This window comes from Heptranchias perlo, unplaced genomic scaffold, assembly GCF_035084215.1.
Source record: "Heptranchias perlo isolate sHepPer1 unplaced genomic scaffold, sHepPer1.hap1 HAP1_SCAFFOLD_156, whole genome shotgun sequence".
NCBI lineage: Eukaryota > Metazoa > Chordata > Chondrichthyes > Hexanchiformes > Hexanchidae > Heptranchias > Heptranchias perlo.
The window spans coordinates 482,203-551,700 of NW_027138817.1; the positions used below are offsets into that span (position 1 = coordinate 482,203).

The 69,498-nt window shown below is 53.3% G+C and overlaps 2 protein-coding genes and 1 non-coding gene across 3 annotated transcripts; 2 read left to right on the forward strand and 1 right to left on the reverse strand.

Moving 5' to 3' along the window:
- Positions 1–1,911: 1,911 nt before the first annotated feature.
- Positions 1,912–2,337, reverse strand: LOC137309257 (acidic phospholipase A2-like). The gene has a single exon (XM_067977518.1). The coding sequence runs from the start codon at positions 2,335–2,337 to the stop codon at positions 1,912–1,914; it is 426 nt and encodes a 141-aa protein (XP_067833619.1).
- Positions 2,338–9,096: 6,759 nt separating this feature from the next.
- On the forward strand, positions 9,097–44,196 carry mtch2 (mitochondrial carrier homolog 2). Its single transcript, XM_067977519.1, has 12 exons — positions 9,097–9,180; positions 12,401–12,507; positions 20,931–20,957; positions 25,300–25,356; positions 31,390–31,447; positions 31,549–31,600; positions 32,082–32,141; positions 34,990–35,089; positions 36,075–36,122; positions 36,925–36,992; positions 37,842–37,917; positions 42,751–44,196. The coding sequence occupies exons 1-12, from the start codon at positions 9,111–9,113 to the stop codon at positions 42,835–42,837; spliced, it is 810 nt and encodes a 269-aa protein (XP_067833620.1). The 5' UTR covers positions 9,097–9,110; the 3' UTR covers positions 42,838–44,196.
- Positions 41,726–41,857, forward strand: LOC137309262 (small Cajal body-specific RNA 14). Its single transcript, XR_010959801.1, has one exon. It is a non-coding gene; the product is annotated as a small Cajal body-specific RNA 14 (non-coding RNA).
- Positions 44,197–69,498: the final 25,302 nt, after the last annotated feature.

A 69,498-nucleotide genomic window follows, 5' to 3' on the forward strand; every position in this document is an offset into this window, starting at 1 on the left:
ATTATGGGGCTTGAGCAATAAGGAAGTGCAGTTCAAGGAAGTTTTGCAATGGTGTAGCGAACTGGGATTGGCCTGCTTTAACCCTGCAAGGTCATAGCGACCTGGGATTGGCCTGCTTTAACCCTGCAAGGTCATAGCGACCTGGGATTGGCCTGCTTTAACCCTGCAAGGTCATAGCGACCTGGGATTGGCCTGCTTTAACCCTGCAAGGTCATAGTGACCTGGGATTGGCCTGCTTTAACCCTGCAAGGTCATAGCGACCTGGGATTGGCCTGCTTTAACCCTGCAAGGTCATAGCGACCTGGGATTGGCCTGCTTTAACCCTGCAAGGTCATAGCGACCTGGGATTGGCCTGCTTTAACCCTGCAAGGTCATAGCGACCTGGGATTGGCCTGCTTTAACCCTGCAAGGTCATAGCGACCTGGGATTGGCCTGCTTTAACCCTGCAAGGTCATAGCGACCTGGGATTGGCCTGCTTTAACCCTGCAAGGTCATAGCGAACTGGGATTGGCCTGGTTTAACCCTGCAAGGTCATAGAGAACTGGGATTGGCCTGGTTTAACCCTGCAAGGTCATAGCGAACTGGGATTGGCCTGGTTTAACCCTGCAAGGTCATAGCGAACTGGGATTGGCCTGGTTTAACCCTGCAAGGACACAGAAAATTGGGATTGGCCTGGTTTAATCCTGCAAGGACACAGAAAATTGGGATTTGCCTGGTTTAACCCTGCAAGGTCATAGAAAATTGGGATTTGCCTGCCTTAGTCCTGCCATAACTCCTTATGTGGCTCGGTACCAAATTTTGTTTGATAATTCTCATGTCAAGTGTTTTGGGACATTTAAATGCGAGTTGTTGTATTGGGGGGGGGGGGGGTGGGGACAGGGAGGAAAGTGCAGTCTACCAGCTGGGTCTTGTACTGAGGGGAGGATCAGGCTGTACTAGTGAGAGCTTGGTTAATGTGCAGGACCTGCAGCCCAGTGAGGGAATGGACGGGACCTGCAGCCCAGTGAGGGAATGGACGGGACCTGCAGCCCAGTGAGGGAATGGACGGGACCTGCAGCCCAGTGAGGGAATGGACGGGACCTGCAGCCCAGTGAGGGAATGGACGGGACCTGCAGCCCAGTGAGGGAATGGACGGGACCTGCAGCCCAGTGAGGGAATGGACGGGACCTGCAGCCCAGTGAGGGAATGGACGGGACCTGCAGCCCAGTGAGGGAATGGACGGGACCTGCAGCCCAGTGAGGGAATGGACGGGACCTGCAGCCCAGTGAGGGAATGGACGGGACCTGCAGCCCAGTGAGGGTCAGTGAATGTAGCAAGCTATTCGGCCTTTTTGGCCTCACCACTAGGCCGAAACATGCACCATTTCTATGAGGAGTCAGTGGATGGTGATGTGGAGCAGGAACCCTGACTGATCTCCCCCCGCTCCACAAGCCCATGTGCACCAAGACCAGATTAACAGCGAACTCCAGCACAGACCAGGAGCCAGGCCCTGTGACCTGCTCTGAATGACTCACTGCAATAGCAGGCTGTGCCTTGCCCCATGCCATCCATATGACACTGTTACGGTCTAAATTCATACAAATTATTTTTATTTAGAAGAAGCAGAAAATTGTGCGGTAACATGATAATGTTTCTTGGCTAATGAGACCTGTACTTTGTATAAAATGTTACCTTCCGGGCGCTCACAGTTTCTGTTTAGAAGTCCCTGTATATCAGATCAGGCTGTGCTGGTGTGTGCTCAGCCCTCTGCTCAAGTGGTTCCCACGTGTGGCCGATGCAGCAGTCTCCTTCGTTGTGAACACGAGCCAGGCTGACCCCTGACCTCTGAGCACGGTGTAATGGTGCAGCTTGACCAAGTCCGGTGCGCGCGGGGGAGTGCTGCTGCTTCCGTGCGATCAAGGTGTCCCGGGCTTAGATGCCTTGTTTGATCCATTCCATAATGGTCGAGGAGTTGGGGAAGATGGCCGGGCAGACCGACTTGATCTCCTTGCAGAACCTCCTCTTGTAGAAGTAGTGTAGCTGGCTGGGCTTAGCCCGGGACAGGCACTCGGCAAAGGCCCTGTCGCACTCGCATGACATCCTGGTACACACGGTCCTCCCCTTGCATTCCGTCTGCGACCTCTTGCACGTGAAGTTGTACAGGCTCCACTTGACGTGGCTGTGGCAGCCCAGGGTCACCCTGGCGTGGTAGTAGCAACAATCGTGGAGGAAGCAGCACTGGTCTACCTGGTCCACGGGTCTGCTCGTGCCCCCGGTCCCGCAGTAGCAGCCGTAATTGTTGAGCTTGAGGAGGGGAATTCCCAGTTTGGAGCGATAACACCACAGAGTCATGGCCATGTCGACGAGACCCCGCCGCTCTCGGAGTGCAGCAGGGCCGAGCTCAGCCCTGGGGCACAGACACGACCAAATGGCAGCAAGTAGGACCGTTACTGAGAGCCCCCTCATCATTCTCCTCCTCTTTACTCTCTGTCCTTACTCCCTCTCTGCTATTTTGTGCTTTCCTGGCTTATATTCAGCCCTACACATCTTCCCTCCCTTTCCTCACATCACATGATCCCTGGCCCTCCCCTCACGCTCTCTGCCTCTGCAGTCTGTTCTTTACTGGCTGCACATCGCAGTGCAGTTTGGTTCTAAATATTCCAGGTTATTTGAGCAAGACTTTTCCAAGAAACGAGAAACACTTTGGATTAAAACAGTTTAAAAAGAAATGATTGTGAGTGTGAAAATAGCCACAGGTAAGGTTTAGGCAAATGCAATGAAACGTTTCCTGCCCTTCCCCTCGCTGTTTATATTGCCGCTGTCTCTTGCAATTCACTATTATCTGTTTAAAAGGTGTTAAATCAGTATTGGAGCTTTGGGTCTTGATGCATTCTGTTGGAGAATGGCAGTGGCTTGTGGTGTGTGCATGCTGAGCAATCTCATCTTTGCGACACTAACCAAATCTCCAAATGAACACTGCATGGAGGGACCCTTCTCAACCAGACTATGTACACTGAGGCCTGTGGGGGTCCTCACCTTGTACTGTACCTCTCACCATCAGTATCCTACCTCTGGGGCCTGAATCCTTGCCGTGCGTTTTTATAGGAAAGGGAGCAGAGTGCATCTCCTGCAAGTCCTATCCCTTTGCAGTGCTGCTGTGGTCACACTAGAACCAGGGGGATACGTCTGCACTGCGTTAATATATTTTTGTGAGGATAAGACCACTGCTCTGCCCTCAAGTTGTTTTCTGCCCCTTTCCCACTGTACATCGCATCAAAGCAAGCTGATCCAATCCTTCCAACACCCCCACCGCAAAACCAGCCACTAGACTGTGCAAGTGAGCCCCCAGCGACCGTCTTCCCCCTCGGGTTTTACTCCCCCACCCCGTCCGATGGAGAAGTGACTGTCCTCGGTTCAGCACCTCCCCATGTGGCCACCGAGGATTTATTTAATGCTAGGGGCGAAATCCAATGAAACCACAGGAGCCACGCATATAATTTAAGAAAATGTTGACGCAAGTAAATGTATCCACAGAGCCACACCAGGCTTGGATTTACTATAGTTAGAAAGTTGTGTCTTGTGTTTGTCAGGGTTTCTCTCAGTAGAGCAAGAGTGGTTTTCATTATTTTACCCAGTTTTAAAAAAATTAAAACAGCACTGGCAATAGGACAAACGATTGCTCTTGCCTGCACTTTATTTGTGCGGTACAAGAGAGACCAATGCTCCTTTCACCCAGAATTAGTACCACAAACTGACCCGCATCTTTTGAATTGTTGTGGCTGGGCCCTACGGTTATCTCAGTAAATCACTCCTTATCGGATGCACATTACATCGCTTGTCTGGTGGGAGATTGGAAAATATCACACCATTAGACCGCTTTGTGCAGGCTAAACTATGAATCAGTTTTATTTACAAACTATGCGATCCACGGAAGCAAACACATAGGCCAGATAGTATACAGTCCAATCAGTAATTTACACTGCGTACAAACTGAGTTAACTGTTTGAGTCCGTCGTTTTTCCATTTTCTCTCGGCAAACTCTTGCAGAGACGGTCCCTGGCAGCGCATAAGTGATTGCAGCTTACAGACCTCTATCCAGTCCCGTCTGCAACAGCAGACCAATGGCTGCAGAGCCTGACGCTCATACAATATTGGTGGAAGAACAAAGGGAATTTCACCAAGACACCCTGGGGCCATTTCCAATATGGATTTACCCTAAATATTTAAACTTGTATAAAATAGATAAAGCGTTCCCATCAGTGGTCTGATGCCCACAATTTCTGACCAGCCAGATTTCTCTCTGCTCTTAACTCTGCGGCCATTTTAACAAAGTTACTTTAACAAAGTCATTAACCACTTACTTTAACGTCAATTAATAGTTATTTTAACAAATTCATTAATTATTTGAGCTAAGTCCTTAATTGAAGTCATTAAGCCAGCTATTTTATGAATTAAAACCAGTTTCACTAAAAGCACCACCCAGAGAAATCTAGGAACAGGAGGAGGCCATTCAGCCCCTTAAGCCTGTTCCACCATTCATGGCTGATCTGAATCTTAACTCCATCTACCCACCTTGGTTCTGTAACCCTTAACACCCTTGCCTAACAAAAAATCTATCAATCTCTGTTTTCAATTGACCCCCAGTGGCAACAGCAGCATTTTGGGGGAAGAGAGTGTGCTCCAGATTTCCACTCCTAGCCCAGGCTGGATGATTCTACAAGCTGCACAAGTTAGTAGTTGAACCATAGAGACCAGGTTCCATCACTGGGGTTTGCTAAGTTGGCTGGCAGTAGGGGCACTGCAGTGGGCTACGGGGAACATCTCTGCACAGAACCAGGGGAGAAATGGGTGAAGATGCGATCAAGCTCGGCTGAGATACCCCCTCACGCCACGGTCAAATCGCCTGCCGACATTATCTGTGCAGGCTCACACCTGGAGGGTGTCCAGGATTCGTAATGGGCCACTTGTGTGAAGTGCCAGGGGCACCGAGGGACTGTGAAACTGTCCCTCAGCAAAGAGGCAGCACCTTCAGGAAAGGAGGTGGGTGGGTGTGGGGGGAAGAGAAGTTATCGGAGAGAGAGTGTGGTCACTCTGGATGACGTCCAGTCACAGGCGTGAATTTGGAAAGGGACAATTACGGCCTGTGAGTGAGGGCTGTTCCTGCTGAATTATAGGACTGAGCACCTGAGGTGAAAGGGAGAGAATGAGCAGGGTGTAATTAAAGCCTAGCTGGGGCCGTGCCCAATGCTGTAGCACTGCCTGGCCCGGGTGGGACTCGCGCTGGGATAAGTACACTGCACAACACCAAAGTAATTATGGGGGGAGAAAATAAATGTGCCACTCTTCGCACTTTGTGACTGGGCTATTTTAAGCTGCTGCGTGTTTACTGAAGTGTTTCACTTGCTGACTCCGCCATCAGGTGTTCTGTAGTTGTGAAAACAGCACTGTGATAATGACCAGATAATCTGTTTTATTGATGTTGTTTGAGGGATAAATGTTGGCCAGCAAACAGGAAAACTTCTCTGCTCTTCAAATAGTGTCATGGGATCTTTCACGTCCATCTGAGGGGGCAGACAGGGCCTCGGTTTGATGTCGCATCGGAAAGACAGCACTCTCTCAGCACTGTAGTGCCAGCCTGGAATATGTGCTCAAGTCTCTGGAGTGGGACTTAAACCCACAACCTTTTGCTCAGAGGCGAGAGTGCTATCCCTGAGGCACAGCTAACACGTGGTCTTAACATTATCTCCATAATTGTCGGATTGTCGTAAAAACCCATCTGGTTCACTAATGTCCTTTAGGAAGGAAACCTGCCGTCCTTACCCGGTCTGGCCGATATGCGACTCCAGACCCACAGCAATGTGGTTGATTCATAATTGCCCTCAGAAATGGCCTAGCAGGCCACTCAGTTGTAAAATCTCGCTTAAAAAAAGTCACAATAAGAATAAAACCGGACGGACCACCCGGCATCGGACCACTAGGCACCGGACACGACAACGGCAAACCAAGCCCAGTCGACCCTGCAAAGTCCTTCTCACTAACATCTGGGGACTTGTGCCAAAATTGGGAGAGCTGTCCCACAGACTAGTCAAGCAACAGCCTGACATAGCCATACTCAACAGAATCATACCTTTCAGCCAATGTCCCAGACTCTTCCATCACCATCCCTGGGTATGTCCTGTCCCACCGGCAGGACAGACCCACCAGAGATGGCGGTACAGTGATATACAGTCAGGAGGGAGTGGCCCTGGGAGTCCTCAACATTGACTCTGGACCCCATGAAATCTCATGGCATCAAGTCAAACATGGGCAAGGAAACCTCCTGCTGATTACCACCTACCGCCCTCCCTCAGCTGATGAATCAGTCCTCCTCCATGTTGAACACCACTTGGAGGAAGAACTGAGGGTAGCAAGGGCATAGAATGTACTCTGGGTGGGGGATTTCAATGTCCATCACCAAGAGTGGCTCAGTAGCACCACTACTGACCGAGCTGGCCGAGTCCTGAAGGACCTAGCTGCCGGACTGGGCCTGCGGCAGGTGGTGAGCGAACCAGCACAAGGGAAAAACTTACTTGACCTCGTCCTCACCAACCTACCTGTCGCAAATGCATCTGTCCATGACAGTATTGGTAGGAGTGACCACCGCACAGTCCTCGTGGAGACTAAGTCCAGTCTTCGCACTGAGGACACCATCCAACGTGTTGTGTGGCACTACCACCGTGCTAAATGGGATAGATTCAGAACAGATCTAGCAGCTCAAAACTGGGCACCCATGAGGCGCTGTGGGCCATCAGCGGCAGCAGAATTGTATTCCAGCACAATCTGTAACCTCATGGCCCGGCATATTCCTCACTCTACCATTACCAACAAGCCAGGGGATCAACCCTGGTTCAATGAGGAGTGTAGAAGAGCATGCCAGGAGCAGCACCAGGCGTACCTAAAAATGAGTTGCCAAACTGGTGAAGCTACAATTCAGGACTACATGCATGCTAAACAGCGGAAGCAGCATGCTATAGACAGAGCTAAGCGATTCCACAACCAACGGATCAGATCAAAGCTCTGCAGTCCTGCCACATCCAGTCGTGAATGGTGGCGGACAGTTAAACAACTAACGGGAGGAGGAGGCTCTGCAAACATCCCCATCCTCAATGATGGCGGAGTCCAGCACGTGAGTGCAAAAGACAAAGCTGAAGCGTTTGCAACCATCTTCAGCCAGAAGTGCCGAGTGGATGATCCATCTCGGCCTCCTCCTGATATCCCCACCATCACAGAAGCCAGTCTTCAGCCAATTCGATTCACTCCACATGATGTCAAGAAACGGCTGAGTGCACTGGATACAGCAAAGACGATGGGTCCCGACAACATCCTGGCTGTAGTGCTGAAGTCTTGTGCTCCAGAACTAGCTGCGCCTCTAGCCAAGCTGTTCCAGCACAGCTACAACGCTGGCATCTACCCGACAATGTGGAAAATTGCCCAGGTATGTCCTGTCCACAAAAAGCAGGACAAATCCAATCCGGCCAATTACCGCCCCATCAGTCTGCTCTCAATCATCAGCAAAGTGATAGAAGGTGTCGTCGACAGTGCTATCAAGCGGCACTTACTCACCAATAACCTGCTCACCGATGCTCAGTTTGGGTTCCGCCAGGACCACTCGGCTCCAGACCTCATTACAGCCTTGGTCCAAACATGGACAAAAGAGCTGAATTCCAGAGGTGAGGTGAGAGTGACTGCCCTTGACATCAAGGCAGCATTTGACCGAGTGTGGCACCACGGAGCCCGAGTAAAATTGAAGTCAGTGGGAATCAGGGGAAAAACTCTCCAGTGGCTGGAGTCATACCTCGCACAAAGGAAGATGGTAGTGGTTGTTGGAGGCCAATCATCTCAGCCCCAGGGCATTGCTGCAGGAGTTTCTCAGGGCAGTGTCCTCGGCCCAACCATCTTCAGCTGCTTCATCAATGACCTTCCCTCCATCATAAGGTCAGAAATGGGGATGCTCACTGATAATTGCACAGTGTTCAGTTCCATTCGCAACCCCTCAAATAATGCAGTCCGAGCCTGCATGCAGCAAGACCTGGACAACATCCAGGCTTGGGCTCGTGAGTGGCAAGTAACATTTGAGCCAGGCAATGACCATCTCCAACAAGAAAGGGTCGAACCACCTCCCCTTGACATTCAACGGCATTACCATCGCCGAGTCCCCCACCATCAACATCCTGGGGGTCACCATTGACCAGAAACTTAACTGGACCAGCCATATAAATACTGTGGCTACAAGAGCAGGTCAGAGGCTGGGTATTCTGTGGCGAGTGACTCACCTGACTCCCCAAAACCTTTCCACCATCTACAAGGCACAAGTCAGGAGTGTGATGGAATACTCTCCACTTGCCTGGATGAGTGCAGCTCCAACAACACTCAAGAAGCTCAACACCATCCAGGACAAAGCAGCCCACTTGATTGGCACCCCATCCACCACCCTAAACATTCACTCCCTTCACCACCGGCGCACTGTGGCTGCAGTGTGCACCATCCACAGGATGCACTGCAGCAACTCGCCAAGGCTTCTTCGACAGCACCTCCCAAACCCACGACCTCTACCACCTAGAAAGACAAGAGCAGCAGACACATGGGAACAACACCACCTGCACGTTCCCCTCCAAGTCACACACCATCCCGACTTGGAAATATATCACCGTTCCTTCATTGTCGCTGGGTCAAAATCCTGGAACTCCCTTCCTAACAGCACTGTGGGAGAACCTTCACCACACGGACTGCAGCGGTTCAAGAAGGCGGCTCACCACCACCTTCTTGAGGGCAATTAGGGATGGGCAATAAATGCCGGCCTCGCCAGTGACGCCCACATCCCATGAATGAATTTTAAAAAATTGCTGAAGGACCTGGCAGCACTCATTGTGACCCAACGTACACCATTTTTACTCATCATGATCCCCCCCCCCCCCGGTTCACTGGGGGTTGGGGCGGTTCTCCCCTCCCCCCCCCCCCCCCCCCCCCCCCCCACCAGTGCAATGGGGGCGGTTCCCCCCCCCCCCCCCCCCCCTTCCCTGTTCACCAATTAGGTTTTGTAATCCAACTTGATGAAGTTATTTTTCTCCCCATCCCAGGTTGGCCATGAACCCATGGCTCCGACTCTGGGCCGCAACATCTTCAGACGGCCAGTTCTCCAGTTGCCCGGGCTCTTTACGTACGGTAGGTGCTGAAGCAATGCTGAATGTTCCTTAGATTGCTGTCTGCCAGTGCCCGTGGTTCAGAGCTGACCCATTCTCAGCCAGTCATTACAACATGTCCAACCAATGGAGAGTGAGGATGGTTTGATTTCTGGTGCCTTGGACTGTATCACTCAGCCGGCTGCCGCTGCACTTGCCAGTCACAGTGCAACGGTTCAGGCTTTCAGTGAAACTGCTGCAGCATCATTTCTATCCCCTGGTCCTCAGAACTCCAGCTGGGTGACTGGTCCCCAGCTTTTCATGGAATCATAGATTGATGCAGAGGAGAAGGAGGCCATTCGGCCCATCATGCCTGTGCCAGCTCTTTGAAAGAGCTATCCAATTAGTCCCATTCCCTTGCTTTTTCCTCATAACCCTGCAAATTTTCCCCCTTCAAATATTTATCCAATTCCCTTTTGAAAGTTATTACTGAATCTGCGTCCACCACCCTTTCAGACAGATCATTATAACTCGCTGCATAAATTTTTTTTCTCATGTCGCCTCCGGTTCTTTTGCCAATTACCTTAAATCCATGTCCTCTGGTTACCGACCCTTCTGCCACTGGAAACAGTTTTTCCTTATTTACTCTACCAAAACCGTTCATGATTTTGAACACCTCTATCAAATCTCCCCTTAACCTTCTCTGCACTAAGGAGAACAACCCCAGCTTCTCCACATAACTGAAGTCTCTCATTGCTGGTACCATTCTAGTAAATCTCTTCTGCACCCTCTCTAAGGTCTTCACATCCTTCCTAAAGTTCGGTGCCCAGAATTGGCCACAAGACTTCAGCTGGAGCCTAACCAGTGTTTTATACAGGTTTAGCATAACTTCCTTGTTTTTATACTCTGTGCCTCTATTAATAAAGCCCAGGATCCCATGCTTTTTTAACAGCCTTCTCAACTTATCCTGCCACCTTCAAAGATTTGTGTACATACACCCCCAGGTCTCTCTGTTCCTGCACCCCCTTTAAAATTATACCATTTAGTTTATATTGTCTCTCTTCATTCTTCCTACCAAAATGAATAATTTCACACTTTACTGCATTAAATTTCATCTGCCATGTGTCTGCCCATTTTACCAGTCTGTCTATGTCCTCCTGAAGTCTGTTACTATCCTTCACATTGTTTACTATATTTGAGTTTCGTGTCATCTGCAAACTTTGAAATTATACCCTGTATACCCAAGTCCAAGTATTAATATATATCAACAAGAGTAGTGGTCCCAACAATGACTCCTGGGGCCCCCTGCCAAATTAGTTTAAACCGTCCACCCACAGCACTAGTTAACCTCACCGCGAGAACATTGGTCCCAGCCCTGTTGAGGTGCAACCCATCCATCTTGTACAGAACTGGTCCCAATGCCCCAGGAATCTGAAGCCCTCCCTCCTGCACCATCTCTCCAGCCACCATTAACCTGTCTTATCCTACTGCTCCTATACTCACTAGTGCGTGGCAATGGGAGTAATCCAGAGATACTACCTTTGAGGCCCTGGCACCAGGGAGGCAACACACCATGCAAGACTCACATCAGTGGTTGCAGAAACACCCGACTATCGAATCCCTTATGACGACTGCATTCTCACACTTTGCTGAGCCTCCCTGTGCAGTCCTTTGCCCCACAGTGCTGTGGATGTGCTCTGGACTGCACTCCCCCGAGGTGTCATCACCCTCACCAGTATTCAGTGCTGAAAACCGGTTTGACGGTGCCACACTCCCGGAGAATTCCTGCACTGCCTGCCTTTTCCGACTCTGCCGGATGGCCACGCTTACTATCCTCCTATGCTCTCTGTGGCTGTGGGGTGACCACCTCCTGGAACGTGCTTCGCCTCCCATATGCCCTGCAGTGGCCTCCAGCTGCTCCACAAGCTCAGAAACTCAAAGGTTGAGTTTGAGCAGCTGGAGGTATTTCCTGCATATATATAATCTCATGCTCTGGGTGTGTTTTCGTTCAGTATTCCCTTAACCCCTATTTATTCATTTATGTACACCACTTTTTTATTTAATGCAATTCGGATCCCTTTAATGTTGATATCCTCTATTAGTTAATTTAAATTTTATCCCCTTGGATCTAATTAATTACTGATTATTTATATATTTACTGTTGCCTCTTGGTTGATGTCGAAACCTGCTTCCCCCTCTGCACCAAGTTCCCACTCTCTCCAAATTCCCGTTTTAAAATTTTCACTCTGTTTGCAATTCAATCCGTTTCACCAACCACTGTGCCTAAGCTCTCAATTTTAATTGTTAGTCAGCCTTCGTTTGATTTAGGCACTTCACAGTAAAGTAATTGAGTTCAGGTTGCTTTGTCTGAGTTGGATGCTCCTAATTCCTGTACTTCACCACAAAATCCAAACTCCCAAAGACAGCTGGTGCCGGGTATGGAAAGTCACTGCAGGCGTCTGCTTCAGTGTTTGGGCTTACAACACATTGAAGGGGCATTGCTGTAACTGAGCTGGGAGTGTTTGATGGGACAGTGTAGAGGGAGCTTTACTCTGTATCCAACCCGTGCTGTACCTGCCCTGGGAGTGTTTGATGGGACAGTGTAGAGGGAGCTTTACTCTGTATCTAAGCTGCCCTGTACTTGCCCTGGGAGTGTTTGATGGGACAGTGCAGAGGGAGCTTTACTCTGTATCTAAGCTGCCCTGTACTTGCCCTGGGAGTGTTTGATGGGACAGTGTAGAGGGAGCTTTACTCTGTATCTAACCCGTGCTGTACCTGCCCTGGGAGTTATTTGATGGGACAGTGTAGAGGGAGCTTTACTCTGTATCTAACCCGTGCTGTACCTGCCCTGGGAGTGTTTGATTGGACAGTGTAGAGGGAGCTTTACTCTGTATCTAACCCGTGCTGTACCTGCCCTGGGAGTTATTTGATGGGACAGTGTAGAGGGAGCTTTACTCTGTATCCAACCCGTTCTGTACCTGCCCTGGGAGTTATTTGATGGGACAGTGTAGAGGGAGCTTTACTCTGTATCCAACCCGTTCTGTACCTGCCCTGGGAGTTATTTGATGGGACAGTGTAGAGGGAGCTTTACTCTTTATTTAACCCGTTGACCCTTTCCACACAGAAGAGGACTGAGGTGATTATGAAGGCTTGCCCTCCTGTAGATGTTCAACTATTGTTTATTAATAAACATTATTCACTATTAATGTTATTGAAAAGATTTAACCTGATTGAACCGTTACTTACTGCCTTTTGTTTTGCAGCCAAGCACATTGTGAAAATCGATGGGAAGCGGGGTCTGTTTAACGGGCTAACAGCCCGTCTGTGTGCCGGAGCCATCGGGACAGTGGTTCATGGCAAGGTGCTCCAGGTAGGTGCAGTATCAGTGGCATGGTGATGTACCATATTCCAGTACCAGTGCACCGCTTCAGGGAGTTGCAGACACTAATTCCCTGTGCATTTTCTGACTGCCCCTCATGGGTGACGGAGCAGTTCTCCAGCGCGCTGTTTCAGCCACGAAGGGCAGGGTGGCTGAGAGTGGAATGAGGGAATCCTCTTTGGGCTGATCTTACGAGGCAGGTGGGGCCAAGCAGAGGTGAACCCGTCACCAGAGAGTGGCAGGAGCACTGGGCGGCTGTGTCAACTTGGACCGATGTACCTCAAGACATCAGGTTGAGCAGTCGGGCCTGGGGAGGGGCTCCATTCCTCGCCCCTCTCACTTTCAGTGTCTGTCACTCTCTACGGCTCCTCCCCTCTCACTTTCAGTGTCTGCCACTCTCTCCGGCCCCTTCCCCTCTCACTTTCAGTGTCTGTCACTCTCTACAGCCCCTCTCACTTTCAGTGTCTGTCACTCTCTACGGCTCCTCCCCTCTCACTTTCAGTGTCTGCCACTCTCTACGGCCCCTCTCACTTTCATTGTCTGTCACTCTCGACGGCCCCTCCCCCTCTCACTTTGTGTCTGTCGCTCTCTACGGTCCCTCTCACTTTCAGTGTCTGTCGCTCTCTACGGTCCCTCTCACTTTGTGTCTGTCGCTCTCTACGGTCCCTCTCACTTTCAGTGTCTGTCGCTCTCTACGGTCCCTCTCACTTTCAGTGTCTGTCGCTCTCGACGGTCCCTCTCACTTTCAGTGTCTGTCACTCTCTACGGTCCCTCTCACTTTCAGTGTCTGCCACTCTCTCCGGCCCCTTCCCCTCTCATTTTCAGTGTCTGCCACACTCTCCGGCCCCTTCCCCTCTCACTTTGTGTCTGTCACTCTCTACGGCCCCTCCCCCTCTCACTTTCAGTGTCTGTCACTCTCTACGGTCCCTCTCACTTTCAGTGTCTGCCACTCTCTCCGGCCCCTTCCCCTCTCACTTTCAGTGTCTGCCACTCTCTCCGGCCCCTTCCCCTCTCACTTTCAGTGTCTGCCACTCTCTACGGCCCCTCCCCCTCTCACTTTGTGTCTGTCACTCTCTACGGCCCCTCCCTCTCTCACTTTCAGTGTCTGTTACTCTCTACGGTCCCTCCCCCTCTCACTTTCAGTGTCTGCCACTCTCCGGCCCCTTCTCCTCTCACTTTCAGTGTCTGCCACTCTCTACGGCCCCTCCCCCTCTCACTTTCAGTGTCTGTCACTCTCTACGGTCCCTCCCCCTCTCACTTTCAGTGTCTGTCACTCTCTACGGCCCCTCTCACTTTCAGTGTCTGTCGCTCTCTACGGCCCCTCTCACTTTGTGTCTGTCGCTCTCTACGGCCCCTCTCACTTTGTGTCTGTCGCTCTCTACGGCCCCTCTCACTTTGTGTCTGTCGCTCTCTACGGTCCCTCTCACTTTCAGTGTCTGCCACTCTCTCCGGCCCCTTCACCTCTCACTTTCAGTGTCTGCCACTCTCTCCGGCCCCTTCCCCTCTCACTTTTAGTGTCTGTCGCTCTCTACGGTCCCTCCCCCTCTCACTTTCAGTGTCTGACACTCTCTACGGTCCCTCCCCCTCTCACTTTGTGTCTGTCACTCTCTACGGCCCCTCTCACTTTGTGTCTGTCGCTCTCTATGGTCCCTCTCACTTTCAGTGTCTGCCACTCTCGACGGCCCCTCCCCCTCTCACTTTGTGTCTGTCACTCTCTACGGCCCCTCGCCCTCTCACTTTCAGTGTCTGTCACTCTCTACGGCCCCTCCCCCTCTCACTTTGTGTCTGTCGCTCTCTACGGTCCCTCTCACTTTGTGTCTGTCGCTCTCTACGGTCCCTCTCACTTTGTGTCTGTCACTCTCTACGGTCCCTCTCACTTTCAGTGTCTGCCACTCTCTCCGGCCCCTTCCCCTCTCACTTTCAGTGTCTGTCACTCTCTACGGCCCCTCCCCCTCTCACTTTCAGTGTCTGTCACTCTCTACGGCCCCTCTCACTTTGTGTCTGTCACTCTCTACGGTCCCTCCCCCTCTCACTTTGTGTCTGTCACTCTCTATGGTCCCTCTCACTTTCAGTGTCTGTCACTCTCTACGGTCCCTCTCACTTTCAGTGTCTGTCGCTCTCTACGGCCCCTCCCCCTCTCACTTTCAGTGTCTGTCACTCTCTACGGTCCCTCTCACTTTCAGTGTCTGTCGCTCTCTCCGGCCCCTCTCACTTTGTGTCTGTCGCTCTCTACGGTCCCTCTCACTTTGTGTCTGTCGCTCTCTACGGTCCCTCTCACTTTGTGTCTGTCGCTCTCTACGGTCCCTCTCACTTTGTGTCTGTCGCTCTCTACGGTCCCTCTCACTTTGTGTCTGTCGCTCTCTACGGCCCCCCTCACTTTGTGTCTGTCGTTCTCTACGGTCCCTCTCACTTTGTGTCTGTCGCTCTCTATGGTCCCTCTCACTTTCAGTGTCTGCCACTCTCTCCGGCCCCTTCCCCTCTCACTTTCAGTGTCTGTCACTCTCTACGGTCCCTCCCCCTCTCACTTTGTGTCCGTCACTCTCTACGGTCCCTCTCACTTTCAGTGTCTGTCGCTCTCTACGGTCCCTCTCACTTTGTGTCTGTCGCTCTCTACGGTCCCTCTCACTTTCAGTGTCTGCCACTCTCTCCGGCCCCTTCACCTCTCACTTTAAGTGTCTGCCACTCTCTCCGGCCCCTTCCCCTCTCACTTTCAGTGTCTGTCGCTCTCTACGGTCCCTCTCACTTTGTGTCTGTCGCTCTCTACGGTCCCTCTCACTTTGTGTCTGTCGCTCTCTACGGTCCCTCTCACTTTGTGTCTGTCGCTCTCTACGGTCCCTCTCACTTTGTGTCTGTCGCTCTCTACGGTCCCTCTCACTTTGTGTCTGTCGCTCTCTACGGTCCCTCTCACTTTGTGTCTGTCGCTCTCTACGGTCCCTCTCACTTTGTGTCTGTCGCTCTCGATGGTCCCTCTCACTTTCAGTGTCTGCCACTCTCTCAGGCCCCTTCCCCTCTCACTTTCAGTGTCTGTCACTCTCTACGGTCCCTCCCCCTCTCACTTTCAGTGTCTGTCACTCTCTACGGCCCCTCCCCTCTCACTTTGTGTCTGTCGCTCTCTACGGTCCCTCTCACTTTGTGTCTGTCGCTCTCTACGGTCGCTCTCTACGGTCCCTCTCACTTTGTGTCTGTCGCTCTCTACGGTCCCTCTCACTTTGTGTCTGTCGCTCTCTACGGTCCCTCTCACTTTGTGTCTGTCACTCTCTACGGTCCCTCTCACTTTCAGTGTCTGTCACTCTCTACGGCCCCTCTCACTTTGTGTCTGTCGCTCTCTACGGCCCCTCTCACTTTGTGTCTGTCGCTCTCTACGGCCCCTCTCACTTTGTGTCTGTCGCTCTCTCTGGTCCCTCTCACTTTCAGTGTCTGTCGCTCTCTACGGCCCCTCTCACTTTGTGTCTGTCGCTCTCTACGGTCCCTCTCACTTTGTGTCTGTCGCTCTCTACGGTCCCTCTCACTTTCAGTGTCTGTCGCTCTCTACGGTCCCTCTCACTTTCAGTGTCTGTCGCTCTCTACGGTCCCTCTCACTTTCAGTGTCTGTCGCTCTCTACGGTCCCTCTCACTTTATGTCTGTCGCTCTCTATGGTCCCTCTCACTTTGTGTCTGCCACTCTCTCCGGCCCCTTCCCCTCTCACTTTCAGTGTCTGCCACTCTCGACGGCCCCTCCCCCTCTCACTTTGTGTCTGTCACTCTCTACGGTCCCTCCCCCTCTCACTTTGTGTCTGTCGCTCTCTACGGTCCCTCTCACTTTGTGTCTGTCGCTCTCTATGGTCCCTCTCACTTTGTGTCTGCCACTCTCTCCGGCCCCTTCCCCTCTCACTTTGTGTCTGTCACTCTCTACGGCCCCTCCCCCTCTCACTTTGTGTCTGTCACTCTCTACGGTCCCTCTCTCTTTCAGTGTCTGTCACTCTCTACGGTCCCTCTCACTTTCAGTGTCTGTCGCTCTCTACGGTCCCTCTCACTTTGTGTCTGTCACTCTCTACGGTCCCTCTCACTTTCAGTGTCTGTCGCTCTCTACGGTCCCTCTCACTTTGTATCTGTCGCTCTCTACGGTCCCTCTCACTTTGTGTCTGTCGCTCTCTACGGTCCCTCTCACTTTGTGTCTGTCGCTCTCTACGGTCCCTCTCACTTTATGTCTGTCGCTCTCTACGGTCCCTCTCACTTTGTGTCTGTCGCTCTCTACGGTCCCTCTCACTTTGTGTCTGTCGCTCTCTACGGTCCCTCTCACTTTGTGTCTGTCGCTCTCTACGGTCCCTCTCACTTTGTGTCTGTCGCTCTCTACGGCCCCTCTCACTTTGTGTCTGTCGCTCTCTACGGCCCCTCTCACTTTGTGTCTGTCGCTCTCTACGGCCCCTCTCACTTTGTGTCTGTCGCTCTCTACGGCCCCTCTCACTTTGTGTCTGTCGCTCTCTACGGCCCCTCTCACTTTGTGTCTGTCGCTCTCTACGGCCCCTCTCACTTTGTGTCTGTCGCTCTCTACGGCCCCTCTCACTTTGTGTCTGTCGCTCTCTACGGCCCCTCTCACTTTGTGTCTGTCGCTCTCTACGGCCCCTCTCACTTTGTGTCTGTCGCTCTCTACGGCCCCTCTCACTTTGTGTCTGTCGCTCTCTACGGCCCCTCTCACTTTGTGTCTGTCGCTCTCTACGGTCCCTCCCCCTCTCACTTTGTGTCTGTCGTTCTCTACGGCCCCTCCCCCTCTCACTGTGTGTCTCTGTAGCTCTCTATGGTCGAGCCCCCCTCCCTGTCACTTTGTGTCTCTGTCGCTCTCTATGGTCGAGCCCCCCTCCCTCTCACTGTGTGTCTCTGTAGCTCTCTATGGTCGAGCCCCCCTCCCTGTCACTTTGTGTCTCTGTAGCTCTCTATGGTCGAGCCCCCCTCCCTGTCACTTTGTGTCTCTGTCGCTCTCTATGGTCGAGCCCCCCTCCCTCTCACTTTGTGTCTCTGTAGCTCTCTATGGTCGAGCCCCCCTCCCTGTCACTTTGTGTCTCTGTCGCTCTCTATGGTCGAGCCCCCCTCCCTGTCACTTTGTGTCTCTGTCGCTCTCTATGGTCGAGCCCCCCTCCCTGTCACTTTGTGTCTCTGTAGCTCTCTATGGTCGAGCCCCCCTCCCTCTCACTTTGTGTCTCTGTCGCTCTCTATGGTCGAGCCCCCCTCCCTCTCACTTTGTGTCTCTGTCGCTCTCTATGGTCGAGCCCCCCTCCCTCTCACTTTGTGTCTCTGTCGCTCTCTATGGTCGAGCCCCCCTCCCTGTCACTTTGTGTCTCTGTAGCTCTCTATGGTCGAGCCCCCCTCCCTCTCACTTTGTGTCTCTGTCGCTCTCTATGGTCGAGCCCCCCTCCCTCTCACTTTGTGTCTCTGTCGCTCTCTATGGTCGAGCCCCCCTCCCTGTCACTTTGTGTCTCTGTCGCTCTCTATGGTCGAGCCCCCCTCCCTCTCACTTTGTGTCTCTGTCGCTCTCTATGGTCGAGCCCCCCTCCCTCTCACTTTGTGTCTCTGTCGCTCTCTATGGTCGAGCCCCCCTCCCTCTCACTTTGTGTCTCTGTAGCTCTCTATGGTCGAGCCCCCCTCCCTCTCACTTTGTGTCTCTGTCGCTCTCTATGGTCGAGCCCCCCTCCCTGTCACTTTGTGTCTCTGTAGCTCTCTATGGTCGAGCCCCCCTCCCTGTCACTTTGTGTCTCTGTAGCTCTCTATGGTCGAGCCCCCCTCCCTCTCACTTTGTGTCTCTGTAGCTCTCTATGGTCGAGCCCCCCTCCCTGTCACTTTGTGTCTCTGTAGCTCTCTATGGTCGAGCCCCCCTCCCTCTCACTTTGTGTCTCTGTCGCTCTCTATGGTCGAGCCCCCCTCCCTCTCACTTTGTGTCTCTGTCGCTCTCTATGGTCGAGCCCCCCTCCCTGTCACTTTGTGTCTCTGTCGCTCTCTATGGTCGAGCCCCCCTCCCTCTCACTTTGTGTCTCTGTCGCTCTCTATGGTCGAGCCCCCCTCCCTGTCACTGTGTGTCTCTGTAGCTCTCTATGGTCGAGCCCCCCTCCCTCTCACTTTGTGTCTCTGTCGCTCTCTATGGTCGAGCCCCCCTCCCTGTCACTTTGTGTCTCTGTCGCTCTCTATGGTCGAGCCCCCCTCCCTCTCACTTTGTGTCTCTGTCGCTCTCTATGGTCGAGCCCCCCTCCCTCTCACTTTGTGTCTCTGTCGCTCTCTCTGGTCGAGCCCCCCTCCCTGTCACTTTGTGTCTCTGTAGCTCTCTATGGTCGAGCCCCCCTCCCTCTCACTTTGTGTCTCTGTAGCTCTCTATGGTCGAGCCCCCCTCCCTCTCACTGTGTGTCTCTGTCGCTCTCTATGGTCCAGCCCCCCTCCCTCTCATTTTGTGTCTCTGTAGCTCTCTATGGTCGAGCCCCCCTCCCTGTCACTTTGTGTCTCTGTCGCTCTCTATGGTCGAGCCCCCCTCCCTCTCACTGTGTGTCTCTGTCGCTCTCTATGGTCGAGCCCCCCTCCCTGTCACTTTGTGTCTCTGTAGCTCTCTATGGTCGAGCCCCCCTCCCTGTCACTTTGTGTCTCTGTCGCTCTCTATGGTCGAGCCCCCCTCCCTCTCACTTTGTGTCTCTGTCGCTCTCTATGGTCGAGCCCCCCTCCCTGTCACTTTGTGTCTCTGTAGCTCTCTATGGTCGAGCCCCCCTCCCTGTCACTTTGTGTCTCTGTAGCTCTCTATGGTCGAGCCCCCCTCCCTGTCACTTTGTGTCTCTGTAGCTCTCTATGGTCGAGCCCCCCTCCCTCTCACTGTGTGTCTCTGTAGCTCTCTATGGTCGAGCCCCCCTCCCTCTCACTTTGTGTCTCTGTCGCTCTCTATGGTCGAGCCCCCCTCCCTGTCACTTTGTGTCTCTGTAGCTCTCTATGGTCGAGCCCCCCTCCCTGTCACTGTGTGTCTCTGTAGCTCTCTATGGTCGAGCCCCCCTCCCTCTCACTTTGTGTCTCTGTAGCTCTCTATGGTCGAGCCCCCCTCCCTGTCACTTTGTGTCTCTGTAGCTCTCTATGGTCGAGCCCCCCTCCCTGTCACTTTGTGTCTCTGTAGCTCTCTATGGTCGAGCCCCCCTCCCTGTCACTTTGTGTCTCTGTAGCTCTCTATGGTCGAGCCCCCCTCCCTCTCACTTTGTGTCTCTGTAGCTGTCTATGGTCGAGCCCCCCCTCCCTCTCACTTTGTGTCTCTGTAGCTCTCTATGGTCGAGCCCCCCTCCCTGTCACTTTGTGTCTCTGTCGCTCTCTATGGTCGAGCCCCCCTCCCTCTCACTTTGTGTCTCTGTCGCTCTCTATGGTCGAGCCCCCCTCCCTGTCACTTTGTGTCTCTGTCGCTCTCTATGGTCGAGCCCCCCTCCCTCTCACTTTGTGTCTCTGTCGCTCTCTATGGTCGAGCCCCCCTCCCTGTCACTTTGTGTCTCTGTCGCTCTCTATGGTCGAGCCCCCCTCCCTGTCACTTTGTGTCTCTGTCGCTCTCTATGGTCGAGCCCCCCTCCCTGTCACTTTGTGTCTCTGTCGCTCTCTATGGTCGAGCCCCCCTCCCTCTCACTTTGTGTCTCTGTCGCTCTCTATGGTCGAGCCCCCCTCCCTGTCACTTTGTGTCTCTGTCGCTCTCTATGGTCGAGCCCCCCTCCCTCTCACTGTGTGTCTCTGTCGCTCTCTATGGTCGAGCCCCCCTCCCTGTCACTTTGTGTCTCTGTCGCTCTCTATGGTCGAGCCCCCCTCCCTGTCACTTTGTGTCTCTGTCGCTCTCTATGGTCGAGCCCCCCTCCCTCTCACTTTGTGTCTCTGTCGCTCTCTATGGTCGAGCCCCCCTCCCTGTCACTTTGTGTCTCTGTCGCTCTCTATGGTCGAGCCCCCCTCCCTGTCACTTTGTGTCTCTGTCGCTCTCTATGGTCGAGCCCCCCTCCCTCTCACTTTGTGTCTCTGTCGCTCTCTATGGTCGAGCCCCCCTCCCTCTCACTTTGTGTCTCTGTCGCTCTCTATGGTCGAGCCCCCCTCCCTCTCACTTTGTGTCTCTGTCGCTCTCTATGGTCGAGCCCCCCTCCCTGTCACTTTGTGTCTCTGTCGCTCTCTATGGTCGAGCCCCCCTCCCTGTCACTTTGTGTCTCTGTCGCTCTCTATGGTCGAGCCCCCCTCCCTCTCACTTTGTGTCTCTGTCGCTCTCTATGGTCGAGCCCCCCTCCCTCTCACTTTGTGTCTCTGTCGCTCTCTATGGTCGAGCACCCCTCCCTCTCACTTTGTGTCTCTGTCGCTCTCTATGGTCGAGCCCCCCTCCCTGTCACTTTGTGTCTCTGTCGCTCTCTATGGTCGAGCCCCCCTCCCTCTCACTTTCTTTCTCTTTTTTTTAATTACAGACCTACCAGGAGATGAAAGAAACTGAGGTGAGTGCCTTCCTCACAGTTGAGCTCCTTTACTGATGTGTTTTTGGACAAGTCACTAAACCGGAATATCAGTGGGTTTATGTACAGAGCATGGGTGTGTGGGAGTGAGCAGAGCCTGTGGCCTGGACCCACTCAAAGCAAGGTGTGAGCGGTGATTTCACGGGCATGGAATCACAATTTCACCCATTTAAAGATCTGCACCGATCTTTAAAAGCAGCAAAGAAAACAGGACTGCCTAAAGCAGGATCTTCCTAAATCTGTTGAGAGTTGCCTGTTCGCCACCTGCACTGGTAGCTTGTTCCATATGTTCATTGCCCTCTGGGTAAAGAAATTGTCCAAAAGCTTTCCCGATCTGGTCTGCTCTTTACGATGATCACTGTCTCATTCACCATCAACTCTGGACAAGTACAATCAGCCTTCGCTCCTGGAATCCATTTTCTATATAGAAATCGCCCAAACCCCTCGATTAGATTCCAGCCGGTAACTCACTCCCGGGTATCTGTTAGTCTGTAGGAGATAGATGAGCAAATTTGCAGACAAATTACAGAAAGGTGTAAGAACTATTGAGTAGTGATAATGGAGGACTTCAATTATCCCAATATAGACTGGGATAGTAACAGTATAAAGGGCAAAGAGGGGGAGGAATTCCTGAAATGTGTTCGAGAGAACTTTCATGATTAGTGTGTTTCCAGCCAAATGAGGAAGGAAGCAATGCTGGATCTAGTTCTGGGGAATGAAGTCTGACAAGTGGAGTGTGTTCCAGTGGGGGAGCATTTGGGGAATAGCGATCATAATATCTTCAGGTTTAGAATAGTTATGGAAAAAAAACAAGGAACAATCAAGGAGGGCTAATTTCATCGAGTTAAAAGGGGATCTTGCCCAGGTGGAATCAAAAATTGTTAGACAAAACAGTAATTGAACAATGGGAGGCCTTCAAGGAGGAGATGGTTCAGGCACAGAGTAGACACATTCCCATGAGGGGGAAAGGAAGGCCATCCAAAGCTAGAGCTCCCTGGATCACAAAAGATATAGAGATTAAAATGAGACAGAAAAAGGAGGCTTATGACAAATGTAATGTTCATAATAAAGTAGAGAACGAAGCTGAATACAGAAAGTACAGAGGAGATCTAAAAAAAGGAAATGAGGGACAAAGAGGGAGTGAGAGAATAGATTAGTGGCTAACATAAAAGGGAACCCAAAAATCTTTTATAAACATATAAATAGTAAAAGGGGAGTCAAAGGAGAGGGTGGGGCCGATTACGGACAGAAAAGGAGATCGTCTTACGGAGGCAGGGGGAATGGCTGAGGTAATAAATGAACACTTTGCATCGGTCTTCACTAGGGAAGAGGATGCTGCCAATGTATAGGAGTAAAGGAGGAGGTAGTAGTGATATTGAATAGGATAAAAATAGATAGAGGATTTAATTAAAAGATTGGCAGTACTCAAAATAGAAAAGTCACCCGGTCCAGATGGGATGCATCCTCGGTTACTGAGGGAAGTAAGGGTGGAAATTGCAGAGACTCAGGCCACAATCTTCCAATCCTCCTTAGATATGGGGACGGTGCCAGAGGACTGGAGGATTGTAAATGTTACACCCCTGTTCAAAAAAGGGGAGAGGGATAAACCTGGCAATTACAGGCCAGTCAGTCTAATGTCGGTGATGGGGAAACTTTTAGAGACAATAATCCGGGACAAAATTAATTGGCACTTGGAAAAGTGTGGGCTAATAAATAAAAGTCAGCACGGATTTGTTAAAGGAAATTGTGTTTGACTAACTTGATTGAGTTATTTGATGAAGTAACGGAGAAGGTTGACGAGGATAGTGCGGTGGAAGTTGTGTATATGGACTTTCAAAAGGCATTTGATAAAGAACCAAATAATAGATGTGTTGACAAAATTAAAGCCCATGGGATTAAAGGGGTGTGGATATGAAATTGGTGAAGGGACAAAAAACAGGGAATAGTGGTGAACGGTTGTTTTTCAGACTGGAGGGAAATATACAGTGGTGTTCCCCAGGGGGTCGGTATTAGGACCACTGCTCTTTTGATATATATTAATGACCTGGACTTGGGTATAGAGGGTATTATGACACGAAACTTGGAAATGCAGTAACAGATCTCAGGAGGATGTAGACTGGTGAAATGGGCAGACACGTGGCAGATGAAATTTAATGCAGAAAGAAAATGTGATACATTTTGTTAGGAAGAATGAGGAGAAGCAATATAAACTAAATAGTACAATTTTAAAAGGAGTGCAGGAACAGAGAAATCTGGGGGTTTATGTACACAAATCTTTGAAGGTTGCAGGACAAGTTGACAAGGCCGTTAAAGCATATGGGATCCTGGGCTTTATTAATAGAGTACAAAAGCAAGGAAGTTATGTTAATCCTCGATAAAACACTGGTTAGGCCTCAGCTGGAGTGTTATGTTCAATTCTGGGCACCACACTTTAGGAAAGATGTTAATGTCTTAGAGAGGGTGCAGAAGAGATTTACTAGAATGGTACCAGTGATGAGAGACTTCAGTTATGTGGATAGACTGGAGAAGCTGGGATTGTTCTCCTTAGAGCAGCGAAGGTTAAGAGGAGATTTGATAGAGGTGTTCAAAATCATGAACGGTTTTGATAGAGTAAATAAGGAGAAACTGTTTCCAGTGGCAGAAGGGTTGGTAACCAGAGGACATGGATTTAAGGCGGTCGGCAAAAGAGCCAGAAGCGAGATGGGGAAGCATTTTTTTACGCATCGAGTTGTAATGATCTGGAATGATCTGCCTGAAAGGACGGTGGAAGCAAATTCAATAATAACTTTCAAAAGGAAGTTGGATAAACACTTGAAGGGAAAAAATTTACAGGGCTGTGGGGAAAGAACAGAGGAATGGGACTAATTGGATAGCTCTTTGAAAGAGCCAGCACAGGTACGATGGGCTGAATGGCCTCCGTTTGTGCTGCACCATACTATGACGATATATAAGCTACGCGAACCCCTTGATTAGATTCCAGCCTGTAACTCACTCCCGGTATCTGTTATTCTATATATAACCCCCCCGAACCCCTCGATTAGATTCCAGCCTGTAACTCACTCCCCAGGTATGTGTTCTATGTATAAACCACCCCCTTGATCACATTCCAGCCTGTAACTCACTCCCGGGTATCTGTTATTCTATATATAAACCCCCCGAACCCCTCGATTAGATTCCAGCCTGTAACTCACTCCCGGGTATCTGTTATTCTATATATAAACCCCCCGAACCCTTTGATTAGATTCCAGCCTGTAACTCACTCCCGGGTATCTGTTGTTCTTTGCTTACACCTGATTTTGAATGTCAATTCCGTGACTCTTCATCGGATTTCCTTTGCGGTCGATAGTTGGTGTGATCTGCACCACCTGGAGAGTCAAGAATTCTCTTTTGTAAATGAAGTTAGAATTAACTTTATTAATGTATTAGGGATGGGCAATAAATGCTGGCCTTGCCAGCGATGCCCACATCCCATGAACGAATAAAAGAAATCAAAATACTGCGGATGCTGGAAATCTGAAATAAAAACAGGAAATGCTGGAAATACTCAGCAAGTCAGGCAGCATCTGTGGAGAAAGAAACAGAGATAATGTTTCAGGTCAATGACCCTTCCTCAGAATTGGAAGATGTTGAAGATTAAACAATTTTAAAGCGAGTACAGGGAGAGGGAGGAAAGAACAAAAGGGAAGGCCTGTGATAGGATGGAGGGCAGGAGTGATTAAGAACATAAGAAACAGGAGCAGGAGTGGGCCATTCGGCCCCTCGAGCCTGCTCCACCGTTCAATCAGATCATGGCTGATCTTCAACCTCAACTCCACTTTCCCGTCCAATCCCCATATCCCTTGATTCCCCTACAATCCAATTAAATGACAAAAGATGATGGTGCAAGGCAAGGAGGGTGGCAATGGGATGAGTAAAGAAACAAAAGATGGGTCTAGGGGAGCTGTAAATGGCAACAGCAGAACCATTACCAGCATCTGCTGTCCGAAAAAAATGGCAGCAGTGGTTCTGATCTGAAGTTTTTGAAATCAGTGTTGAGTCCAGAAGGTTGTAAAGCACCTAATTGAAAGATGAGGTTCTGTTCCTCAGGCTTATGTTGAGCTTCATTGGAACTGTGTAAGAGGCCGAGGTCAGAGTGGGATGGGGAATTAAAATGGCAAGAGACCGGAAGGTCAGGGTCACACTTGTGGACTGAGCAGAGGTATTCAGCAAAGCGATCGCCCAGTCAATTAACTTTAGTACTTCACAGACTTGCATATGTGCGTCAATTGTTTTCCTAAACCTGTATTATTTAACTGCCAGTTACGTTTAATATCTTCGTTTGCAGTGCACAGAATTGGAGAAGATCGCGGATGAGTCGTCACTGCACCATGTGTTTGAAGAGGTAAGACGGTGCTTGCCTGCTGAAACTTAGTATCCAGCAGGATGGAGCAGGTACCCTGGCCTCCAGCTGTTAATACACTGCCTGCAAGAAGTATCTAAGGGGACTCTGGATTCAATCTGCTTCCTCCGCAGGCTACAGGACTCGAGCCTGGTTTGTCAGGTTTCAGAAAGGAGTGAATATGTTGTCATGACATTGCAGACAGACAGTCCCACGCAACTATCCACTCCTGCATCGAACTGACCATTCCTAATTCGGATTGCTCTGTCTAATTTGAGTTTCACCTGAAACACTTTAATATAAAGTCCAGAGCAAGGCTATTTGGCCCATTAATCCTGCTCCACCCAGAGTCCCTGACAGTTAATCCCTCATGGACTGTCCTTCCCTCTCATCATCCATGCATCCCCCGTTTTAAGGAGCAGTGAAATTCCATCCCCCCACCCCAAAACTCCCCTAAGTAGCTAGTGCTGTAAATCTCACTCTAACCCTCAATCCCCCAGTCCTGTTAATCTCTCTCAAACCTTACTCCCTCAATGCTGTTAATCCCTCTCTAATCTTCACTCCCCAGTGATGTTAATTAGATACAACACGAGTTCGATGCAGTAAAGCTCCCTCTACACTGTCCTATCAAACACTCCCAGGGCAGGTACAGCACGGGTTAGATACAGAGTAAAGCTCCCTCTACACTGTCCCATCAAACACTCCCAGGGCAGGTACAGCACGGGTTAGATACAGAGTAAAGCTCCCTCTACACTGTCCCATCAAACACTCCCAGGGCAGGTACAGCACGGGTTAGATACAGAGTAAAGCTCCCTCCACACTGTCCCATCAAACACTCCCAGGGCAGGTACAGCATGGGTTAGATACAGAGTAAAGCTCCCTCCACACTGTCCCATCAAACACTCCCAGGGCAGGTACAGCACGGGTTAGATACAGAGTAAAGCTCCCTCTACACTGTCCCATCAAACACTCCCAGGGCAGGTACAGCACGGGTTAGATACAGAGTAAAGCTCCCTCTACACTGTCCCATCAAACACTCCCAGGGCAGGTACAGCACGGGTTAGATACAGAGTAAAGCTCCCTCCACACTGTCCCATCAAACACTCCCAGGGCAGGTACAGCACGGGTTAGATACAGAGTAAAGCTCCCTCTACACTGTCCCATCAAACACTCCCAGGGCAGGTACAGCACGGGTTAGATACAGAGTAAAGCTCCCTCTACACTGTCCCATCAAACACTCCCAGGGCAGGTACAGCACGGGTTAGATACAGAGTAAAGTTCACATCACATAGTAGAGTGGGCTGAATATAAACCTAGGCCCTAGAGGTGTAACTCAAACATCTAACCCAGATCACCACCAACCTCTCGATCCCTTCCGAGGGTGTTGAGAGTGGTAAAAGTTGTGTGTGGGACGTATTGTCACATGAGACGCTGAAGTTCTTGATACTGGAAGGGTGGATCCATTCATTCTTTGAGTGTGTATTGATTGGGCCCAAGGCCAGTAACTTGCAGAATCCTTCAGATGATAACCAGAGTTGGGGGAGGAGGGAGCTCAGTTGTTGGGGGGGGGGGGGGGGGGAGTTGCAGGCTCCGCTCTGGGGTTGTTTGGTGGGGGGGGGGGGGAGGAGTCTGAAGTTCGGCTTGGGGGTGGGGGGGGGTGGTGCACAGCTTATCCAAGGTGGCCGGGGGAGGTTGGAGGCTCTTGGGGGGGAGGGAGGGGTTGGAAGCTCGCGGGGGGGGGGTGGTCACAGACTGTGGGGAAGGGGGTTGGAGGCTCTGGGGGGGTGTGGTCACACTGGGGGGGAGGGGGTTTGGAGGCTCTGGGGGGGTGTGGTCACAGACTGTGGGAAGGGGGTTGGAGGCTCTGGGGGGGTGTGGTCACACTGGGGGGGAGGGGGTTTGGAGGCTCTGGGGGGGTGTGGTCACACTGGGGGGGAGGGGGTTTGGAGGCTCTGGGGGGTGTGGTCACACTGGGGGGGAGGGGGTTTGGAGGCTCTGGGGGGGTGTGGTCACACTGGGGGGGAGGGGGTTTGGAGGCTCTGGGGGGGTGTGGTCACACTGTGGGGGAGGGGGGTTGGAGGCTCTGGGGGTGTGTGGTCACAGACTGGGGGAGGGGGTTGGAGGCTCTGGGGGGTGTGGTCACAGACTGGGGGAGGGGGTTGGAGGCTCTGGGGGGGTGTGGTCACAGACTGGGGGAGGGGGGTTGGAGGCTCTGGGGGTGTGTGGTCACAGACTGGGGGAAGGGGGTTGGAGGCTCTGGGGGTGTGTGGTCACAGACTGGGGGAGGGGGGTTGGAGGCTCTGGGGGTGTGTGGTCACAGACTGGGGGAAGGGGGTTGGAGGCTCTGGGGGGGGTGTGGTCACAGACTGGGGGAAGGGGGTTGGAGGCTCCGGGGGGGTGTGGTCACAGACTGGGGGAGGGGGGTTGGAGGCTCTGGGGGGGGGGTGGTCACAGACTGGGGGAGGGGGTTTGGAGGCTCTGGGGGGGTGTGGTCACACTGTGGGGGAGGGGGGTTTGGAGGCTCTGGGGGGGTGTGGTCACAGACTGGGGGAGGGGGTTTGGAGGCTCTGGGGGGGTGTGGTCACAGACTGTGGGGAAGGGGGTTGGAGGCTCTGGGGGTGTGTGGTCACACTGTGGGGGAGGGGGGTTGGAGGCTCTGGGGGGGTGTGGTCACAGACTGGGGGAGGGGGGTTGGAGGCTCTGGGGGTGTGTGGTCACAGACTGGGGGAAGGGGGTTGGAGGCTCTGGGGGTGTGTGGTCACAGACTGGGGGAAGGGGGTTGGAGGCTCTGGGGGGGGTGTGGTCACAGACTGGGGGAAGGGGGTTGGAGGCTCCGGGGGGGTGTGGTCACAGACTGGGGGAGGGGGGTTGGAGGCTCTGGGGGGGGGGTGGTCACAGACTGGGGGAGGGGGTTTGGAGGCTCTGGGGGGGTGTGGTCACACTGTGGGGGAGGGGGGTTTGGAGGCTCTGGGGGGGTGTGGTCACAGACTGGGGGAGGGGGTTTGGAGGCTCTGGGGGGGTGTGGTCACAGACTGTGGGGAAGGGGGTTGGAGGCTCTGGGGGTGTGTGGTCACACTGTGGGGGAGGGGGGTTGGAGGCTCTGGGGGGGTGTGGTCACAGACTGGGGGAGGGGGGTTGGAGGCTCTGGGGGTGTGTGGTCACAGACTGGGGGAGGGGGGTTGGAGGCTCTGGGGGGTGTGGTCACAGACTGGGGGAGGGGGGTTGGAGGCTCTGGGGGGTGTGGTCACAGACTGGGGGAGGGGTGTTGGAGGCTCTGGGGGTGTGTGGTCACAGACTGGGGGAGGGGGGTTGGAGGCTCTGGGGGGGTGTGGTCACAGACTGGGGGGGAGGGGGTTTGGAGGCTCTGGGGGGGTGTGGTCACAGACTGGGGGAGGGGGGTTGGAGGCTCTGGGGGGGTGTGGTCACAGACTGGGGGAGGGGGGTTGGAGGCTCTGGGGGGGTGTGGTCACAGACTGGGGGAGGGGGGTTGGAGGCTCTGGGGGTGTGTGGTCACAGACTGGGGGAGGGGGGTTGGAGGCTCTGGGGGGGTGTGGTCACAGACTGGGGGAGGGGGGTTGGAGGCTCTGGGGGGGTGTGGTCACAGACTGGGGGAGGGGGGTTGGAAGCTCTGGGGGGGTGTGGTCACAGACTGGGGGAGGGGGTTTGGAGGCTCTGGGGGGGGGTGGTCACAGACTGGGGGAGGGGGTTTGGAGGCTCTGGGGGGGGGTGGTCACAGACTGGGGGAGGGGGTTTGGAGGCTCTGGGGGGGTGTGGTCACAGACTGGGGGAGGGGGTTTGGAGGCTCTTGGGGGGTGTGGTCACAGACTGGGGGAGGGGGTTTGGAGGCTCTGGGGGGGTGTGGTCACAGACTGGGGGGGGGGGGGTTGGAGGCTCTGGGGTGTGTGGTCACAGACTGGGGGGGGGGGTTGGAAGCTCTGGGGGGGTGTGGTCACACTGGGGGGGAGGGGGGTTGGAGGCTCTGGGGGTGTGTGGTCACAGACTGGGGGAGGGGGTTTGGAGGCTCTGGGGGGGGTGTGGTCACAGACTGGGGGAAGGGGGTTGGAGGCTCTTGGGGGGTGTGGTCACAGACTGGGGGAGGGGGTTTGGAGGCTCTTGGGGGGTGTGGTCACAGACTGGGGGAGGGGGGTTTGGAGGCTCTGGGGGGGTGTGGTCACAGACTGGGGGAGGGGGTTTGGAGGCTCTGGGGGGGGGTGGTCACAGACTGGGGGAGGGGGTTTGGAGGCTCTGGGGGGGTGTGGTCACAGACTGGGGGGGGGTTGGAAGCTCTGGGGGTGTGGTCACAGACTGGGGGAGGGGGTTTGGAGGCTCTGGGGGGGTGTGGTCACAGACTGGGGGAGGGGGTTTGGAGGCTCTGGGGGGGTGTGGTCACAGACTGGGGGAAGGGGGTTGGAGGCTCTGGGGGGGTGTGGTCACACTGTGGGGGAGGGGGGTTGGAGGCTCTGGGGTGTGTGGTCACAGACTGGGGGAGGGGGTTTGGAGGCTCTGGGGGGGGTGTGGTCACACTGGGGGGGAGGGGGGTTGGAGGCTCTGGGGGTGTGTGGTCACAGACTGGGGGAGGGGGTTTGGAGGCTCGGGGGGGGGGGGTGTGGTCACAGACTGGGGGAAGGGGGTTTGGAGGCTCTGGGGGGGTGTGGTCACAGACTGGGGGAGGGGGTTTGGAGGCTCTGGGGGGGTGTGGTCACAGACTGGGGGAGGGGGTTTGGAGGCTCTGGGGGTGTGTGGTCACAGACTGGGGGAGGGGGTTTGGAGGCTCTGGGGGTGTGTGGTCACAGACTGGGGGAAGGGGGTTGGAGGCTCTGGGGGGTGTGGTCACAGACTGGGGGAGGGGGGTTGGAGGCTCTGGGGGGGTGTGGTCACACTGGGTGAGGGGGTTGGAGGCTCTGGGGGGTGTGGTCACAGACTGGGGGGGGGGGTTGGAAGCTCTGGGGGTGTGTGGTCACAGACTGGGGGAGGGGGTTTGGAGGCTCTGGGGGGGTGTGGTCACACTGTGGGGGAGGGGGTTTGGAGGCTCTGGGGGTGTGTGGTCACAGACTGGGGGAAGGGGGTTGGAGGCTCCGGGGGGTGTGGTCACAGACTGGGGGAGGGGGTTTGGAGGCTCTGGGGGCGTGTGGTCACAGACTGTGGGGAAGGGGGTTGGAGGCTCTGGGGCTTGTGGTCACAGACTGGGGGAGGGGGTTTGGAGGCTCTGGGGGGGTGTGGTCACAGACTGGGGGAGGGGGGTTGGAGGCTCTGGGGGTGTGTGGTCACAGACTGGGGGAGGGGGTTTGGAGGCTCTGGGGGGGTGTGGTCACAGACTGGGGGAGGGGGTTTGGAGGCTCTGGGGGGGTGTGGTCACACTGTGGGGGAGGGGGGTTGGAGGCTCTGGGGGGGTGTGGTCACAGACTGGGGGAGGGGGTTTGGAGGCTCTGGGGGGGTGTGGTCACACTGGGGGGGAGGGGGGTTTGGAGGCTCTGGGGGGGTGTGGTCACAGACTGGGGGAGGGGGGTTGGAGGCTCTGGGGGGGTGTGGTCACAGACTGGGGGAGGGGGTTTGGAGGCTCTGGGGGGGTGTGGTCACACTGGGGGAGGGGGGTTGGAGGCTCTGGGGGGGTGTGGTCACAGACTGGGGGAAGGGGGTTGGAGGCTCTGGGGGGGTGTGGTCACAGACTGGGGGAGGGGGGTTTGGAGGCTCTGGGGGGGTGTGGTCACAGACTGGGGGAAGGGGGTTGGAGGCTCTGGGGGGGTGTGGTCACAGACTGGGGGAGGGGGTTTGGAGGCTCTGGGGGGGTGTGGTCACAGACTGTGGGGAAGGGGGTTGGAGGCTCTGGGGGGGGGTGGTCACACTGTGGGGGAGGGGGTTTGGAGGCTCTGGGGGAGGTGGTCACAGACTGTGGGGGAGGGGGGTTGGCGGCTTTGTGGGGGGTGATCACAGACTATAGGAGGGGTGGTTGGAGGCTCTGGGGGGAGGGTGTGGGTGGAGGTTCAGCCTTCATGTTGTCTTGTGCTTTTGTAAGATCCAGTATTGCTTTGTGTCTAGACAATGCGGGAGATGATTGCTCGTTCCACAGCTACTGTCGTCACTCACCCCTTCCATGGTAAGTGCGGCTCTCTCCCTTAAACACTATATACACTATTGCTACGTTCTACTATTGAAGTGTGCGCAGAATTGGAGTGTTGATCCGTTGTTTCCTTGCAGTGATCACCTTGCGATGCATGGTACAGTTCATTGGACGCGAAGCCAAGTACAGGTTAGTGCAGAGACTCAGCCGGTCCAAATCTGATCGCCACGACAGGTGGTGTCGGATTCTGGGGGGCAATTCCCAGCTCCCTGAATGGGGAGCGTTGTTCACCGCACAGTGGTGTCGTTGTGGAGCGACTTGTGGTAGGGGGGGATAGGATTCTACACAGAGGGGAAGGCTTTTTAGTTTGTGTGTTGGTAAAATGTCTCAAACTAACCCGCAAGTGATTCTTGGGAATTGCCTCCAAATTATACTCCAGTCTGACAAGTGGAAGTTCACAAGTGTGTACACAGTCACGTTATATTGTACGAGTGTGTGCACGGTTATGGCGCATTGCATGAGTGAAATGTTAAATCGATGTCAGCAAATGTGGCCATTAAAACCCTGTGTCAGTGAGATTGTAGGTATTGTGCAGGCACGGTCAGAATGCAGACACCTGGTATTTTTTTTTAAGGTTAATTGTTTCCTTTCTCTTTGTTTAACCCCACAGTGGGATATTCGATTCTGTAGTAACAATCTACCAGGAGGAGGGGTTTCTGGGCTTTTTTGCGTAAGTATAAATTGAGCTGAGAATGGGGCCATGACGTATGCTGCAGGTGCTTGAGAAAAAAACCCACAGCCGCTTCTTCAGGAAGGTCATAGTACGTCCATAACTGATGCCTGGTGTCAAAGAGCAGGAGCTGGCCTGGGCACAGTGGAGGATTACTGCAGAGATATTGGATCCATCGGTTATGATCTTCCAGAATTCCCTAGATTCTGGAACGGTCCCAGTGGACTGGAAGGTAGCAAATGTGACCCTGCTATTCAAGAAGGGAGGGAGGGAGAGAGAAATCAGGGAACTACAGGCCAGATTGCCTGACGTCGGTTAACGGGAAAATGCTGGAATCCATTATTAAGGAAGTGGTAACAGGGCACTTAGAAAATCATAATATGATTAGACAGAGTCAACATGGTTTTAGAAAAGGGAAATCGTGTTTGACAAATTTATTGGAGTTTTTTGAGGATGTAACTAGCAGGGTAGATAAAGGGCAACCAGTGGATGTAGTATATTTGGATTTTCAAAAGGCTTTCGATAATGTACCACATAAAAGGTTGTTACACAAGATAAGGGCTCATGGGGTTGGGGGTAATATATTAGCATGGATAGAGGATTGGTTAAAGGACAGAAAACAGAGTAGGAATAAACGGGTCATTTTCAGGATGGCAGGCTGTAACTAGTGGGGTGCCGCAGGGATCAGTGCTTGGACCTCAGCTATTTACAATCTATATTAATGGCTTAGATGAAGGGACCGAGTGTAATGTATCCAAGCTTGCTGATAAGGTGGGAAAGTAAGCTGTGAGGAGGACACAAAGAGTCTGCAAAGGGATATAGACAGATCAAGTGAGTGGGCAAGAAGATGGCAGATGGAGTGTAATGTGGGGAAATTTGAGGTTATTTACTTTGGTAGGAAGAATAGAAAAACAAAATATTTTTTAAATGGTGAGAAACTATTAAATGTTGGTGTTCAGAGAGATTTGGATGCGCTCATATAAAAAAAAAACACAATGTTAGTATGCAGGTACAGCAGGCAATTAGGAAGACAAATGGCATGTTAGCCTTTATTGCAAGGGGGTTGGAGTACAAGAGTAAGGAAGTCATACTACAGTTGAACAGGGCTTTGGTGAGACCTCACCTGGAGTACAGTGTACAGTTTTGGTCTCCTCACCTAAGGAAGGATATACTTGCCTTCGAGGCGGTACAACGAAGGTTCACTAGATTGATTCCTGGGATGAGAGGGTTGTCCTATGAGGAGAGATTGAGTAGAATGGGCCGATACTCTCTGGAGTTTAGGAGAATGAAAGGTGATCTCTTTGAAACATATAAGATTATGAGGGGGCTTGACAGGGTAGATGCTGAGAGATTGTTCCCTCTGGTTGGAGAGTCCAGAACTAGGGGACATAGTCTCAGGATAAGGGGTCGGCCATTTAAGACTGAGATGAGGAGGAATTTCTTCACTCAGAGAGTTGTGAATCTTTAGAATTTTCTACCCCAGAGGGCTGTGGATGCTGAGTCATTGAGTATATTCAAGGCTGAGATAGATAGATTTTTGGACTCTCGGGGAATCAAGGGATATGGGGATTGGGCGGGAAAGTGGAGTTGAGGTTGAAGATCAGCCATGATCAGATTGAACGGTGGAGCAGGCTCGAGGGGCCGAATGGCCTACTCCCCTCCTATTTCTTATGTTCTTATGTACTAAACTGCTGCTCTCGGCGATTTATCTATGGGGGGTAAGTTTAGTGACGGTCAAAGGAGGCATCAGTTGAGGATCGAGAGCTGGAGGTGTTGAGTCTCACGCTCACCATTAACGTAAGCGCATTGGGGAAGGTCCAGCGAGTGTGTAGAACAAGTACAGTCATAATGACCGAGCTCTCCCAGAATGTATCTCCTGGGCACTGATCACAGTAAGCTCAGGAGTATTATCCCAGATCGGGTGGGAGTCCAGGCAATAAAGGCTTATTGATCAGTCAGCACTGGGTCAGTGAGGAGCCTGCACACAGTGTGTCTGCTGTGTTTCCTTGTACTGAGAGTTTCTATCCACTCCAGTAACTGCCTGTGTTCCCCTCTAGGCAACATGTGATACAGAAACTTTCATTACACAGCGAGTGACGACTAAAGTATCGTGGAAAAACTTGGGAGATATCCTGCAGTCCCACTCGCATGCCCCTCACCCCCTCCCCTCCCAGCACATTCCTCCGAATTCACGTGCTTTCCCTCAGTTACCCCGGCACTCCCCAAGCTCAGGCTGTCATGGACTCTGTGTCTGTAATGAGGCCCATTGTTGCACATGCACAGTTTGTAACCCCTCCCTTCCTGTGCCCCTTCCTTCTCTCCCACTGTATATATGTGCTGTTCATGGCTGACGACCATTCCAGGTCTCCCCTCGGGCGTGCCTCCGCGCCCGCCGCCGTCTCCCCTCGGGCGTGCCCCCGCGCCCGCCGCCGTCTCCCCTCGGGCGTGCCTCCGCGCCCGCCGCCGTCTCCCCTCGGGCGTGCCTCCGCGCCCGCCGCCGTCTCCCCTCGGGCGTGCCTCCGCGCCCGCCGCCGTCTCCCCTCGGGCGTGCCTCCGCGCCCGCCGCCGTCTCCCCTCGGGCGTGCCCCCGCGCTTCAGTGCCTGTGATGGTTCAACAAGAGTGTTGTGGGGTTGGTCTGTGGGTTCAGCCTGGGACTGGGAAAACCTTGGGTCGGTGTTAAAGGCGCTGTATAAATACACGTCGTTGTGGTTGTTGTAATATTTGGAAACCAAAAAAAAACTTGAATTCCCAACCTCAGGATGTCCCAAAGAACTTTACAGCCAATTAAATAAAAGTAGTTACTGCTGTAATGGAGTTCTATTACCAGTGCTGTGTCTCTCCCCGCAGCGGCCTGATCCCTCGTCTCCTGGGTGACGTGATTGCCTTGTGGCTGTGCAATATGCTGGCGTATGCCATCAACACCTACGCATTAGAGCCCCCCAGCCAGGTAGGTCACAGAAATAAAACGTAGCTATTATCAAAGTCCAGGCAGTTCAGAGACCCGGGGACGCCCACTGGCACTGGAGGGGGACCTGCAGGGGTGGTGACGGACACAGACGAACGGGCAGGTGACATACCTGCCAGTGGGTCAGTTATTAAAGCTAATTGGAAAGTGTAATGGCTTCCTACCTACTGCCTGGTCAGAGCCCTGCCCAAGACCCCTGGCTGGATTCCCGTCGCCCCTTTGTGGGTTTTCCGTGGCGTTTTCTCACCAGGCTCAGATGGGATTCCTGCCAGGGTGATAATTGACCTTTGGATGTCGCTGGGCGATTGCTTAGAACATTTCACTGAGTTGTCCGCCTGATTTAATGAGTTGGGAGCCCAGAGGATGGGTGAGGTTTGAGGGAGGAAGCCCCTGGGGTTGGGGTGGGGCCTTGTGTGCCCCTGGGGTGGGGGGGGGGGGGGGGTGGAGAAACAGAATACAAGCCGTTTGTTTTTGAGATGACCTGTCCTTTGCCCTCTGGTTTCCAGCTTCACTGAAATGCTAACAGTTCCACTTTCTACACTGGTTAGAAGTCCCACCTCATCCCAGTAATTACAGCCGGCCAACATTACAGCCTGCGGCTTGCTGCAACTCTTTTCTTTGAAAATGATTTCGCTCTGTAATTGGCAGTTATTTTGGTGAGAAATGATCCGAATTATTATATACTACGAGGAAAACTGCGAGTCCTAGAAATCTGAAATCAAAACAGGAAATGCTGCAACAACTCCCATTTGTACCGCCTGTTTCATGGGAACTGGGGAACAGGAGGGCACTGAGCAGCTTGAGAGAGCTGGGACAGGGTGTAAGGGTGGGAGAGGACTGAAGGGTCTGGGACCGAGCAGGGCCCCGGGGCCCCGGCTGGGCTCTGGTCCCTGGGGCCCCCTCATGTTAAGCGATGAACAGCTGGTGGAGGTGTTGTTTCTGACTGTTTCACTCTGACTTGTTACAGGGATCACAGATTGGGGAGCTGAGGAGTTACTCGCAGGCTGTGACCGGGGTGAGTGCCTTTCAGCTTCAGCTATCTCTTCATCCAATAACACAGCAATCACACATTGCCCTGCTAATGGTGCTGCTCTACTGCACAGCCTTCACACAGGGAGAGGCTGACTGCCCATATCTTAGCAAACGGAGCACTGCTCTGGAAGGTGTATAGGGCAGCTTCTGTCCCAGCAGGACCTGCCCCCTGCAAGGGTAAAGGAGGAGGAGTGTGGTCACAGACAGCCGATCAGAGCTGCCACGGCTTTGTTTGAAAAGGGAGAGGCTCCTTCTCCGAGTATTCCCCCAACATTTGTTTTGAGAAAAGATTGGCTATTGTTTGAGTCCCTGAAATGATGTGTCAGTGTCTGGAAGGTGGGGCCTCCTTATCCCAGCTTTAGTGCCTCCTGCATCAGCTAACCAGGGGTGGCTCCCCTCTGCCCCTCCCACAGACATGTGGTACTGGGCTCACGGAGCTCCGGCAGCTCAGCACTGTTGGTGTGAAGTTGTTCTCTTGCTACCTTGTCCTGCCTGGGTTTGATGGGGCCGGAGGTTTGTGTCGATCCTAAATCGGAACACCGAGGTGGGTCAGGATGAGCGGCCGGAGAGAATGGCAATTAACGGGGACCTGGACATCACTGAGACGCCTGTCAGTGAATCCTGAAGAGAGAGAGAGAGAGCCTGGGAGCTCCTGTCCTGACAGATGAGCGCTCTTCGCACTGCTACTGCAGATACTGGACGTTGTGTTGCTGCTGGTTTATTGAAGCGATCTCCCTTGGTGACGAGCATTCCTTCACACTGTCTATCTGCTGCTTTCCTTACAGTTCCTGGCCAGTATGCTGACCTACCCCTTTGTGCTGGTCTCCAATTTGATGGCAGTCAATAACTGTGGGTGAGTCTGACCTTCATTCTACCTCCATTCTTTTCTCAGTCCCCAGCATCAGGAAACGAGACACAGACCCTGCGTTTTGAGTGGGTGCAAACAGACTTGCAAACTGGAGTCAACTTGTTTCACTCTCCGAGCCTCTTGCTCATGGAGGTGAGGGATCTTAGTCCTGGCGAATAGAACGTTTCCATCTCGGGTACCGAGTGTCAGCATCAAACACTCCCAGATCAGATACAGCACTAGTTAGATACAGAGTAAAGCTCCCTCTACACTGTCCCATCAAACACTCCCAGGGCAGGTACAGCACGGGTTAGATACAGAGTAAAGCTCCCTCTACACTGTCCCATTAAACACTCCCAGGGCAGGTATAGCACGGGTTAGATACAGAGTAAAGCTCCCTCTACACTGTCCCATCAAACACTCCCAGGGCAGGTACAGCACGGGTTAGATACAGAGTAAAGCTCCCTCCACACTGTCCCATCAAACACTCCCAGGGCAGGTACAGCACGGGTTAGATACAGAGGAAAGCTCCCTCTACACTGTCCCATCAAACACTCCCAGGGCAGGTACAGCACGGGTTAGATACAGAGTAAAGCTCCCTCTACACTGCCATCAATGCCCTTCAGAACCATATTGGGGTGTGGAATGTTGCTCCCCATTGGACTGGTGAAGATGATTACAATCCGTCTGGCTGGTGCTGAAGTTGCAAGCTCGCTATCTCGTACACAGTGTACCATCGAGTACCATCCAATGCATCGCCTGTGGTTGCTCAGCTCTGTGAGGGGTGGCTGGGGTGTCTGTCTCTGACGTGCTGGGTGTGAAATCACTGTCTAATGTGCGTGTGTCTTTCCCTAGTCTGGTCGGTGGCCTCCCTCCCTACGCAGCCGTGTACACATCGTGGATTGACTGCTGGCGTCAGCTGAGCAGAGAGGTGAGGAGAGCCGCTGATCTGATGCGCCGCTTGTGCTGCACGCTGTATATGTCTGTTGCAACCGCCTGCATTCACTGTGCAGAGTTACTGTGTGGAGCCGCCCTGGAACCTGAGATTGATGGAGTGGAGAGTGAATGAGCCCTCTGATGTCTGGGTACACTGGCACGGTGCTCATCGCTGCTCTATGTCCTGGTGAGCCTGGCCCATCCGACTGCAGATTCATCCTTTCTCGACCCAGTGGTGCCCCCAGAACAGTCTGTCACCCCGAGCCCCAGTCGGTACAGATGCAATGAGTGGTTCTTCTTCAACTTAACAAGCTGGATAATTACAACTTTGACAAGTGATGGAAGGCAGTCTGGCCGAAGGCTGCAATTAGAGAGGCTTCAGCTGTGAGATCTCACCAGCAGTTTAAAGCAAGTCAAGGTTGGAAAAGTTAGGAAACATCAATACGCTTTTTGACTTAAGAAAGCCATCGGTGCTTGTCGGTGAGAATTCGGCCTGCAGAGCAGTCTAACACAGGTGAACAAGAAGACTGAGAGGCTGGGTACAAAATATCCGAGGAAATGTGTCCATGGCACATTCTGACTGTACACCCTGGTTAATTAGAAGAGGGGACAGCGGGACAGCAGGACTGAGGGGAGTTAGAGTCATCGAGTCATAGAGTTATACAGCACGGATAGAGGCCCTTCGGCCCATCGTGTCCGCGCCGGCCATCAGCCCTGTCTACTCCAATCCCATATTCCAGCATTTGGTCCGTAGCCTTGTATGCTATGGCATTTCAAGTGCTCATCCAAATGCTTCTTGAATGTTGTGAGGGTTCCTGCCTCCACAACCCTTTCAGGCAGTGAGTTCCAGACTCCAACCACCCTCTGGGTGAAAAAGTTCTTTCTCAAATCCCCTCTAAACCTCCCGCCTTTTACCTTGAATCTATGTCCCCTTGTTATAGTACCCTCAACGAAGGGAAAAAGCTCCTCAGTATCCATCCTATCTCTGCCCCTCATAATTTTGTACACCTCAATCATGTCCCCCCTCAGCCTCCTCTGCTCCAAGGAAAACAAACCCAATCTTCCCAGTCTCTCTTCATAGCTGAAGCGCTCCAGCCCTGGTAACATCCTGGTGAATCTCCTCTGCACCCTCTCCAAAGCGATCACATCCTTCCTGTAGTGTGGCGACCAGAACTGCACACAGTACTCCAGCTGTGGCCTAACCAGTGTTTTATACAGCTCCATCATAACCTCCTTGCTCTTATATTCTATGCCTCGGCTAATAAAGGCAAGTATCCCATATGCCTTCTTTACCACCTTATCTACCTGTTCCGCCGCCTTCAGGGATCTGTGAACTTGCACACCAAGATCCCTCTGACCCTCTGTCTTGCCTAGGGTCCTCCCATTCATTGTGTATTCCCTTGCCTTGTTAGTCCCTCCAAAGTGCATCACCTCGCACTTTTCCGGGTTAAATTCCATTTGCCACTGTTCCGCCCATCTGACCAACCCATCTATATCGTCCTGCAGACTGAGGCTATCCTCCTCGCTATTTACCACCCTACCAATTTTTGTATCATCAGCGAACTTACTGATCATACCTTTTACATTCATATCCAAGTCATTAATGTAGACCACAAACAGCAAGGGACCCAGCACCGATCCCTGTGGTACCCCACTGGCCACAGGCTTCCAGTCACAAAAACAACCTTCGACCATCACCCTCTGCCTTCTGCCACTAAGCCAGTTTTGTATCCAAAGTGCCAAGGCACCCTGGATTCCATGGGCTCGTACCTTCTTGACCAGTCTCCTGTGGGGGACTTTATCGAAGGCCTTACTGAAATCCATGTATACCACATCCACTGCGTTACCCTCATCCACACGCCTAGTCACCCCCTCAAAAAATTCAATCAAATTAGTCAAACATGATCTTCCCTTGACAAAGCCATGTTGACTATCCCTGATTAATCCTTGCTTCTCCAAGTGGAGACTAATTTTGTCCTTCAGAATTTTTTCCAATAATTTTCCTACCACTGATGTTAGGCTCACTGGCCTGTAGTTCCCCGGTTTTTCCCTACTCCCCTTCTTGAATAATGGTATTACATTAGCGGTTCTCCAGTCCTCTGGCACATCCCCTGTGGCCAGAGAGGTTCTGAATATATGTGTCAGAGCCCCCGCAATCTCCTCCTTTGCCTCACACAGTAGCCTGGGATACATTTCGTCCGGGCCTGGGGATTTATCCATTTTTAGGCCTGCTAAAACCGCCAATACCTCCTCCCGCTCGATGTTAATATGTTCGAGTATATCACAGTCCCCCTGCCGTATTTCTATGTCTACATCGTCCTTCTCCATAGTGAAAACAGATGCAAAAAAATCATTTAGAACCCCTCCTACATCTGCCAGCTCCACACACAGATTGCCATTTTTGTCCCTAATGGGCCCTATTTTTTCCCTAGTCATCCTCTTACCCTTAATATACTTATAAAACATCTTAGGATTTTCCTTTATTTTGCTCGCCAGTGTCATTTCATGGCCCCTCCTTGATCTCCTAATTTCTTTTTTAAGTATCCCCCTGCACTTTTTGTACTCCTCTAGGGCTTCCTCCGTCTTTAGCCTTTTGTATCTGCCAAAAGCCCTCCTTTTTTTCCTAATCCATTCTCGTATATCCCCTGACATCCAAGGTTCCCTGGAGTTCTTGGAACCACCCTTGACCTTTACGGGAACATGTTGCCATTGTATGGTCTCAATCTCCCTTCTGAAAGACTCCCATTGCTCCGATGCGGATTTTCCTACAAGACCATAAGGACAACGGGCTGGAGCAATTAATGGAATATGTAACCAGACGGGCAGAGGGCAAGTGTCCGGAGGATGTACCGGGGCTTTACAATTCACTGGTGAGATTTCGGGAAGAACAGTGCGTTCAGCTCTGGTCACATCACAAAGGACATAGACACTGCAGAGAATCAGACTAATCCAAAGTGTTCAGAGGGCCAGCTACGAGCCTTACAGACCAGAGAGTGGAGGGGGAGGGTGCGGGCTGATTGAGCTTTATACAATATTACGGACTGCAGCGGTTCAAGAAGGCGGCTCACCACCATCTTCTCAAGGACAGTTAGGGGTGGGCAATGAATGTTGGCCTCGCCAGCGACGCCCACATCCCATGAACGAATAAAGAAAAAAAAAAAGCAGTTAGAGTAGACTCCTGGACTGAACACACGTCGCCAATACTGCGAGGTGAATGGAGTGTCCAGAGTTTTCATGGCCCGCAGTAGAACGTGTTTAGTTGTATCTGTGAGGTCAGGAGTTCCACGTCTTCAGGCTGAACAAATTGTGGATCCCAGAAGACGATGGAATCTGCGGATAGAGCTGGCTTTTATCCCCTTCATCTCTTCCAAGGAATGTTACAAGCGGTACCAAGCACTTGGTGCACCAGGGCTCCCACAGCCACTTCCGCTGATACCAGTCAGCCAGGGATAGCGTCAAAGCACATTCCCGATTCCAATTTACAGAACTCCATAGTGCCTGTGAAACCGCGGGACCCAGCATTTTATACCTAGCCTGTTCATTTCATTAAACGCACCCCAGGAACCAAGGGAAGTGAGGACAACGGGCACCAGTTTTTACTCCTTGTTTGGAGCAATCCTGCTGGGATTTTGTATACATGTGTAAAAGATAAAATCACGCACACTTAGTGATTTGTGGGGAGATCAGGAGAAGAGTGGTCATCTCTACCTCCTCTCTGTGTATGATGCTGAATAAGTCTGTGTGCTGGGTATGTTGGAACATGTGTGAATGAGGCTGGGACCTGCTCCCTCTCGGGTCTCACTGTGGTTGTTCTTCAATTGCTGCATTATCCAGCCGATATGGTGCGGCCAAAATATGCCACACAGATTAAATATGGTTCCCACCGACGGGCCCTCTGGAGTTGCCAGGGTTTCTGTGCGATGGTTCCTAACATCTCTTTACTTCTCAAACAGGCTCAGCTCCGAGACTGGAGAATGGTGCAGGTGGGTGGTGGTTGTAAAGCTGACCGTGACCAGGCTAGAAGTACACTGAATGGCTTTTCACCTTCCAGGTCTGATTCGTGCCTTGACCGTGTGACGAGGCACTGGGCCTCAGGCTCCAGCTCCACTCTGTCCTGTTAGCTGATCTCGGGTGGAGTGGCAGTAGGGACACTGCAGTTGGCCTCGGTCTCTGGATTAGTGGCCGGCACCTCCTCCTAATCCATATGAAACACAAGACGTCCAAGCCATGGAGGTCCCGGCTTCCGTCACAGGGCTGCGCTGTTACTCGGGGGCTGGTAGGGGCGCTCCAACGGGCTTTGTGGGTTAGGGAGGGGAGGAATCAGCCAGGATTCCCACTCCTGATCACAGACTGCTGCTGGGAAGTGCGTGTGGATGTCCAGGGAGGACACAGTCTGGCTCAGCTACAGTGCCCAATCCCTCCACTGAGATGGGCTTTCTAGGCTTACACATGAAGAATAACCAGTTAAACAAGGTGCTGGCACACCCGGCGCTGGAACACCATTGCCAAATAACGGTACACCCAACACTGGACACCAAGCATTGTTACACTAGGTATTGGTGTGCCGCGTTTTGTACTGGCACAGTTGGTGTTGCTGCGTAGGTGTGTACACGTGTCATCGGCCGGCCACGTGTGTCGCTGGACACGAGCTTAGCTTTCCCTTCAGATGGTGTCTCAGCTCTCTCTCTCTCTCTCTCTCTCTCTCTCTCTATATCTCCAGCATTTGGTACTGAACCCGTGTCTCGGATTTTCACTGCTTCCAGCTCCTCTCCCAGTTTCAATTGAACGGTTCTTTCTCCCCTCACTTTTTTTTGTTTTTCTCCTGCAGGGGAACATGAGCCGAGGGAACAGTCTGTTTTTCCGGAAGGCTCCGGCTGGAAGAATGTACGCACTTGACCAGAAACGATTTGTGTAGAGGCACGTGGCAAGGAGCTGTGAATGGGAAGGATTGGGTGGGGGGGGGGAAGGGGTTCTGATTTCTATGATTTTGTTTACAATGACGTACCTGCAGTTTTTAATGATGTAATGTTGATCCACACTGGCACCATGTGTTATTTTATGACGGAATGAGAGGCTCTGATTTAAAACGGAAACCTTTTTATTTTAATTCCCTGTCTGTTGCTCAGTGGTTTGTACAATGGATGGTCTTTGTGAGAGGGAGGGAGGGAGAGGCAAGGGCCGTGTCTTTGTGAATGGTGAACTCCGCCACCACCACCACCCCCCCCCCAACATCCCAGTACCGTTTAAATAAAATCTCCATCACGCTGCCTGCTCTTCCCCGTGTTAGTGAACAAAGTGGGGGGGGGGGGGGGGGTAGAACAGGCTCTCGATCATCATGGTTACTCACCGTCCACATCCGGTGGCATCGTAAGTCGGTCTTACAGGCGAGAGGACTGTCCCTGGAGGGGCGCTGTTTAAAATCCCTGGTCCGCTTGCCTCCTTCAGCTCTCTGCTGTCCTGCACCATGAGCTGGGCAACGGTTAAAGGGAGAGGGTGACTGGGGAGAGAAGGGAAGGTTCTCTACTCTCGCTCACTGCCCCTTTTAGCAGCCGGGATTTAGTGGAGACGATACAGGGATTGTGTGCTGAAGGTGACGCTCTCTCCACTCCTCACCGGAGGAGGGGGGGGGTGGGGGGGGGGGAGGACAGTCCCGAAGACACTGGGCACCTGACCCCAGTGCCCATTCTCCCTGTTGGCCCAATGGAGCGTCGCAGCCAATTCCAATCCTGTCCACACTCTGCGCAGTGGAAGGTGCTGCATAGTGATCGGGAGCTGGGACCCGAGCTGGTTTCCCCGACCCCGACAGAGAGGGGCGCACAGACCAATTAGAGTGCTAAAAGTACGGCCTGGGCTGCGACCGGCCAACTCGCCACAGACCATGGATCTGCCCGCGCGGGCCCCCGCTGGTCTGCATTGGCTCAGTATGGCACTGGGCGGTGCCAAAGGGTGTTCACCCTTTGGACGGGCAGGGGAACAGGACACTGGACTCCTCAGTTCTATCTGTAAACTAATTCGCTTTTTTTTCTAATCCCACAACCACGAATGTGACCGGCCGCCAGCAGGTGGGGAGCCGGTTAATGTGAATATTTACAAACCGGGGACTTCAACCCCTGGGGCAGTCCTGCCTGCATTGACTGTCCGCGACCAGTAGTGGGCAGTGCTGTACTGTCGCTGGTTGGTACGACTGTAAAGAGCAATAAAGCAGGCCTGTACGACTCTGATTCATGAGCTGCCGCATGTTGAAGTATATTCAATAAAGCAGGTTTGTGCAGCACTCTGACTTTCCCTATAATGTATTATATTCCGACAGTGACTCCTCTCCGGGCAAAACAGGGTCCGGTCAAACTCGAAACCTCTTTGCTTTCTCAACGAACGATGCGCGACTGAGTTCAATTTTTTTTTAAAAAAAAGTCTGCGATTTCTGCCTCTTTCCCCACTCGGTACAGCCCCATGATTAGAGTTTGCAGCCTGTTCATCAAACAGACAGGACAGTCTCTTTAGGAAGTGAGGAAAGTGGAGCACGGTCCTGATTCACTTCTCCACGGGGCCTGTCACTGTACTGGAGCACGGTCCTGATTCACTTCTCCACGGGGCCTGTCACTGTACTGGAGCACGGTCCTGATTCACTTCTCCACGGGGCCTGTCACTACTGGAGCACGGTCCTGATTCACTTCTCCACGGGGCCTGTCACTGTACTGGAGCACGGTCCTGATTCACTTCTCTCTACGGGGCCTGTCACGACTGGAGCACGGTCCTGATTCACTTCTCCACGGGGCCTGTCACTGTACTGGAGCACGGTCCTGATTCACTTCTCTCCACGGGGCCTGTCACGACTGGAGCACGGTCCTGATTCACTTCTCTCCACGGGGCCTGTCACGACTGGAGCACGGTCCTGATTCACTTCTCCACGGGGCCTGTCACGACTGGAGCACGGTCCTGATTCACTTCTCCCCGGGCCTGTCACTGTACTGGAGCACGGTCCTGATTCACTTCTCCACGGGGCCTGTCACTGTACTGGAGCACGGTCCTGATTCACTTCTCCACGGGGCCTGTCACTACTGGAGCACGGTCCTGATTCACTTCTCCACGGGGCCTGTCACTGTACTGGAGCACGGTCCTGATTCACTTCTCTCTACGGGGCCTGTCACTACTGGAGCACGGTCCTGATTCACTTCTCCACGGGGCCTGTCACTGTACTGGAGCACGGTCCTGATTCACTTCTCCACGGGGCCTGTCACTGTACTGGAGCACGGTCCTGATTCACTTCTCCACGAGGCCTGTCACTACTGGAGCACGGTCCTGATTCACTTCTCCCCGGGGCCTGTCACTGTACTGGAGCACGGTCCTGATTCACTTCTCCACGGGGCCTGTCACTACTGGAGCACGGTCCTGATTCACTTCTCCACGGGGCCTGTCACTACTGGAGCACGGTCCTGATTCACTTCTCCACGAGGCCTGTCATTGTACTGGAGCACGGTCCTGATTCACTTCTCCACGGGGCCTGTCACTACTGGAGCACGGTCCTGATTCACTTCTCCCCGGGGCCTGTCACTGTACTGGAGCACGGTCCTGATTCACTTCTCCACGGGGCCTGTCACTACTGGAGCACGGTCCTGATTCACTTCTCCACGGGGCCTGTCACTACTGGAGCACGGTCCTGATTCACTTCTCTCCACGGGGCCTGTCACTGTACTGGAACACGGTCCTGATTCACTTCTCCCCGGGCCTGTCACTGTACTGGAGCACGGTCCTGATTCACTTCCCCACGGGGCCTGTCACCACTGGAGCACGGTCCTGATTCACTTCTCCACGGGGCCTGTCACTACTGGAGCACGGTCCTGATTCACTTCTCCCCGGGCCTGTCACTGTACTGGAGCACGGTCCTGATTCACTTCTCCCCGGGGCCTGTCACGACTGGAGCACGGTCCTGATTCACTTCTCCACGGGGCCTGTCACTGTACTGGAGCACGGTCCTGATTCACTTCTCCACGGGGCCTGTCACTGTACTGGAGCACGGTCCTGATTCACTTCTCCCCGGGGCCTGTCACTGTACTGGAGCACGATCCTGATTCACTTCTCCCCGGGGCCTGTCACTGTACTGGAGCACGGTCCTGATTCACTTCTCCACGGGGCCTGTCACTACTGGAGCACGGTCCTGATTCACTTCTCCACGGGGCCTGTCACTACTGGAGCACGGTCCTGATTCACTTCTCCACGGGGCCTGTCACTACTGGAGCACGGTCCTGATTCACTTCTCCACGAGGCCTGTCACTGTACTGGAGCACGGTCCTGATTCACTTCTCCACGGGGCCTGTCACTACTGGAGCACGGTCCTGATTCACTTCTCCCCGGGGCCTGTCACTGTACTGGAGCACGGTCCTGATTCACTTCTCCACGGGGCCTGTCACTACTGGAGCACGGTCCTGATTCACTTCTCCACGGGGCCTGTCACTACTGGAGCACGGTCCTGATTCACTTCTCTCCACGGGGCCTGTCACTGTACTGGAGCACGGTCCTGATTCACTTCTCCCCGGGCCTGTCACTGTACTGGAGCACGGTCCTGATTCACTTCCCCACGGGGCCTGTCACCACTGGAGCACGGTCCTGATTCACTTCTCCACGGGGCCTGTCACTACTGGAGCACGGTCCTGATTAACTTCTCCCCGGGGCCTGTCACTACTGGAGCACGGTCCTGATTCACTTCTCCACGGGGCCTGTCACTGTACTGGAGCACGGTCCTGATTCACTTCTCAACGGGGCCTGTCACTGTACTGGAGCACGGTCCTGATTCACTTCTCCACGGGGCCTGTCACTACTGGAGCACGGTCCTGATTCACTTCTCCCCGGGCCTGTCACTGTACTGGAGCACGGTCCTGATTCACTTCTCTCCACGGGGCCTGTCACTGTACTGGAGCAAGGTCCTGATTCACTTCTCCACGGGGCCTGTCACTACTGCAGCACGGTCCTGATTCACTTCTCTCCACGGGGCCTGTCACTGTACTGGAGCACGGTCCTGATTCACTTCTCCACGGGGCCTGTCACTACTGGAGCACGGTCCTGATTCACTTCTCCACGGGGCCTGTCACTACTGGAGCACGGTCCTGATTCACTTCTCCACGGGGCCTGTCACTACTGGAGCACGGTCCTGATTCACTTCTCCCCGGGCCTGTCACTGCACTGGAGCACGGTCCTGATTCACTTCTCTCCACGGGGCCTGTCACTGTACTGGAGCACGGTCCTGATTCACTTCCCCACGGGGCCTGTCACTGTACTGGAGCACGGTCCTGATTCACTTCTCCACGGGGCCTGTCACTACTGGAGCACGGTCCTGATTCACTTCCCCACGGGGCCTGTCACTGTACTGGAGCACGGTCCTGATTCACTTCTCCACGGGGCCTGTCACTACTGGAGCACGGTCCTGATTCATTACTCTCCACGGGGCCTGTCACTGTACTGGAGCACGGTCCTGATTCACTTCTCCACGGGGCCTGTCACTGTACTGGAGCACGGTCCTGATTCACTTCTCCACGGGGCCTGTCACTCCTGGAGCACGGTCCTGATTCACTTCTCCACGGGTCCGGTCACTGTACTGGAGCACGGTCCTGATTCACTTCTCCACGGGGCCTGTCACTACTGGAGCACGGTCCTGATTCTCTTCTCCACGGGGCCTGTCACTACTGGAGCACGGTCCTGATTCACTTCTCCACGGGGCCTGTCACTACTGGAGCACGGTCCTGATTCACTGCTCCACGGGGCCTGTCACTACTGGAGCACGGTCCTGATTCACTTCTCCACGGGGCCTGTCACTACTGGAGCACGGTCCTGATTCTCTTCTCCACGGGGCCTGTCACTACTGGAGCACGGTCCTGATTCTCTTCTCCACGGGTCCGGTCACTGTACTGGAGCACGGTCCTGATTCACTGCTCCACGGGGCCTGTCACTACTGGAGCACGGTCCTGATTCACTTCTCCACGGGGCCTGTCACTACTGGAGCACGGTCCTGATTCACTTCTCCCCGGGGCCTGTCACTACTGGAGCACGGTCCTGATTCACTTCTCCACGGGGCCTGTCACTACTGGAGCACGGTCCTGATTCACTTCTCCACGGGGCCTGTCACTACTGGAGCACGATCCTGATTCACTTCTCCACGGGGCCTGTCACTACTGGAGCACGGTCCTGATTCACTTCTCCACGGGGCCTGTCACTACTGGAGCACGGTCCTGATTCACTTCTCCCCGGGGCCTGTCACTGTACTGGAGCACGGTCTTGATTCACTTCTCCACGGGGCCTGTCACTGTACTGGAGCACGGTCCTGATTCACTTCTCCCCGGGGCCTGTCACTACTGGAACAAGGTCCTGATTCACTTCTCTCCACGGGGCCTGTCACTACTGGAGCACGGTCCTGATTCACTTCCCCACGGGGCCTGTCACTGTACTGGAGCACGGTCCTGATTCACTTCTCCACGGGGCCTGTCACTACTGGAGCACGGTCCTGATTCACTTCCCCACGGGGCCTGTCACTGTACTGGAGCACGGTCCTGATTCACTTCTCCACGGGGCCTGTCACTACTGGAGCACGGTCCTGATTCATTACTCTCCACGGGGCCTGTCACTGTACTGGAGCACGGTCCTGATTCACTTCTCCACGGGGCCTGTCACTGTACTGGAGCACGGTCCTGATTCACTTCTCCACGGGGCCTGTCACTCCTGGAGCACGGTCCTGATTCACTTCTCCACGGGTCCGGTCACTGTACTGGAGCACGGTCCTGATTCACTTCTCCACGGGGCCTGTCACTACTGGAGCACGGTCCTGATTCTCTTCTCCACGGGGCCTGTCACTACTGGAGCACGGTCCTGATTCTCTTCTCCACGGGTCCGGTCACTGTACTGGAGCACGGTCCTGATTCACTGCTCCACGGGGCCTGTCACTACTGGAGCACGGTCCTGATTCACTTCTCCACGGGGCCTGTCACTACTGGAGCACGGTCCTGATTCACTTCTCCCCGGGGCCTGTCACTACTGGAGCACGGTCCTGATTCACTTCTCCACGGGGCCTGTCACTACTGGAGCACGGTCCTGATTCACTTCTCCACGGGGCCTGTCACTACTGGAGCACGATCCTGATTCACTTCTCCACGGGGCCTGTCACTACTGGAGCACGGTCCTGATTCACTTCTCCACGGGGCCTGTCACTACTGGAGCACGGTCCTGATTCACTTCTCCCCGGGGCCTGTCACTGTACTGGAGCACGGTCTTGATTCACTTCTCCACGGGGCCTGTCACTGTACTGGAGCACGGTCCTGATTCACTTCTCCCCGGGGCCTGTCACTACTGGAACAAGGTCCTGATTCACTTCTCTCCACGGGTCCTGTCACTGCACTGGAGCACGGTCCTGATTCACTTCTCCCCGGGCCTGTCACTGTACTGGAGCACGGTCCTGATTCACTTCTCCACGGGGCCTGTCACTGTACTGGAGCACGGTCCTGATTCATTACTCTCCACGGGGCCTGTCACTACTGGAGCACGGTCCTGATTCACTTCTCCACGGGGCCTGTCACTACTGGAGCACGGGCCTGATTCACTTCTCCCCGGGCCTGTCACTACTGGAGCACGGTCCTGATTCACTTCTCCACGGGGCCTGTCACTGTACTGGAGCACGGTCCTGATTCACTTCCCCACGGGGCCTGTCACCACTGGAGCACGGTCCTGATTCACTTCTCCACGGGGCCTGTCACTACTGGAGCACGGTCCTGATTAACTTCTCCCCGGGGCCTGTCACTACTGGAGCACGGTCCTGATTCACTTCTCCACGGGGCCTGTCACTGTACTGGAGCACGGTCCTGATTCACTTCTCCACGGGGCCTGTCACTGTACTGGAGCACGGTCCTGATTCACTTCTCCACGGGGCCTGTCACTACTGGAGCACGGTCCTGATTCACTTCTCCCCGGGCCTGTCACTGTACTGGAGCACGGTCCTGATTCACTTCTCTCCACGGGGCCTGTCACTGTACTGGAGCAAGGTCCTGATTCACTTCTCCACGGGGCCTGTCACTACTGCAGCACGGTCCTGATTCACTTCTCTCCACGGGGCCTGTCACTACTGGAGCACGGTCCTGATTCACTTCTCCACGGGGCCTGTCACTACTGGAGCACGGTCCTGATTCACTTCCCCACGGGGCCTGTCACTACTGGAGCACGGTCCTGATTCACTTCTCCACGGGGCCTGTCACTGTACTGGAGCACGGTCCTGATTCACTTCTCCACGGGGCCTGTCACTGTACTGGAGCACGGTCCTGATTCACTTCTCCACGGGGCCTGTCACTGTACTGGAGCACGGTCCTGATTCACTTCTCCACGGGGCCTGTCACTACTGGAGCACGGTCCTGATTCACTTCTCCACGGGGCCTGTCACTACTGGAGCACGGTCCTGATTCACTTCTCCACGGGGCCTGTCACTACTGGAGCACGGTCCTGATTCACTTCTCTCCACGGGGCCGGTCACTGTACTGGAGCACGGTCCTGATTCACTTCCCCACGGGGCCTGTCACTGTACTGGAGCACGGTCCTGATTCACTTCTCCACGGGGCCTGTCACTACTGGAGCACGGTCCTGATTCACTTCTCCACGGGGCCTGTCACTACTGGAGCACGGTCCTGATTCACTTCTCCCCGGGGCCTGTCACTGTACTGGAGCACGGTCCTGATTCACTTCCCCACGGGGCCTGTCACTGTACTGGAGCACGGTCCTGATTCACTTCTCCACGGGGCCTGTCACTACTGGAGCACGGTCCTGATTCACTTCTCCACGGGGCCTGTCACTGTACTGGAGCACGGTCCTGATTCACTTCCCCACGGGGCCTGTCACTGTACTGGAGCACGGTCCTGATTCACTTCTCCACGGGGCCTGTCACTACTGGAGCACGGTCCTGATTCATTACTCTCCACGGGGCCTGTCACTGTACTGGAGCACGGTCCTGATTCACTTCTCCACGGGGCCTGTCACTGTACTGGAGCACGGTCCTGATTCACTTCTCCACGGGGCCTGTCACTCCTGGAGCACGGTCCTGATTCACTTCTCCACGGGTCCGGTCACTGTACTGGAGCACGGTCCTGATTCACTTCTCCACGGGGCCTGTCACTACTGGAGCACGGTCCTGATTCTCTTCTCCACGGGGCCTGTCACTACTGGAGCACGGTCCTGATTCACTTCTCCACGGGGCCTGTCACTGTACTGGAGCACGGTCCTGATTCACTGCTCCACGGGGCCTGTCACTACTGGAGCACGGTCCTGATTCACTTCTCCACGGGGCCTGTCACTACTGGAGCACGGTCCTGATTCTCTTCTCCACGGGGCCTGTCACTACTGGAGCACGGTCCTGATTCTCTTCTCCACGGGTCCGGTCACTGTACTGGAGCACGGTCCTGATTCACTGCTCCACGGGGCCTGTCACTACTGGAGCACGGTCCTGATTCACTTCTCCACGGGGCCTGTCACTACTGGAGCACGGTCCTGATTCACTTCTCCACGGGGCCTGTCACTACTGGAGCACGGTCCTGATTCACTTCTCCACGGGGCCTGTCACTACTGGAGCACGATCCTGATTCACTTCTCCACGGGGCCTGTCACTACTGGAGCACGGTCCTGATTCACTTCTCCACGGGGCCTGTCACTACTGGAGCACGGTCCTGATTCACTTCTCCCCGGGGCGTGTCACTGTACTGGAGCACGGTCTTGATTCACTTCTCCACGGGGCCTGTCACTGTACTGGAGCACGGTCCTGATTCACTTCTCCCCGGGGCCTGTCACTACTGGAACAAGGTCCTGATTCACTTCTCTCCACGGGGCCTGTCACTACTGGAGCACGGTCCTGATTCACTTCCCCACGGGGCCTGTCACTGTACTGGAGCACGGTCCTGATTCACTTCTCCACGGGGCCTGTCACTACTGGAGCACGGTCCTGATTCACTTCCCCACGGGGCCTGTCACTGTACTGGAGCACGGTCCTGATTCACTTCTCCACGGGGCCTGTCACTACTGGAGCACGGTCCTGATTCATTACTCTCCACGGGGCCTGTCACTGTACTGGAGCACGGTCCTGATTCACTTCTCCACGGGGCCTGTCACTGTACTGGAGCACGGTCCTGATTCACTTCTCCACGGGGCCTGTCACTCCTGGAGCACGGTCCTGATTCACTTCTCCACGGGTCCGGTCACTGTACTGGAGCACGGTCCTGATTCACTTCTCCACGGGGCCTGTCACTACTGGAGCACGGTCCTGATTCTCTTCTCCACGGGGCCTGTCACTACTGGAGCACGGTCCTGATTCTCTTCTCCACGGGTCCGGTCACTGTACTGGAGCACGGTCCTGATTCACTGCTCCACGGGGCCTGTCACTACTGGAGCACGGTCCTGATTCACTTCTCCACGGGGCCTGTCACTACTGGAGCACGGTCCTGATTCACTTCTCCCCGGGGCCTGTCACTACTGGAGCACGGTCCTGATTCACTTCTCCACGGGGCCTGTCACTACTGGAGCACGGTCCTGATTCACTTCTCCATGGGGCCTGTCACTACTGGAGCACGATCCTGATTCACTTCTCCACGGGGCCTGTCACTACTGGAGCACGGTCCTGATTCACTTCTCCCCGGGGCCTGTCACTGTACTGGAGCACGGTCTTGATTCACTTCTCCACGGGGCCTGTCACTGTACTGGAGCACGGTCCTGATTCACTTCTCCCCGGGGCCTGTCACTACTGGAACAAGGTCCTGATTCACTTCTCTCCACGGGTCCTGTCACTGCACTGGAGCACGGTCCTGATTCACTTCTCCCCGGGCCTGTCACTGTACTGGAGCACGGTCCTGATTCACTTCTCCACGGGGCCTGTCACTGTACTGGAGCACGGTCCTGATTCATTACTCTCCACGGGGCCTGTCACTACTGGAGCACGGTCCTGATTCACTTCTCCACGGGGCCTGTCACTACTGGAGCACGGTCCTGATTCACTTCTCCCCGGGCCTGTCACTACTGGAGCAAGGTCCTGATTCACTTCTCCACGGGGCCTGTCACTGTACTGGAGCACGGTCCTGATTCACTTCTCCACGGGGCCTGTCACTGTACTGGAGCACGGTCCTGATTCACTTCTCCACGGGGCCTGTCACTGTACTGGAGCACGGTCCTGATTCACTTCTCCCCGGGCCTGTCACTACTGGAGCACGGTCCTGATTCACTTCTCCACGGGGCCTGTCACTACTGGAGCACGGTCCTGATTCACTTCTCTCCACGGGGCCTGTCACTGTACTGGAGCATGGTCCTGATTCACTTCTCCCCGGGCCTGTCACTACTGGAGCACGGTCCTGATTCACTTCTCCACGGGGCCTGTCACTGTACTGGAGCACGGTCCTGATTCACTTCTCCCCGGGTCCTGTCACTCCTGGAGCACGGTCCTGATTCACTTCTCTCCACGGGGCCTGTCACTGTACTGGAGCACGGTCCTGATTCACTTCTCCACGGGGCCTGTCACTACTGGAGCACGGTCCTGATTCACTTCTCTCCACGGGGCCTGTCACTGTACTGGAGCACGGTCCTGATTCATTACTCTCCACGGGGCTTGTCACTACTGGAGCACGGTCCTGATTCACTTCCCCACGGGGCCTGTCACTGTACTGGAGCACGGTCCTGATTCACTTCTCCACGGGGCCGGTCACTGTACTGGAGCACGGTCCTGATTCACTTCTCCGCGGGGCCTGTCACTACTGGAGCACGGTCCTGATTCACTTCTCCACGGGGCCTGTCACTACTGGAGCACGGTCCTGATTCACTTCTCCACGGGGCCTGTCACTACTGGAGCACGGTCCTGATTCACTTCTCCACGGGGCCTGTCACTACTGGAGCACGGTCCTGATTCACTTCTCTCCACGAGGCCTGTCACTGTACTGGTGCACGGTCCTGATTCACTTCTCCACGGGGCCTGTCACTGCTGGAGCACGGTCCTGATTCACTTCTCCACGGGGCCGGTCACTGTACTGGAGCACGGTCCTGATTCACTTCTCCGCGGGGCCTGTCACTACTGGAGCACGGTCCTGATTCACTTCTCCACGGGGCCTGTCACTACTGGAGCACGGTCCTGATTCACTTCTCCACGGGGCCTGTCACTACTGGAGCACGGTCCTGATTCACTTCTCCACGGGGCCTGTCACTACTGGAGCACGGTCCTGATTCACTTCTCTCCACGAGGCCTGTCACTGTACTGGAGCACGGTCCTGATTCACTTCTCTCCACGAGGCCTGTCACTGTACTGGAGCACGGTCCTGATTCACTTCTCTCTACGGGGCCTGTCACTACTGGAGCACGGGCCTGATTCACTTCTCCACGGGGCCTGTCACTACTGGAGCACGGTCCTGATTCACTTCTCCACGGGGCCTGTCACTGTACTGGAGCACGGTCCTGATTCATTACTCTCCACGGGGCCGGTCACTACTGGAGCACGGTCCTGATTCACTTCTCCACGGGGCCTGTGACTACTGGAGCACGGTCCTGATTCACTTCTCCACGGGGCCTGTCACTACTGGAGCACGGTCCTGATTCACTTCTCCACGGGGCCTGTGACTACTGGAGCACGGTCCTGATTCACTTCTCCACGGGGCCTGTGACTACTGGAGCACGGTCCTGATTCACTTCTCCACGGGGCCTGTCACTGTACTGGAGCACGGTCCTGATTCACTTCTCCACGGGGCCTGTCACTACTGGAGCACGGTCCTGATTCACTTCTCCCCGGGGCCTGTCACTGTACTGGAGCACGGTCCTGATTCACTTCTCCCCGGGGCCTGTCACTCCTGGAGCACGGTCCTGATTCACTTCTCTCTACGGGGCCTGTCACTACTGGAGCACGGTCCTGATTCACTTCTCCACGGGGCCTGTCACTACTGGAGCACGGTCCTGATTCACTTCTCTCCACGAGGCCTGTCACTGTACTGGTGCACGGTCCTGATTTTCTTCTCTCCACGGGGCCTGTCACTACTGGAGCACGGTCCTGATTCACTTCTCCACGGGGCCTGTCACTACTGGAGCACGGTCCTGATTCACTTCTCCACGGGGCCTGTCACTACTGGAGCACGGTCCTGATTCACTTCTCCACGGGACCTGTCACTGTACTGGAGCACGGTCCAGATTCCCTTCTCCACGGGGCCTGTCACTACTGGAGCACGATCCTGATTCACTTCTCCACGGGGCCTGTCACTACTGGAGCACGGTCCTGATTCACTTCTCCACGGGGCCTGTCACTGTACTGGAGCATGGTCCTGATTCACTTCTCTCCACGGGGCCGGTCCCTACTGGAGCACGGTCCTGATTCACTTCTCCACGGGGCCTGTCACTACTGGAGCACGGTCCTGATTCACTTCTCTCCACGAGGCCTGTCACTGTACTGGAGCACGGTCCTGATTCACTTCTCCCCGGGGCCTGTCACTCCTGGAGCACGGTCCTGATTCACTTCTCTCTACGGGGCCTGTCACTACTGGAGCACGGGCCTGATTCACTTCTCCACGGGGCCTGTCACTACTGGAGCACGGTCCTGATTCATTTCTCTCCACGAGGCCTGTCACTGTCCTGGTGCACGGTCCTGATTTTCTTCTCTCCACGGGGCCTGTCACTACTGGAGCACGGTCCTGATGCACTTCCCCACGGGGCCTGTCACTACTGGAGCACGGTCCTGATTCACTTCTCCACGGGGCCTGTCACTACTGGAGCACGGTCCTGATTCACTTCTCCACGGGGCCTGTCACTGTACTGGAGCACGGTCCAGATTCACTTCTCCACGGGGCCTGTCACTACTGGAGCACGATCCTGATTCACTTCTCCACGGGGCCTGTCACTACTGGAGCACGGTCCTGATTCACTTCCCCACGGGGCCGGTCACTACTGGAGCACGGTCCTGATTCACTTCCCCACGGGGCCTGTCACTACTGGAGCACGATCCTGATTCACTTCTCCACGGGGCCTGTCACTACTGGAGCACGGTCCTGATTCACTTCCCCACGGGGCCTGTCACTACTGGAGCACGGTCCTGATTCGCTTCTCCACGGGGCCTGTCACTACTGGAGCACGGTCCAGATTCACTTCTCCACGGGGCCTGTCACTACTGGAGCACGATCCTGATTCACTTCTCCACGGGGCCTGTCACTACTGGAGCACGGTCCTGATTCACTTCCCCACGGGGCCGGTCACTGTACTGGAGCACGGTCCTGATTCATTTCTCTCCACGGGGCCTGTCACTGTACTGGAGCACGGTCCTGATTCACTTCTCCCCGGGGCCTGTCACTACTGGAGCAAGGTCCTGATTCACTTCTCTCCACGGGGCCGGTCACTGTCCTGGAGCACGGTCCTGATTCACTTCCCCACGGGGCCGGTCACTGTACTGGAACATGCAGGAACATTCGGGGCAAAGAAACTAGAAAAAGCATAGTTGCAGATAAGTTCTTTCAGTACTTCAGCATAAGCGGGCAGTCAGAACAGGTGAGAAGCATAGAAGATACAAATGGTCCTGAAACAAGATGAGCATTGCATAGTAAACATTGTGAATGACTACTTACACCGAGAATTCACAAGGGCCGATATGAGCAACACGCCCATCCCTTCCCTCCCCCCCCCCCGACCCCCAAGGAAATCGAAATAGAATAAATGACGGATATAAATGGGGTGGAAGTTCTAGACTGACTAGAAAGGCTCAAAATCTAACAAATCCCCACGAGTGGATGGTTGTTATCCCACAGTTCTAAGAGAAACTAGGTGGCAAATTTGTGAAGCGATGCCAATTATTATGCGGCAGTTATGGGTCATTAGGGATGTACGAGTAGATAGGATACAGACCAACGTAGTGCACATGTTGAAAAAGAGTAAATGGAGAGCCGGGGGTGGGGGGATGGTGCGGAGTCCTTACTCGGGTGCCCCAGGGACGTGTGGGATCCACTGCTGTTTCTAATTTGCATCATTGACTTGGCCGTCGATAGGAAATGGTCAGCTTTGCAGATATTACCGAGCTCGGAAGGGGCTGTGGAATCAAAGGAGAGCTCCGAAATTGCCAAACAAGTTGGACAAAAGGTGTAAGTGGACAGAACAATGACATGGAAATGAATGCAGACAAGTGGAAAGTACTGCACATGGGAAGGAAAAATGAGCAGCACATTTACTCCATTAATAGTGTTGAGATAGCAATGGTTGATGTTGAAAGAAATCTAGGAGTCTTAGTAGATTCAACACTCAACATATCCAATCAATAGAATCATAGAATGGTTACAGCACTGAAGGAGGCCATTCAGCCCATTGAGCCCATGCCGGCTCGCTGCAAGTGCAATCCAGTTAGTCCCATTCCCCCCTACTTTCCCTGTCGCCTTGCAAATTTTTTCCCCTCCAGTATTTATCTAATTCCTTTTTGAAAGCCACAATTGACCCTGCCTCCACCTCCCTTTCAGGCAGTGCTTTCCAGATCAGAACCACTCGCTGCGCAAAAAAAAGTTTTTCCTCATGTCGCCTTTGGTTCTTTTGCCAATCACCTTAAACCTGTGACCTCTGGTTCTCGACCCTTCCACCAATGGGAACAGTTTTTCTTTATTTACTCTGTCTAGACCCTTCAAGATTTCTATCAAATCTCCTCTCAACCGTCTCTGCTCTCAGGAGAACAACCCCAGCTTCTCCAGTCTATCCAAGTAACTGAAGTCCCTCATCCCTGGAATCATTCTAGTAAATCTCTTCTGCACCCTCTCTAAGGCCTTGACATCTTTCCTAAACTGTGATGCCCAGAACTGGACACAATACTCCAGCTGTGGCTGAACCAGTGTTTTATAAAGATTCATCATGACTTCCTTGCTTTTGTACTCAATGTATCTGTTTATAATGCCCAGGATCCCGTATGCTTTTTTAACCACTTTCTTAACCTGTCCTGCTACTTTCAATGATTTGTGCACATAAACCCCCAGATCTCTCTATTCCTGCACCCCCTTTAGAATTGTACCATTTAGTTTATATTGCCTCTCCTTCTCTGTGTTAAATTTCATCTGCCTGTATCCGCCCATGGCACCAGCCTGTCCATACCCTCTTGAAATCTATCACTATCCCCCTCACTGTTCACTACACTTCCAAGTTTTGTGTCATCTGCAAATTTTGAAATTGTGCCCTGTACACCCAAGTCCATGTCATTAATATATATCAAGAAAAGCAGTGGTCCCAGCACTGACCCCTGGGGAACACCACTGTATACCTCCCTCCAGTCCAAAAAACAACCGTTCACCACTACTCTCTGTTTCCTGTCACTTAGCCAATTCTGTATCCGTGCTGCCACTGCCCCTTTTATTCCATGGGCTTCAGTTTTGATGACAAGCCTATTATGCAGCACTTAATCAAACACCTTTTGAAAGTCCATATACACCACATCAACCGCATTACCCTCATCAACCCTTTCTGTTACCTCATCAAAAAACTCAATCAAATTAGTTAAACACAATTTTCCTTTAACAAATCCGTGCCTGCTTTCCTTTATTAATCCACACTTGTCCAAGTGACCATTAATTTTGTCCCAGATTATCATTTCTAAAAGTTTCCCCACCACTGAGGTTAAACTGACTGGCCTATAGTTCTGGGTTTATCCTTACACCTTTTTTTGAACAAGGGTGTAATATTTGCAATTCTCCACTCCTCTAGCACCACCCCCATATCTATGGATGTTTGGAAGATTATGGCCAGCACCTCCACAATTTCCCCCCTTACTTCCCTCAGCAACCTAGGATGCATCCCATCCGGACCGGGTGACTTATCTTCTTTAGGTACAGCCAGCCTTTCTAGTACCTCCTCCTTAGTAATTTTTAGCCCATCCAGTATCTCAACATCTTCCTCTTTTACTGTGACTTTGGCAGCATCTCCTTCCTTGGTAAAGACAGATGCAAAGTGCTCATTTAGTACCTCGGCCGTCCCCTCTGCCTCCATGAGTAGATCTCCTTTTTGGTCCCTAATCGGCCCCACCCCTCCTCTCACTACCCGTTTACTGTTTACATGCCTATAGAAGTGTTTTGGATTCCCTTTATGTTGGCTGCCAGTCTATTCTCACACTCTCTCTTTGCCTCTCTTATTTCCTTTTTCACTTCTCCTCTGTACTTTCTATATTCTGCCTGGCTCTCATTTGTATTATCAACCTGACATCTGTCATACGCCCCCTTTTTTCTGCCTCATCTTACTCTCTATCTCTTTTGTCATCCAGGGAGCTCTGGCTTTAGTTGCCCTGCCTTTCTGCCTCATGGGAATGTACCTAGACTGTACCCGAACCATCTCTTTAAAGGCCGCCCACTGTTCAATTACAGTTTTGCTTGCCGATCTTTGATTCCAATTTACCCAGGCCAGATCTGTTCTCATCCCACTGAAATTGGCCCTCCTCCAATTGAGTATTTTTACTCTAGAGTGGTCTGTGTCCTTTTCCATAACTAATCTAAACCTTATGATACTATGATCACTGTTCCCCAATGTTCCCCCACTGACTCTTGCTCCACTTGACCCACCTCATTCCCCAGAACCAGATCCAGCAATGCCTCCTTCCTCATTGGGCCGGAAACATACTGATCAAGAAAGTTCTCCTGAATACACTTCAGAATTTCCTCCCCCTCTTTGCCCTTTACACTATTACTATTCCAGTCTGGAGAGCAGTAACCAGCCCAAACAATAGGATGTTGAACTACAATAGTCAAAACAGTAAGATACAAGTCAGAGTGAGTCCTGATCAAACTGTACGGGGCTCTGGGAGGAACGGACCCTGAGCACTGGGTCTGGTCCTGATCACACTGTACGGGGCTCTGGGGGGAATGGACCCTGAGCACTGGGTCTGGTCCTGATCAAACTGTACGGGGCTCTGGGGGGAATGGACCCTGAGCACTGGGTCTGGTCCTGATCAAACTGTACGGGGCTCTGGGGGGAATGGACCCTGAGCACTGGGTCTGGTCCTGATCACACTGTACGGGGCTCTGGGAGGAACGGACCCTGAGCACTGGGTCTGGTCCTGATCAAACTGTACGGGGCTCTGGGAGGAATGGACCCTGAGCACTGGGTCTGGTCCTGATCAAACTGTACGGGGCTCTGGGGGGAATGGACCCTGAGCACTGGGTCTGGTCCTGATCAAACTGTACGGGGGCTCTGGGAGGAATGGACCCTGAGCACTGGGTCTGGTTCTGATCAAACTGTACGGGGCTCTGGGGGGAATGGACCCTGAGCACTGGGTCTGGTCCTGATCAAACTGTACGGGGGCTCTGGGAGGAATGGACCCTGAGCACTGGGTCTGGTCCTGATCACACTGTACGGGGCTCTGGGGGGAATGGACCCTGAGCACTGGGTCTGGTCCTGATCAAACTGTACGGGGCTCTGGGGGGAATGGACCCTGAGCACTGGGTCTGGTCCTGATCAAACTGTACGGGGCTCTGGGAGGAATGGACCCTGAGCACTGGGTCTGGTCCTGATCAAACTGTACGGGGCTCTGGGGGGAACGGACCCTGAGCACTGGGTCTGGTCCTGATCAAACTGTACGGGGCTCTGGGAGGAATGGACCCTGAGCACTGGGTCTGGTCCTGATCAAACTGTACGGGGCTCTGGGGGGAACGGACCCTGAGCACTGGGTCTGGTCCTGATCAAACTGTACGGGGCTCTGGGGGGAATGGACCCTGAGCACTGGGTCTGGTCCTGATCAAACTGTACGGGGCTCTGGGAGGAATGGACCCTGAGCACTGGGTCTGGTCCTGATCAAACTGTACGGGGCTCTGGGAGGAATGGACCCTGAGCACTGGGTCTGGTCCTGATCAAACTGTACGGGGCTCTGGGGGGAATGGACCCTGAGCACTGGGTCTGGTCCTGATCACACTGTACGGGGCTCTGGGGGGAACGGACCCTGAGCACTGGGTCTGGTTCTAGTCATTGAGACACAAGGGAGATATTCAACCACTGGAGGCAGTGCAGAGAAGTGCCAGGAGTCTGATCCCCAGTGTCAGGGGTCTGGTGATGAGGAAAGACTGGAGAAATGTAGGATTACATGTTAAACTGAGACCCACTCTGGCCTCTCCCGGTGGAAGTAAAAAATCCTATAGGACCATCTAAAAAAGAGCAAAGGAGTTCTCTGTATGTCCTGGCAAACGTTTATCCCTCAGCCAACATCACTAAAAAAACTGATTATCTGGTCAATATTTCATTGCTGTCACTATCTCAGCATCTTGTTCACCACAAAGCCCGTATCCGAACTCACACCAAATCCCACTCAACCATCACCCCTGTCCTCGCTGATCAACACTGGCTCCCAGTCCACCAATTTAAAATTCTCATCCCCCTATTTAAATCCCTCCATGGCCTTGCCCCTCCCTATCTTTGTAAACTCCTCCAGCCCCACAGACTCCCCATCAAACCCTCTGTTCCTTCAACTCTGGCCCACTGTGCAACTCAGGCTCTGGAATTCCCTCCCTTAAACCCCTCTGCCTCTCTACCAACCTCTCTCCACTTCTAAGACCATCTTCAAAACCCACCTCTTTGACCAAGCTTCTGGTCATCCCTCCTAATGGGCTCGATGTTACCAGAGCTGCGGGTTCGCGGCGGGGGGGTAGATTGGGAGCGTGGGTAACGCGCCCGGTGAAATCAGTCTGCTCCGCGCGCAATCGCAGGCTGATTGGATCCACTCACCTGTTGTTCCGGGTTCCCCACTGCTGATCTGCGCGTCGGGCAGACTGCGCATGTGCAGTAAGGTCTGTCAGCTGGAGGAGCTCTATTTAAAGGGGCAGTCCTCCACTGACTGATGCTGCAAGAAATAGGAAAAATTACAGCATGGAACAGCCCAGGGGGAAGGCTGCTCCCAGGTTAATGTTGCCTCACTCCAGCTCTTATTGGATGGGGTGAGGAGGAGGACAGAGATCTTCCCCGCCGGTGGGCGGGAGGAAGCAGCCTGCCTCTGCCACCAAGAAGGCCTGGCTCAAGGTGGCAGAGGAGGTCACCTGCGCCACCAACATATCGCCCACCTGCATACAGTGCAGGAGGCGCTGCAATGACCTAAGTAGGTCAGCCACAGTGAGTACAATTACTCATTCCCCTACACTCCATCTGCCACATCACCGCCCCCACCCCACATCTCCTTCTGCACTGCCAACACTACTCTGTCACATCACCCCTCATACCCACTCAAACCTCATCCTCATCTTACCTGCACTTACTCACCTCGCCAGTACTCATCCCGCCACTACCACTCAACCCAATCCTCATACAATCTCATGGTTCTGTCTCATACTCACCCTCTCATGCATCTCTTTCACGGTCAGCCTTACTCAACCTGCCACTACCTGTGCTGCAGCCACAGGGCATGCATCACATATGTGCAGTAGGCAGCGTAAGGCAAACGTGTCGTGAGCATGAAGGGGATGCACAAGGGTGTTTGAGGGTTTGTCATGGTTTTTACTTATATTTAATTTCTGACCAACTCACATTACATATTATATTGTCACCACTACTGCCACGTCTTTGCAAACCCTGTCTGGTTTGTGCAATAATGCCCTTTCCTGAGGATCACTATGAAGACCCACAATTGATGCCACCCATTGTGTCACTGCAGAGTGGGTGTAGGTGTATTTGCAGGGCTCTTTTGTGCAGACGACTGAGAGATGTCAGCGGTGTCCCCGGTGGCACCCTGGAAGGATGCGGAGGAGAAGTTGTTGAGAGCAGTGGTGACTTTGACAGCGACAGGTAAGAAGATGGTGCTCGGGCCAGCCGGGAGCAGCTCGGCATGAAGGAGGCTGCAGATGTCCACGACTACATGTCGAGTGACTCTGAGCCTCCGTGTGCACTGCTGCTCAGAGAGGTCCAGGAAGCTGAGCCTCGGTCTGTGGACCCTGTGGCGAGGGTAGTGCCCTCTGCGACGCATCTCTCTCTGCGGTTGCCCGCCCTCCTGCTGTGCAGCTGGATGTGTCACAGCACTGTGTTGTGGAGCTCCACGTATCAGAGGTGGACGGCGTGGCCGGCGAGGCTGGTGATGCTGTTCGCCCTCCGAGGAGGTCATGACTGCAGCTACGGCGGCCCCCATCCGGAAGATGTACATCTGAGGGGGTCCGCAAGGTAGGTACATGTCTCTGGACCCCGGGGTAAGTGTGCAGGTTTGTGAATTTTATTGTTAGGAGGAGGGTGGTGGAGGCCAAACTTTGTCCAAAGTGACAGAGTGGCCTCCTGCAATAAGTGAGGGTCTCCCCCCCCCCAACCACCTGTCAAATGGACCTTTGCAGCTGCCACAGGCTGACAGCTGCAACACGTCCATTTCAACTGGGAGTGTTTTCCCCAGTACGGGAAACAGTCCCAGTTGTTACTAAAATCCCACCCCTCCTGAAATATTCCCTTAATCAGGTCTGTTAATGACCTGAAATACCTGAATAAATACCTTAAGTGGCACCCCGCTGGCTTTAATTGCCTGCGGGAGTCCCACATGCGGGGGCTGCGCGCGCACGTCAGGGCGTCTGTGGGGAACCCGGAAGTGGGCGGGTTGGAGCCGGGCTCCCGACCCGCTCCGGGATTCCACGATTTTCGGAGCCCTCCCGCCAGGAACGCATCCGATAGCGGGTGCTAATATCGGGCCCAATATCTCCTTCCTTGGCTCAGGGTCCATTTTTGTTTGATTACGCCTCTGTGAAGGGCCTTGGGGACATTTTCCTACATTAAAGGTGCTATATAAATGCAAGTTGTTGTTGTTGCTGTTCATGAGGCTTTGCTTCATGCAAATTGGCTGCTGCATTCCCCCACACTTCAAAAGTACCTCGTGGACTGTGGTGGGCTTTGGGGTGTCCTGAGGTTGTGAAAGGCGCTGTATAAACACAAGTTTGAATCATCGACAGCTACAGGTGAGGTGCCTGAATATTGGAGGGTAGCAAATGTTGTGCCTTTGTTTCAGAAGGGCGGCAGGGAAAAGCCTGGGAACTACAGACCGGTGAGCCTGACATCTGTCGTGGGTAAGTTGTTAGAGGGTATTCTGAGAGACAGGATCTACAGGCATTTGGAGAGGCAGGGACTGATTAGGAACAGTCAGCATGGTTTTGTGAGAGGAAAATCATGTCTCACGAATTTGATTGAGTTTTTTGAAGGGGTAACTAAGAAGATAGATGAGGGCTGTGCAGTAGACATGGTCTACATGGACTTTAGCAAAGCCTTTGACAAGGTACCGTATGGTAGGTTGTTACATAAGGTTAAATCTCACGGGATCCAAGGTGAGGTAGCCAATTGGATACAAAATTGGATTGACGACAGAAGACAGAGGGTGGTTGTAGAGGGTTGTTTTTCAAACTGGAGGCCTGTGACCAGCGGTGTGCCTCAGGGATCGGTGCTGGGTCCGCTGTTATTTGTTATTTATATTAATGATTTGGATGAGAATTTAGGAGGCATGGTTAGTAAGTTTGCAGATGACACCAAGATTGGTGGCATTGTGGACAGTGAAGAAGGTTATCTAGGATTGCAACGGGATCTTGATAAATTGGGCCAGTGGGCCGATGAATGGCAGATGGAGTTTAATTTAGATAAATGTGAGGTGATGCATTTTGGTAGATCGAATCGGGCCAGGACCTACTCCGTTAATGGTAGGGCGTTGGGGAGAGTTATAGAACAAAGAGATCTAGGAGTACAGGTTCATAGCTCCTTGAAAGTGGAGTCACAGGTGGATAGGGTGGTGAAGAAGGCATTCAGCATGCTTGGTTTCATTGGTCAGAACATTGAATACAGGAGTTGGGATGTCTTGTTGAAGTTATACAAGACATTAGTAAGGCCACACTTGGAATACTGTGTACAGTTCTGGTCACCCTATTATAGAAAGGATATTATTAAACTAGAAAGAGTGCAGAAAGGATTTACTAGGATGCTACCGGGACTTGATGGTTTGACTTATAGGGAGAGGTTGGATAGACTGAGACTTTTTTCCCTGGAGAGTAGGAGGTTTAGGGGTGATCTTATAGAAGTCCATAAAATAATGAGGGGCATAGATAAGGTAGAGTCAAAATCTTTTCCCAAAGGTAGGGGAGTCTATAACGAGGGGGCATAGATTTAAGGTGAGAGGGGAGAGATACAAAAGGGTCCAGAGGGGCAATTTTTTTCACTCAAAGGGTGGTGAGTGTCTGGAACGAGCTGCCAGAGGCAGTAGTAGAGGCGGGTACAATTTTGTCTTTTAAAAAGCATTTGGACAGTTACATGGGTAAGATGGGTATAGAGGGATATGGGCCAAGTGCAGGCAATTGGGACTAGCTTAGTGGTATAAACTGGGCGACATGGACACGTTGGGCCGAAGGGCCTGTTTCCATGTTGTAAACTTCTATGATTCTATGATTCTATAAGTTCTATTTTTTTTTCTGATCAGCCTGGAAAGGAGATGTCCGAGAGGTGATCTTATTGAGAGGTGTAGAATAGTGAAAAGGAAAAATCCAGAAAATTGCAAGAGTAGGAAAAAGCAGGTTCAGATTCATATAGTAAAAGGTCTCTGATCATCGAGTTCCACCTCACATCAACGGTCAATGTACGAAACAGACTTCTGGGTACAGTAGCGGAGGTGGAAATGCCTGGACTCGTTCAAGGAAAGATTGGATGCTGCAATGGAGAACTATGAGGTCTTTCAGGGTGGATAAACAAAGATGGACTGAATGGCCTTCCTGATCGATCCCAATCTCTCTCTCAGTCACACACATACACAATATATACAAAGGAACCCTCACAGGGAGCCCCATGACCCACCAGTACCCCTCCACCGACAACTGTACCACACGACTCCTGCTCCAATTATGTGGACTTTACAGTGAATAAAATACTTTTGAAAATTTTGAAATTGTGTTTCTCTCCCTTCTCCGCTCTGCGGTCCACAATCTATGCCTGGCTTTGAAGGTGGTAAGTGGCCTGTTCTGCTGCCTTGCTCGTGCCGCTCTCTGCCCTCAATGTGTGGGGAAGGACCCTGGCTCTGACCAGTCCCAATTAAAAATGCCACGGCTGAGACCGGTGACCCTGCAATAGAGGGCGTGCTGGCTGGGACCAACTGCCACCCGCGCCCCCCCCTCCCCGCATCCCCCCAACACCCTCCCACCCCACCCCATTATATTCACTCTGTACCATCCAGGAATTTCCAAACCTCAGGTTATGAACAGAATAACACACACCAGGAATGAGAGAATTGTATAACAGACCAAGAAAAGCCTTTGGGCAAAACCCACTCCTTCCTCAGCCCCTATCATAGACTCTACCCACCCATTTAATCTCCTCCCACAGCCCATGTACTCTCTCCCCTATCATAGACTCTACCCTCCCATTTAATCTCCTCCCACAGCCCGTGTACACTCTCCCCTACCAGGGACTCTACCCTCCCATTTAATCTCCTTCCACAGCCCGTGTACACTCTCCCCTATCATAGACTCTACCCTCCCATTTAATCTCCTTCCACAGCCCGTGTACACTCTCCCCTATCATAGACTCTACCCACCCGTTTAATCTCCTTCCACAGCCCGTGTACACTCTCCCCTATCATGGACTCTACCCACCCATTTAATCTCCTCCCACAGCCCGTGTACACTCTCCCCTATCATAGACTCTACCCTCCCATTTAATCTCCTTCCACAGCCCGTGTACACTCTCCCCTATCACGGACTCTACCCACCCATTTAATCTCCTCCCACAGCCCGTGTACACTCTCCCCTATCATGGACTCTACCCACCCATTTAATCTCCTCCCACAGCCCGTGTACACTCTCCCCTATCACGGACTCTACCCACCCATTTAATCTCCTCCCACAGCCCGTGTACACTCTCCCCTATCATAGACTCTACCCTCCCATTTAATCTCCTCCCACAGCCCGTGTACACTCTCCCCTATCATGGACTCTACCCACCCATTTAATCTCCTCCCACAGCCCGTGTACACTCTCCCCTATCATGGACTCTACCCACCCATTTAATCTCCTCCCACAGCCCGTGTACACTCTCCCCTATCATGGACTCTACCCTCCCATTTAATCTCCTTCCACAGCCCGTGTACACTCTCCCCTATCATGGACTCTACCCTCCCATTTAATCTCCTTCCACAGCCCGTGTACACTCTCCCCTATCATGGACTCTACCCTCCCATTTAATCTCCTCCCACAGCCCATGTACACTCTCCCCTATCATAGACTCTACCCACCCATTTAATCTCCTTCCACAGCCCGTGTACACTCTCCCCTGTCATAGACTCTACCCACCCATTTAATCTCCTTCCACAGCCCATGTACACTCTCCCCTATCATAGACTCTACCCACCCATTTAATCTCCTTCCACAGCCCGTGTACACTCTCCCCTATCATAGACTCTACCCACCCATTTAATCTCCTTCCACAGCCCATGTACACTCTCCCCTATCACGGACTCTACCCTCCCATTTAATCTCCTTCCACAGCCCGTGTACACTCTCCCCTATCATAGACTCTACCCTCCCATTTAATCTCCTTCCACAGCCTGTGTACACTCTCCCCTATCATAGACTCTACCCACCCATTTAATCTCCTTCCACAGCCCGTGTACACTCTCCCCTATCATAGACTCTACCCACCCATTTAATCTCCTTCCACAGCCCGTGTACACTCTCCCTATCATAGACTCTACCCTCCCATTTAATCTCCTCCCACAGCCCATGTACACTCTCCCCTATCACGGACCCTACCCACCCATTTAATCTCCTTCCACAGCCCGTGTACACTCTCCCCTATCATGGACCCTACCCTCCCATTTAATCTCCTCCCACAGCCTGTGTACACTCTCCCCCTATCATAGACTCTACCCACCCATTTAATCTCCTTCCACAGCCCGTGTACACTCTCCCCTATCAGGGACTCTACCCTCCCATTTAATCTCCGTCCACAGCCCACGTACACTCTCCCCCTATCACGGACCCTACCCACCCATTTAATCTCCTCCCACAGCCCGTGGACACTCTCCCCCTACCAGGGACTCTACCCACCTATTTAATCTCCTTCCACAGCCCGTGTACACTCTCCCCTATCATAGACCTCTACCCTCCCATTTAATCTCCTTCCACAGCCCGTGTACACTCTCCCCTACCACGGACTCTACCCTCCCATTTAATCTCCTTCCACAGCCCGTGTACACTCTCCCCTATCATGGACTCTACCCACCCATTTAATCTCCTTCCACAGCCCGTGTACACTCTCCCCTATCATGGACTCTACCCACATTTAATCTCCTTCCACAGCCCGTGTACACTCTCCCCTATCATAGACTCTACCCTCCCATTTAATCTCCTTCCACAGCCCGTGTACACTCTCCCCTATCATGGACTCTACCCACCCATTTAATCTCCTTCCACAGCCCGTGTACACTCTCCCCTATCATAGACTCTACCCTCCCATTTAATCTCCTTCCACAGCCCGTGTACACTCTCCCCTTTCTGGACTCTACCCACCCATTTAATTTTCTAACTGCAACGAGAAACTCAATCTAACAAAGAGAAACTGTCTGACTGACTGACTGACTGGAGGGGTGCAAAGCCCTACAGTTTGATCCCTTAATTTACTGTCGGAGCTACGGTCTTTTGGATGAAACATTAAACTGAGGCCCTGTCTGCTCCCTCAGGTTGATAGTATTATTTCGAAGAAGAGCAGGGGAGTTCTCCCAGTGTCCTGGACAATATTTAACCCTCAACCAACATTACTATAACAGGTTATCTGGTCATTATTGCATTGCTGTTTGTGGGATCTTGCTGTGCGCAAATTGGCTGCCGCATTTCCTACACTTCAAAAGTACGTCATTGGCTGTGAGTAGGAATGACTCGGAGTTTCCTGGAATCAAGGATTTCCTCCCCTGAGCGCTGCCTTCAACAGCCCCGGGAGATCGGTGATTTAAATTTCCTGCCGCATCCGCAGGGCGGCGACTGCGTGGCAGGCAGTTGAGAGGGGGGCTGGAGAGTTGGGGAACAAGGTTGTGGCAGATGGGGGGGGACTCCGAGAAGGGGGGGTGGTGGAGACTCCGGAACGGGGGGGGGGGGGCAGGGTGGAGACGTCCTAAATGGGGGGTGGAGATTCTGAAATTGGGGGGGGCAGGGTGGAGACCTCCTAAAAAGGGGGGGGTGACTCCAAAATGGGGGGGGGAAGGGTGGAGACTCCTAAAAGGGGGGGGGATGACTGCGAAATGGGGGGGTGGAGACTCTGAAATGGGGGATGTGGAGACTGCGGTAAAAGGGGGTGGAGTCTCCAAAAACGGGGGTGGGGGGGGGTGGGTGGGTGGTGTGGAGACTGCAAAACATCCGGGGGGGTGGGGGGTGGATACTCCAAAACGGGGGGGGGGGGGGCAGGGTGGTGACTCCTATAAAGGTGGGGGGGTGACTCCAAAATTTGGGGGGGTGGCAGGGTAGAGACTCCAAAAAGGGGGGGGGTGACTCTGAAACGGGGGGGGGGTGGGGGAGACTGTGAAATGGTGGGGGGGGGGCTGGAGTCTCCAAAACAGCGGGGGTGGGGGGGTTGGATACTCCGAAACGGGGGGAGGGGGGGGAGTGGGGGGGCAGGGTGGAGACTCCTAAAA

What these genes read in the sequence shown, in the direction of transcription:
- LOC137309257 (XM_067977518.1), bottom strand. Translation starts at nt 2,337, where the DNA reads ATGGCCATGACTCTGTGGTGTTATCGCTCCAAACTGGGAATTCCCCTC.
- mtch2 (XM_067977519.1), top strand. Translation starts at nt 9,111, where the DNA reads ATGGCTCCGACTCTGGGCCGCAACATCTTCAGACGGCCAGTTCTCCAG. An exon ending in TGCACCATGTGTTTGAAGAG is followed by an intron (nt 25,357 to 31,389) that starts GTAAGACGGTGC and finishes CTTTGTGTCTAG; the next exon opens with ACAATGCGGGAGATGATTGC. An exon ending in ATGGCAGTCAATAACTGTGG is followed by an intron (nt 36,993 to 37,841) that starts GTGAGTCTGACC and finishes GTCTTTCCCTAG; the next exon opens with TCTGGTCGGTGGCCTCCCTC.